This window comes from Arachis hypogaea, chromosome 18, assembly GCF_003086295.3.
Source record: "Arachis hypogaea cultivar Tifrunner chromosome 18, arahy.Tifrunner.gnm2.J5K5, whole genome shotgun sequence".
NCBI lineage: Eukaryota > Viridiplantae > Streptophyta > Magnoliopsida > Fabales > Fabaceae > Arachis > Arachis hypogaea.
Window position 1 is genome coordinate 131,837,956 of NC_092053.1, and position 72,089 is coordinate 131,910,044.

The following is a 72,089-nucleotide window of genomic DNA, read 5'->3' on the forward strand; positions in this document are numbered from 1 at the left end:
AGCCTAAAAATAACTCATACTGAGTACTGCTGACTTGACTTCCGCAGAAGAGACATGGTCAATTAACTTAACACAAGCCTCGGTGCTTAGAGTGGGCATCGGAACATCCCCTAAACAATCAGCCTCAACCTCTTCCGTTGTACCAAAGAGATTCTTGTAAAAAGAGAGGGCTTCTTCCTGGAGAGTATCTGGATCAGTAGACCAAGACTCATCTCTAACATATAATCCATGTACTCTATTATGGTTTCTACGCACCAAAATCTGAAGATGAAAGAATTTAGAGTTTTTATCCTTATATTTGACCTACTGCTCTCTAGATTTTTGGTACAAAAAAAGTTTCTCTTGTAATAAAAGCCTATTGTAATATTCCATCGGTTCAGCTTCTTTAATTCTCAAAGACAACACATCGGTAACCCCTAAATGCCATTGAATCTGATCAATCTGCTTATTTTTTCGCACAAAAATATTTTCAAAAACTTTTGAGTGAAAATCCAAAGAAACCTTTTGAACCATCTTATGCCTTTCAGTAACGCCTACAAACCCTTGATTCCAAGCCTTGTTAATAACATGTTTATAAGAAGGGTGTGTTGCCCACATATCCTGGAACCTAAAAGGACGAGAACATTTCACTTTGGGGCCACTATGACAACTAACTAAAATAGGGCAATGATCAGAATGAAGTCTGCTACGAATTTTAGAATAATCCTCAGGAAATATTGTCATCCACGCCTCATTAACTAGTGCTCTATCCAATTTTTTAGCCAAGTCCCTGCCAACTTGAACTATTCTATACCAAGTATATCTCCTACCAGTCACTTTAAGATCAAAGAGTTCATAGTCATCTAGAGTAGTAGCTAATAGACTAGTTCTGTGAGAAGAAAAATAAGCACTCGTACTCTCATCTAGTACCACAATCTCATTAAAATCACTAATTGTCAGCTATGGTCCATTATGGCCTAAATTAATAGAACACAAATAATCCCAAAACATACTTCTTTTTTTGGATTGAGGACTCCCATACACTGCACTACAAAGCCTAAATATAGTTTCTTGTGGAAAAAATTGGCACATCGAAAAAATAATCATATTTGGTCTAGATATTATTGACGATTTTGATTTGGCCAATGATAAATTTTTCGGTCCTGATTAGTCGTCGGTAACATACTTATATGTAGTAGTGATATCATGTTATGTTATACTATTGAGTTTAATACATTATGACTGAACCGTTACTTTATAATTCGGTCTTTATCGAGCATTATAAATTAAAACTCGACTTTATTTGTCTTCATTCTAAGTTTGTAACGAACGATCTTAATAATCATTATTCTGACTTAATGACCAACGGTCATAACATCAACTCTATTCATCAACTCCATGTCTATAAAAAGCACCAATTTCTATATCTCAAGACACACACACATGATAAGTTCTATTTCATGTTTAACATTCTATAATCATAGAATTCTTATACCTTTTAAACACTTACTAACTTAAGCGTCGGAGTATCTTTTGGTATCTTTTGCAGGTACCCACCTACTGTGTTCTTTGACATCTGAGTTATTCTCACTCCATTTAAAAAAAGGCGTATTCTCACTCCATTAAAAAAAAGACATATGACAACAGCGCAAGAGACGAGCTATAACTCGGAAGTTCATCCACATAAGAACAATTAGTGCCGTCTATGGGGACGAGTAAAATAATTCCTAGTCCCCTCAAGTTCATAAAACTTGAATTACATTCAAATTTTTGAACCAATTTCAACAATCTTGTTTAAGATTTTATTTAATACCTCTTATCAAATTTTAATCTATCGTAACTTTTTATAAAGTATGTACTTTATATATTCGAATTGCTTCACTTTTACGTATCATAATATTTCACATCTCATAATCGATCAATGGACCAATCCGAGAACAAACTCGGCTTTCAACCAATTTGAGTACAAACTCGCCTATCAATTTCACTAACTTTTTCAAAGCTCTCTACTTACACAAGTAAAATTATATATGTTATTCACACATATTTTTGTATTTATATTTTGTGTAACTAATATTTACTAATTTATTAATTATATTCAACCCTCAATATATGTTCTATACTTTATGCTATTAAATTTTATGTTATTATTTGTCTAATACAAAAAATTAAACAAAAAATAATTATAAACATGCAAATTTACTACTTTTGCACAAGAAATATACTTCATAGCTAAACAAAATTTATTATATCATTAAATTAACAAGTTAATGCAAATTCTGTAAAATAAAGTTTAAATATTAACAAATAAAATTAAATAATTTATATTTGACATGTATGACATTCATATATGTCGTCTTCTTTTTTATAATTATCAATTTTTAAGGTATATTTTTTTACTTTGAACTCTTTTACTTTTACAATATATTATTCAATATATATTATGACTTTATATATATTCATTTTCTCAATTTATCTTATTCATGTCATATGACTTTCACTATAAATTGTAAATATTCAATAACTAATTATTTTGAGCCAAAAATTCATCAACAAGTTATTGTGAGCTGGAAAAATTTCCAAGACAATTAACCATTATATCCTCGAATCATACAATCAATTCTGTCAATGAATATCTATTTCTGAATCTTCAGTTCACATACAATCAAATGCTATATGCATGTCATGAAAAATTGTTTTTAAGCGAAAAAATATCCCCACACAACTATCTTGATTGAATAACTCTTACCACTCAATTATTTTTTGAATAAATACCGACATAATAACCCGACTAAGCTTGGGGGCTCACCATATCATTATTCATTCACCTATCTTTTTACCGAGTTATAACTCATTTAATTTTCTAAGCTTAGCCTGAATCATATGATCGGCAGACAAAACTTGGGGCTGTGATCCATCACCTTATAGCTTGGTTTTTATTGTGCATTACGAATCATAATTCAACTTTATTTGCCTTAATTCTAAGTTTATAACGGACAATCTCAATAACCATTATTCTGACTTAATGACCAACGATCATAACATCAACTCTATTCATCAACTCCATGTCTATAAAAGGCACCAATTTCTATATTTTAAGACACACATACATGATAAGTTCTATTTCATGTTTAACATTTTATAATCATAGAGTTCTTATACCTCTTAAACACTTACTGACATAAGCGTCGGAGTGTCTTTTGCAGGTACCCACCTACTATGTTCTTCGACATCCGAGTTATTCTCACTCCATTAAAGAAAAGGCATATGACAACAGCGCAAGAGGCGAGCTATACCTTGGAAATTCATCCACACAAGAACAATAACAAATGAATCATTAGCAATAGAAGATTTAACGTTTAGGATATATATATATATATACACACACACACACGGGTAAATTCTACCCGATCTTCTTTAAAATAATATGTAATTTATTTTCTATAATGTATCAACTTTTAATTAATTAGATGTTATCTTAATCTGATAACTAATTATACTTAAAACTTGAGTTATTTCAGCTTAATTAGAGTTAATATTTTAATCATAATAAAATCATTCTATGATTAAATTATTATTTAAAATGGATGAATATTTAATTTTTAAAATATTAATAACCAAATTTCTTTTTTTTCCCAAATTATTCATTAAAAAAAAAACACTTTTGAATTCTCATTACTTGAAGCACATTATTATCACTCTTAAATGTAATTGTTCACCATGTCACCGTAATAATAGTTAAATGCTTTGAATATTATTATTTTATCTTTTTTTTTCCTTTTTCAATATATTTTTACTAAATTATAAATCGGTGAACTTTTAAATTTTTAAATAAATCTAACTATTCATGCTAAAATTTTAATCTTACCAGATCTAGATAAAACCGATATAAAAAATTATATGTCATTGTCAAAGGAGATAAGAGAAAATTGGATAGGAATGAAGACTTTATGAATTCACCTCTGCCAAAGTATGTTCAAGTTAATTACTTGAGGGGTGAACAATTTTGGGAGGCGCGACAACGACGAAGGAATGGAGAAGAGAGAAAGTTATTACAGAGAGAGTTAGAGTCAGTGACGAATCCAAAAATTTTTTATAACGGAGCAAAATTTATATAAAATGACAATAATTTTTATAATAAAAATAATATATGTACATAAAAAATTAAATATTAAATTCTCTATTAACCATTATGTATCTGTGTATAAATACATTATTATTGTTTAACTTATTTTCAATGTGTATTTTGTATTTTAATATGTATTTTATATGAGTAGTTATTTTTTATGTACATATAGCATGATTATTGTTATGATTATATTTTATTATTGTAAAATACGATTAGCCTTCAAAATATCTAATATACCAATTAAAATACTAAAATAGTAATTTAAATAATAATATATAATTTAGAATTCTATCGTTTTAGGCTTTATATTTTTAAAAAATTAAGTAATTTTTTTCTTAACACTACCATCAAAATTTCTCTCTTTCTATATATATTACTAAATAATTATTTAAAAATTCACTTCCCAACACAATTAGAAGCAGTCTCTTATTGATATTCATAGTTAGAAAAGTTATTTCAATTAATGTAATTGCTACACAAAAATTAAAACTAATTTCAAAAGAAGATAAAATAATACTCTTTTGAATTGATTTCTAAGAAATAACACTAATTTCGTTTAAATCTAAGAATTGATCATTCTAACGAATATCTAATATAAAATTCTTAAATTGACGGTTAAGTACCAAAACACTACAAGAAAAATACTCATTCATGTACACTTAAAAAGTGTAGCCAAAAGTGAAAAAAAATGATGCCTTAGGCTATGGCTACGCTTTTCGGGCTACGAAGACGCTTTCGTAGGGGATGCTTATTCAGCCGTTGTCTATTCTCAAAGGCTACGCTTTTCTGCACCAAGTGCTACGCTTTTGGCGTTTGGGAATAGGGTGCGCTTTTCAAGTAATGCTGTCCAGGACTAAAGGTTACGCTTTTTAGCTTCCATTTTTACCAGAATAGGCTACGCTTTTCAACGCTACTGCATCACCTGTAAAGGCAACATTATAAACATGGGAATGCTCGTTACCAAATTTTGGCCATTAAATCTTAGTTTCAATAGAACTATAATGTAATGGTATTAATGCAACAATGCCTACTTTTGACCTTAATCTACTTGGTAATCATAAAGGCCTCAACTCAAAATTTGAAGTAGCATGTACTATACCCTGCCCCAGGCCTTTTAACTTTGCAAAATTGTTAGCATTCTCCTGCAAAAGCATCAAAGTACCAGTGTGAATAATAATATGCATCCAAGTTACATTATCAAATTAAATCAATAATTGAAAAGTAGGATGATGCGCATCGAATATTTTTTAAAGCTGTAAATCCCGGTTAAATTAGTAGATAATTAGTCAATAAATTAATTTTTAATAAGAAATATTAGAAACACGAATATTATATCAAATTAGGATAGAGCTCATCGAAACGAGAATTTTGACACCAATTTCGAAGAAATCGGTCCAAGATTGGATCGAACGGGCCGAACCGGTTGAACCGGGCCCAAACCGGGCTGTGGGCCCAATTAGTCCAACAATTAAAAAGAGCCTCGGGCTCTTGTTTCCCTTCATTTCCCTCAACGACGCTCCTCCCAGGGAAGAGAAGAAAAGAGATTCGTTTACGGTGAATTCCATTTCCCGTAACTTTCCCGCTTGAGCTCCAATCGCCGCACCGTTTGCGGCCACGCGTTCACCGCGTTGAGCTCTACATTTCTACCGGAACAATTTCATAGGTAACTTGCTATTTCACTTCAGCCTTTCATTTCCCCAATTTTCGAGTTTGTTAAATTTCTTTGATTTTTGATGTTTTAGGATTCAATTAGCTTGAGAGAAACGTTCACTCTTGCTTATGTGAAGCTTGGGTAAGGTGAGGATACGATAATTCTATTTTATTTTCATTGAATTTGAGCTTTGAGTATTAAATTGGATGTATATGTGTTATAAATGTGTATTAGGTTGTGAATAAATAATTGGAGCTTGAAATTGTGAATACTGGAACTTGGAGGAAGCGGATTAGTTGAGGTTTTGAGGGCTATGTTCTTTTAGGAAAATTGTCTTGGAATAATACTTGGGAATCGGCTAAGGTATGGTTTAGGTTTCTTGCATTTAATATATAATGTTCTGTGAAAACTTAGGCTAGATGACCATAGGATAAGTTGGAATGCAGGTGTATATTTAATATTTAGTAATTTGTCGATGAATATAATTGGTTGAAGTTTATTGGATAATTAGTTATTAATTTTGGATGTTGAATGTTATTGTTGATGAACATGGTTAGTTTGGTGCTTGTTGATTAACTAATGATTTGGTGAATTATTGATTTGAGGTATTTGTGTTAAAAGCCTAGGATTTGTGAACTATGATTCTTAGTTGAATTTTGGTTGTTGGATTTGAATATTGTATGAGTTTAATTGTTGATTTGAAGTAGATTTATTGTGGTGATTGTTATGATGATGAGGAAGGGTATGTTGAATTGAAAAGAAAGCAGGTTTGGACCCGAAAAGGGTGGCAAAGTCCGAGTTTTAGAGGAGATGCTGCTGAAATTTTATAAAAAATCAGAGATTTTATTTAGATGATTATTTAAAAGAGATTTAGATTTAAATGTTATATAGTTTGATTTTGAGTTATTAAGAAAGTGAGTATGTTTTAAGTTTGAAGTTTGATTCTTAGAAAAGAATGAATTATGTTTTGAATTGAAACTATTTATGGACGGAATGGGAGGTGTGATAATGAAGGATAAGGATTGAATATGTTTAATGTATGATGATGAATGAGATGCAATTGAGAATGATGTGGATGTTGAGGAATTATAATTGAATTATTTATATGGCTTATGAATTTGAATAATCTGAGATACGAGATTCCCTGGATTAAGTGCCGTGGCTTGCCACCACGTGTACCAGGTTGAAAACTCGATACTCTGTTGACCCTACGACGTAAGTGTGACCGGGCACTATATAAATTCCCGGGAATGTTACCCCCATTGAGCAATATTGATTATTTGAGAAAAATCTATGCATAGACTCTTGGGGATGCACGTCGGGGGACAGTCTAAGGACAATTCAGACTTGTCGGGTTGGCTGGATAACCGACAGATGAGCCTCATCAGCCATAGGACAGGCATGCATCATATGCATATTACTTGAATTACTTGCTTGTGCTCTAATTGGGTGTGCCTATTTGTATTTGCCATGCTAAATGTGTATTTGTTACCTGCAATAGTTGTAACCTTCTTGTGTTTGCCTTTATCTGTTTATTTGTCTGTGAAAATGCATGATGGAATTGGAGGTATGGAGGAATGGTAGTATAGGACTTAGATTTAAGGTTAAGTTAAGTTAGGATTAAATATTTATAGGAAACCACTTTTTATGGCTTCTGTTTAATACTTTAAGCTCTACAATCTGAGTGTCGGCGTTCTAGGATTGCCTCTGGCATTCCCAAGACCTTATATATTATGTGTGTGGCACCTTTACCATACTGAGAACCTCCGGTTCTCATTCCATACTATGTTGTTGTTTTTCAGATGTAGGTCGGGAGCCATCTCGTTAGGCGTCTGGACTCTTAAAGCGGAGGGGTTACTGGATAGTGTTGTTGTATAGTTTTGTTGTACAGTGATGTATATATATGTACTTAGCTTTCTCTCCGCATAACTTGTTCTTTTTGATCCTCTTAGAGGTTTATGGAGAGGCAGGATTGTGTGTATGTACTTTTGGGTTTCGGATATGTATGTATATATGTGTAAATATTCTCCGGCCAGTCTTGACTTCGCAGGCTAAGTTAGGAGCTTGTTATTTTGTATCTTTAGCACTCTATTCCTACTATTGTTATCTTATGTTTGACAGTTACAGTTTTCTTAGCATGCAAGTTAACTCGTTCCTTGAGCGTTGCGCTTTTATCTCGCGATTTTTATTTTCCCTATCCTTCAAGGCTCCTAGCATATTATAACTCTTCTGCTATTATATGTACTTATTTTATTTTAGAGGTCGTAATACCACATCACCTCTGTTTTACGACTTAAGCGTAAAGCTTTGTGTGGTAGGGTGTTACAAAAGCAGCCCCAGACATCTTCTACTATAACGCTTTGTTCAATTCATCAAAAATAAATTCTAGAACGAAGAGTTTTACTTTTGCAAAAAGCAAGATAGAGACATTGAAATACCAGTGACATTGTTTTTCCAAAGAGACTCCAATTTTTCTCTATCTGATTATGCTAGAATGATTAACAGAAGAATAAATTTTCAAATTAGCACGCGCAGCACACTGCATTGTTGTAATACTCTCTAAATAGAAATTGTCATAGAATAGAATAAAGAGGAGAATTCTATATATCTCATACCTCATCATCACTATCACAATCATACTCACCTTCGAACTGAAAAGTGAGAGCGAGTTAGAGAATGAGAAAGAACAGGTTAATATTGTAAATTCATTCCGGCAAGTTATGATCAGATAATTAAAGAGTAGCATGAAGGTCAAGTTATGACTAGGTAAACCAATCTATCAATAATTATTTCATGATATCCATGGTAAATGCATGCTATTTAGCATGTAATTTAATCCATAATAATCAGTTTATCCCAAGAAAGTAATCCAGCTTCCGCAAGAATAACACTAATTAGGGGTGTGCATGGATCGGATCGTATCCGCAGATCCGCAGTAAATATCCGCATCCGATCCAAAAATTGCGGATACGATCCGATCCGCACCCTTTGCGGATCGGATCGCGGATATTTGCTCTACATACGCGTATCCGATCCACGGATCCGCAGATCCGCACAATAATAATTAAAAAATAAATAAATATATATATGTTTGGTATTATATTTACTTGTTTGTATGTTTTAGTTAATAATTATTATTCATATATTGTATTATTTTATTTTTGTTATTTAGAAAGAGTTTGATTAAAAATATTTTAGGAATAAATAAGTTTAAAAGTATGAAAAAAATATTTTTATTAAATTTTTTACATAGAAACATGATTAAAAAGAGAAGGTTTAATCATGCGGATATATCCAATATCCGATCCGATCCGATCCGCACAATTGCGGATCGGATCGGATCGGATCGGATCCGGCACTAAAAAGTGCGGATATCATATCCGATTGATAGAAATTATGTGGATCGGATCGAATTTTCGGCCATATCCGATCCGATCCGATCCGTGGACACCCCTAACACTAATAACAACTACCAAACCTGCTGGTACTTGGTTTCCAATTAGAGAATAACACTAATAACAACTAACAAACCCTAACAAAGCAAGATGCAAAATAATAAAGCAAAATTCAAAATAAAAAAGTAAACTCTAACATAGTAAGAGCAGAAATTACACAAGATTGTAAAACCCCAAATATCAGAACAATAAATCCTCAACAAAATTGCAAAACCAGAAAATTCATACACACCATTGATCTCTATTCAGTGCTTATGTCTCGGTTCATCGTCACTACCATCTCAGTTCTCCATCGCGGTTCGTCATCACCAAGGCCAACTTGTCGTTCTTCACTGTTTTTCGTCACTGAGAACAAAGAATGAGCAGTTTTGACCGCGACCAACTGAGTGGTTACGAGAGGGATAGAGAGATTCTGAGACATTAGAATGTGGAGCTGGAGTGGTGAGTGGTTCTGGTCACATCTTTGCATCTCCACCCCATATCAGTCACCATCACATCTCTTTCTCGCGGCCACAGCTTAATTCCCATCGCAGCTCGCCTCGCCTCCTCTATTCTGTTGCTCTTTACTGGTCGTGGTTCCGTTACTCAATGCCTCCCTGCCATTAGCCATCGTCTGTCCAGTGCCAACGCCGTAAATGAGTGTTTGGGTTTAGAGATAAAAGGGCAAGGGTTTCAAGAGGATTAAAAGGGGAAAAGGATTTTTACTTTTTAGAGACATCATAATGGTTTCAGAGAATTAGAAGGGGGAAGGGAGAGGGAAAGGGTTTTGCAAGATTAAGGATAAAGAAGGGGTTTCACGGGTTTGTTAAAATGAAGGGCGAAAACGGCAAACAAGAACTGAAGAAGGTAAACTCTGATCTCTAAATGAAGGAGAAGGGTGCGTGTTTATGAAAAGGAAAAATTCGTAAAGGTTATAGCACGTTTATATTAGGAGACGCTTTGTAAGCATACCCAAAACATAGACTACTCCTGAAAAGCGCTCTCTTTAATGGAAAAAATGTATTTATAGATATTAAGATAAGGCTACACTTTTCAAATGTACTTATTGATTAATATTTGTCGTAAATAAAAAACGTCAAGTTTACAACTATGGCAACAATTAGATTCAAAATAAAAAAGAGGGAAAAATAGTATTATAATTTATACATGGAGGTTTTGGATTTAGTTGTTGGATATAGTGGTAAGATAGACATCAAACTTGTAGAATAAAACATGAGGTGCCGGCCAAATACATGCAGGACACAAAAATCATGCCATATAATAAGAATTTTTTTTAAAATTACGAGTGAAACGCAAATTCACAATTTTTTAAATGAGTATAGGAAGATTATGTCATTTGAGCTATAGCTCGTTGGTACCATATAATAAAAATATTGCTACAATAATTTCCAAAAAGAAAGAAATGCTTTTTAATGAACTAAAACAAAGAAAAGCATAAGCATATGAATTGGTCATGCATGTCAATTGATTTTTCCTAGGTTTGAGTAACAACAACGTATTAAAGATTCACAAAAGGGACTCGTACTTGAAGTTTCAAACTTCTAGGTCCTAACTCCTAAGAGAGTTTTTGTATTCCGAATATAACCTTGATTAGGGTTTCATACTACTTGAACAAAATGACAGCGTTACTATATAACCCTACAATAATGATAAAATAATTTGGTAGACTTTTGTGAATTTGTAGGTTATATATGCATTTTTTAAGTAAATTAAAATCGTTAAAAACATACAATGTTTAATTTCTCCAAAGTGTAGTTTTTCAAAAATCCTTACACTTGAATTAAACAAAAATATAATGTAAGAAGATGGGAAATTAGTTGTTCGGTCCCTTAAAAAGTAAATGTAATAGTGGAAAACATGAGAGAAAGAGTAGTGAAAGAATAAACATGGACAATACATTAAAAGAAAATGTTTTATAAATGGTAACTCATAAAAATGTTTAGTCGAGGTTTAAATTGCTACAATAGAAGAAAATCCCCCCTCCCATAAAAAAAAAAGACTATATATAAATATTTTTGTAATTAAATTTAATTAAGTTGGTACAAATCTAATAAAAATGCGCGCATGTATCACTGGTTTTTTTTTTTTTTTTTTTGCATTTTTTCAGCACAAAATGTTTTTGTTAGAAAGAACATCAATTTATTAACATAACATAAAAATTTACATATAGCACAAATATTTTTACACATAACACAAATTTATTGATATGGCATAAAAAAATTTACACATAGTATAAAAAATTTTATCTATAGCACAGATATTTTGTTAATTAGATGGGTCAATTGTGATCTTTTAAATATTTCTATGCTGTATATATTTTGTTATTTGAGTATCAATATTTTTGGACATGTAGTCCGTCAAAATTTTTTGTATTGTGTATTTTTCTGTGTCGTGCACCAAAATTTTTGTGCTATTCATCAAAATTTTTATGATGTGAATTAAAATTGATGTTTTCTAATTTTCTAAACATATATAAGAGAATAAGAAGCTAAGACGAAGAAGACGATAATGACGATGTTGTTGAAGAAGAAATGCAAAAAGGAAGATGCTCGAAGACGACAACAACTACATTCGAAAAAGAACCACACATATCGTTAGCGAAAAGAGACTTGTTCTATGGTTAGACTTTGTGTGTGTTTTGATGTAGGTATGATGAATCTTTGACTAATAGATAGATTTCATTCTTTCGATGAACCCAATATAAATATTGAGTTTGCAGAGGATAAGAATCCTATGCAAATCTTTGAGTCCATGTTGGTTTTATTGTAGAAAGAAAATCTACATATTCTTAATCTCCATAGTTTACATAGTTTAATTCAGAGAGGATACATTCTCAAACAATAGATGAGTGAATCGAAATTTGTGAATAGTTTGACGAAGGTTTAGAATGAAGGTAAGGAAGTGAGAAGAAATAATGAATTTTCTTATAATGAGGTGGAAAAAGTATATGAATGGCAATTTATAGAGATAATAGAAGACAAAGAAGACAGTTTACCTAAAATATTTTGTATAAAAAAGGGAATAGAATGAAAAAAATGACCCAAATGACTCTTAGGTATGTACAGATTGTATTAGAAAAATTTAATCCGCGTTTAAGTAAAATGTCCAATCTGAATCGTCACTTTACAAACCTTATAAAATTTTTTATATTTGGAATTTAAAAATAGCTATTAGACAAAATTTATAGTGAATTTAGTTTTAAAACGAACTTTGAACGAAGTCATTCGTATAACTACAACTTGAGATATTCACGAAATATTGCTAGTATATGAGGCTGGTTGGTTATAATAGTGTGATTTTTTACTATAACCTTCTAATAAATTACCTAATTAAATATGAATTTGATTTTGTATTAAACTCAAAGAATAAAGATATTTTTCTTATCCTTTTATGTAGCTAAAGACTATTCAAATTCAATAAATATAAAATTAGTTATGACTATATTCTAAAAGGTTGAAGATTATTTATTGTTGGTTAGGATCTATTTTCATATTTTTTAAATTTTAAATTAGATATGTTAGTGTTTTTAGTATATTATCTTCTAATATTTTATCATGAAATTAAAATTCAAATTACTATGAATTTAATTAATGAATTAGTTATTGCCAATGAGTTATAGCTCAAATGGCATAGTTTCCGCATACTCAATTAAGAGGTTGCGGTTTCGAGTCTTATATTTTGATAAAAAAAAATTAATGAATTAGTTATTGAATAATAAATATGATAAAGAAAAATATTATACATCTTTAATAACAATTACTCTCCTAATTTAAATAAATTAAAAATATCAACTTATTTTCTCGAAATATCTAATAATACCTTTAATTAACTTAGTTGAATAAATATTAATTACACGTGTTCATTTATTAAAAAATATTTTTTATTTATTAATACAATTTTAAATCCCATTAAAATTCATTTATATACTTTTTTAAACACATCTCTATTATTTTATTTGAAAAATTATTTAAAAATTAAAAGAAAAATGAGTAGATAAATATATATTCAACAAATTTGGCACATGTGTTGTTAGTCACCAAAAAAAAATTGAAACATGTGTCAATCCTTGACCTTTTTTATTCAAAGCGCCATAATTATTGCTCCTATTTAATTCAACGAACCAAACCCTTTTTTCGCATTGCATCTTTTATTTGTGAAATTTTGAATGCAACTTATTAGTTGCAACTTGCAAGGCTGAAAACTCATATTTGGTGTCTCCAACGAATAACACACCAAAGATGATTGATGAAAACGCTTCCGCCGCCGCAACAACCACCGTTAGCCACCATCACGATGCCTCACTTTACGACGACGACGGCCGCCCGAAACGAAGAGGTAACAATACAAATTAATCCAATCCATGTATGTATGTTATTATAATGTTATCACAATCTCTTCCTTTTCTTTCTCATTTTAGTTTTATCAACGGAGATGAATAAAAAAAAATTGAATTCAAGTCTTTTATGATTTTCTTGTAATCAGTTCTATTTTATTTTCTCGAGTTCTTTTTTTTTTTGTAAAAAAAAAAATGAATTTGAGTTTGGGATTTGCCAGCGGCTCTCAAATTTTCCAGATTTTTCCGGAAATAAAAAATTAAAACAATATTTACTTAATAATAAATATTAAACACACATTATTCATAAAGCTCAATAAATGTACCTTGAAAATAACGAAATACAGCTGTGTTAGATAGATAACACTAGGCTAAGAATAATTGAAGTTGTCCTTCATTATATATGAAGAGATTTTCAATGGGGTTTTATTAATTATTATTTAAATGGAATAATTTGTTATGATAATATATATTTTTTTTTGGTGTAGGAACTGTGTGGACGACAAGTTCTCATATAATAACAGCAGTGATTGGATCTGGAGTTTTGTCGTTAGCATGGTCGATAGCACAATTAGGTTGGATTGCTGGCCCTATTGTTATGATCTTCTTCAGTCTCGTCACGTTGTATACTTCATATTTTCTTGCTGATTCTTACCGTGTTGGAGACCCTGTTACTGGCAAGAGGAGTTACACTTACATGGAAGCCATTGGCAATATTCTCGGTAAGTAATACAAACAAAACTAATTATACATGGTAGCTAAATTATGAGTTTACAGGGAGATGACAGTTAAGATATTGATAAATATTATATTAAATATGTTAAATTTTATTATCTTTGTATGAAGATAAGAATAGTCAATGTTAGATATATTAATACGGGTATTTTATAATGTGATATTATATGACTGTTATTTTGTCTCTTATTATTTGATATCGACTAAATTGAAAAATAAGTTTGTTATAAAAAAAATGTATTATTCTAATTTTTTAAATTTTAAAATCAGAAATAAAAGGAAGTTAGTTTATCGGTTTATGTTAATTTATAAAAAAGTTCACCTTCTAGACATTTTTTTTTCTTAAAATATTTTATATGAATAAAAATTTAAATTGAAAATTTTAAAAATTTTATGTGTAATAATTTTAAATCAGACAGATATTTTATGTTAAAATATTTATTATTTTTTGGTATCTAATAATGTATTATAAATTCTAATATAAATTAATTTAATTATATTAAGTATATATTAAAATTAATCATTAAAAATAAATTAAATTATATATATTTATACATAGATATATAATAATTGATTTTGATGTGAAAATAACATTTTGCTTATTGCTGCTGGAGTTAAGAATTTAGCTACGATTCCTTCAAGGTTTTTTTTTATATATTTAAAATTTTGAAAACTGGTTTTTTTTTTTTCTTTTCTTAAGAAGGTGCTTGCTTCTTTTGGTTTCCCTAAATTAGAAAAAAGAAACAAAAAGGAAAAAAAATTGAAAGAGGCGTGTTCTTTATTTGTTAACGTACCGCGTGCATTTAAAATTCAGTTTCAATTTAACACGTTTGTAGATTTAGTTAGTTATTTACTAGAGAAACATCCGTGTGATAAAAGGAAAAGAAAATCTTAATAAGAGAATATAAGGAAAAAAAAAAGATAAAATGAAAATAATAAATGCGATTAAATCTGTAACCTGTAAAATTTGTATATTATATACATGAAGGATTTGAGTTTATAACTAAAAAAATTTATAAATATATCTAAAATATCAGTATTTCAGTCATCTTAATTATTAATTTTAATTAATATATATTATATATAATTTTTATAATTGAAATTAATAATTAAAATTATTAAAATATCAGTATACTTTATATACTTAAAATTTGCTCCATAACATAACCATTATTGTATATAATATTTATTTTATACATATATTTTTGTACAATCATATAACATTAACACAAAAAACATCAATCACTTGTATAAAAATATATATTGAAATAAGAAATGATCACACATGACATTCATAATAACATTTTATAAATAATATAATTAATAAAAGCAATTATTAATATTGTCAAACTTGATTCACACTTATAATGAAATTTCATAAATAATAAAAAAATTATATATATATATATATATATATATATATATATATATATGTGTGTGTGTATAATAAAAATAATAAGAGTATTAAAATATAGTGTAACTGATTTTTGGTACGGACTATTATGAAAGTTTGATTATTATGATATAAAAAAATTGATTATTTTATAACTAAACACTTTGTTAAAAAATATTTACAATAATATATATAAATATACATAATATATGATGTATAATTTATAATTTCTTTATGTTATATTTATGAAATCGTATAATGATTTACAAGCAGAATCTTCTTCAATCTGGAGATGTATGTTGAGGAGATATAGATGATCTTATATTTTTTTTTTAAACCAAAAGATATGAGACTCGAATCCGTAACTTCTTAATTGAGTACGGGGAGACTATGCCATTTGAGCTATAACTCATTGGCTTATATTTGTTTATTTGCTCTTTTTGTTAATTTTTTTTTTACCAAAAATAAGAGACTCGAACCGTAACTTCTTAAATATTTTGCTCTTTTTGTTAATTGCAATCACATATTCACGTAACATTAAAAATTAAATGGCACATGAAAGTTGAAGATGTATTATTTTAATATTTTTCTTATGATAGATTTTACATATAGTAGAGTATATCACTTTACGTATAAAGTATTATGATTTAATCAATAAGAGAGGAGTAATATTTTAATTCAAGTTATATATATATATATATATATATATATATATATATATATATATATATAACTTTTTATTGATTTATATTATAAAGTTAAAAAAACTAACTTATGGTATACCAAGTATAATACCTTAAAAATTAAATATTTCCATAAATAATATTGGATATGCTATAATTGTTTTGCAGGAGGAAAAAATTTCATTTTTTGTGGAATAATGCAATATACAAATCTTTATGGAACTGCAATTGGATATACAATTGGCGCCGCTATGAGTATGATGTGAGTTTCAGTTAAACCTAACTTTCATCTTTGAAATGTTTAAAATTTTGAAACTGATTTTCGATGTGGTCAATAATAAATGTATTCAGAATTTTTTAAATAAATAAAATAAAATGAATATTTATGCATTTGTGCGTTTGTCTCAATAAGTATTTATTTGTACAGACACAAATTAAAAATTAATGTAATTAATACAAACTATGAAACATGTTTTTTTTTTTTTGAAACAAAGGAAGTTAAACACATTAAAGTGGAGCAAATAAAAGAAAAAAGAAGACACATAACTAGCTACTAACAAATAAACCAACCCCTACTATCCCTAGTACTCTCATCCTCCCCCAGGATCACCACCACTCCATTCCGTGTAGCTCATCAACGTCCTTGTGTGTATGACCTCCAGGCTTGCTCTTGCATTCTTGAAGATTCGTGCATTCCGTTCCAACCAAATGTTCCAAATCACTGCAAAGAACACTGACATCCACATCTTCTTCCCCTGTTGTCTATTATGCATTCCATGCCAACTCTCAAACATTTCTTTAACAGTTCCGGGAATCACCCACTCCCTTCCTAGTAACCTCAGCCACTTGCACCACACCTGCCATGTTACCTCACACCTAAGGAATAAATGCTCAACAGATTCTAATTCCTTGGTACACAGTACACACATACTATCCCCCAGAATGTTGACTCCTAGTTTAGTCAGCCGCTCCTTGGTGTTAACTCTACCCACTAGCACAAACCACCCAAAGAGCTCAATTCTCGGAGGAACGAAACCTTTCCAAATGGAACTCGTGAAGCTATAACTCGTTATCTCAGCTGATAATGTCTCCGCTTGTATAGCCTGGATCACAGAACTAGTAGAGAAAATACCTTTATTTTTAAACTTCCACACCACATTGTCCTCCCTACCTGATGACAACCTCACTGGCCTTAACCTCTCATGCAGTTGATTGACAAGCTCCAGCTCCCATTGGAACAGTGCCCTCCTCCATTGAAAATTCCAAATCCAATCAAGCCCATCCCAAAAACCACACTCCCCGATGACAAGTCCTTGCTGACTGGAAATAGAGTAGAGTCTCGGATGACTTCCTTTCAGAGTACCACCTTGAACCCAGTTATCTTCCCAAAATCGAGTCTGCATACCATTGCCTACTTCCATTGCCAGTCCACTTACCACTTTATCACGAATCCGCGGTTCTTTTATATTCAGCTGACATATGTCCTTCCAGGGGCCACCCTTTACTGGTAAAGGCTGAGTTGCTAACATGACATCCGGGTTCAACTTATTACACGAACACACAATCTTCTTCCACAGCGGGCAATCCTCCTTTGAAAACCTCCACCACCACTTAAACAGAAGCGCTGTGTTTCTCAGCACTGCATCACCAACCCCCAATCCCCCAACCTTTTTTGGAGCCTGAACTATCTCCCACTTTACCATAGGTATACCATAGTTCCCATTCTCCCTGCACCACATAAAGTTCCGTTGTAAAGCAATCAGCTTGTCCGCTACCGCCTTCGGCATCTTGTATAGACTAAGGTAGTAGATGGGGAGACTATTCAGCACCGATTTGATAAGGACCAGCTTACCTGATTTATTCAAAACCTTGGCTTTCCACAAACTCAGCTTCTGTTCCACCTTATCAATGATTGGTTTCCAAGTCTTCACCAAGCGTGGATTCGCACCTAGAGAAACTCCCAAGTATCTAACCGGTAGAGAAGCTTGTTGGCATCCCAGCAGTCCACATGCCTGATCAATCCATCCTTGCTCACAGTTCACCGATATCAGATTCGATTTATCAAAGTTAATGCTCAGCCCAGACATCAACTCAAAGCACCGTAACAGTCTCTTATAGTTTACAATTGTTTCAGTCTCCGGCGGGCAGAATAAAATAGTGTCATCTGCAAATTGTAGGTGTGACAGTTCAATAAGATCTCCCCCTACCAGCAGTGGAGCAATGCGGCCATTCCTCACAGCCTCCCCCAACATCCTATGCAACACATCTACAACTAATACGAATAGCAATGGAGAAAGTGGGTCCCCTTGTCTTAGTCCCCTCTCCATCTTGAATGGCTTGGAAGGTGCCCCGTTTACCAAGACTGCCATGGTGGCCGTAGTAACACACTCCTTCACCCAGCTTCTCCATTTTTGGCCGAAGCCCATTTTCTGTAGCACAATGTCAACAAAATCCCATCTCACTCTGTCATAGGCCTTCTGAAAATCCAGTTTGATAATGACTGCTGACTTTTTCCGAGTCTTCAGCCAATGAACCGTCTCGCAGGCTATGAGTGCACCATCATGAATTTTTCTTCCCTTTACAAATGCAGTCTGAGTCTCTCCAACCAGTCCCGACATCACAGATCGCATCCTGTGCACCAACACTTTCGAAATCACTTTGTACACACACCCCACCATACTAATCGGCCTAAAATCCTTCACCTCCTTTGCACCTTCAAACTTTGGAGCTAGTGTCACCCACGTTACATTGACATCCTTTGGCAATTTCGCACTTTGAAAGAACCCCATTACCGCAGCAGTGAATTCCGGCCCAATGTCATCCCAGCATTTCTTTATGAAGTTCATGTTAAACCCATCACTCCCTGGGGCCTTGGAAGATTCGCAGTCCCACACAGCCTCCTTAATTTCCTCATCCGTCGGCATCACTTCTAAAGCTTTAGCCTCATCCCTATGGATACACTTTACTAACCCATCTCTGATTCCAATCCTCGAAACATATTCCTGTCGATATAAATCCTTGTAGAACCCTCTAATCGCACCTTTTATTCTCGCCTGATTCCGCACAAGTCTTCCATGTAACATCAGAGCATCAATCCTGTTATTCCGTCTTCTGGCCGAAGCAATGTTATGAAAGTATCTGGTATTCCTATCCATGTTTGCAGCATGTTTAGACCGAGACATCTGTTTCCAGTGCATTTCCTTTCTAATATACCATTTTGAACAAAAGCTCACAAGCGCCTTCCTTCTAGCCTCCGTTGTACCATCATAAACTCCATCACTGACTGAATTGTCCAGCTTGGTGAGCTCCTCCTCAAACCTCATGAGTCTCTTATCCATGTCCCGGAAGTTATCCTTGTGCCATTGCCGCAGTTGTATTGCTAGAGCCCTCAGCTTGCACGGGAACTGCGTTTCTCCGAGGCTTCGCCACTCATCCTTCACCATTCTCAGAAATCCCTCATGCGTAAACCAGGCGTCTAAACTTCTGAATGGTCTAGGGGGCCCCGTTACTCTTGTTAGTTCCATGATCACTGGGCAGTGATCAGACAATCCCCTTGGGCCACCCTTAATCCTAATATCCGGAAACACCTCAGTCCATTCAACATTAACCATCACCCTATCAATCCGACTACAGGAACGCCCCCTAAACCATGTATACTTCCTATCAGTAAGAGGCAAATCTATCAACTGCATGTCTCGCACCCATTCCTTAAATTCCTCTGATGACGCCATCAAGCTAGTAGCTCCTTTACGATCCTCTACTTGTAAAATTTCATTAAAGTCTCCGAGAAAACAGAAAGGAATCTGACACAATCCCGCCACATAGCTCAGTTCCTCCCACACCCCCCTCTTTGCCTCCCTCCCATGCGCCCCGTACACCAAACAGAAAGCACATCGGAAGTTGGTCTTTGTTAAAACGCCTTCAACACACAGCCACCTCTCACCTTTATACCCTTGATCTACTTGAAACACTCCTTCATCCCAAATTAATAGCAGACCCCCCGCCATTCCTGCAGATTCCACAAACTCCCAACCAGCAGTACTAGATCCCCAAAGCCTTGCGACCTCATATTTAGTAATCACTTCTTTTTTTGTTTCAAGCAATCCCAACATGTTCAAATTATATTTATTTTTCAAAGATTTCAGCATGCTTAATTTACCGTCCCCCCTCCACCCCCTAATATTCCAACAGCTCACAATCATTTAAATAAAGATTTGCTCACCTTATTTTTATTTTTTGGTCGACTCCTTCTCGCCTTTTCCTTTTGCTTCGCCAGTTTTCTCTTAGCTGCTATTTCTTCATTTTGTGCTTGCAAAATCGCCATAATATCTTCTTCCTCATCGCATAAAACCGCTCCTGATTCCACAGCCAATGCCCAGGTTGCTTGATTCTCCTAGCGCTGCTCTTCCTGTGTCCCCTCGCCTTCTAAATGGCTAACTGTGCCCAGCCTAGCCCCTGCTCCTGCCCCCCGGGCATTGCCACAGGCAGCCACCTCCGGGACGTCCCTCACTGCGTTTCCCTGTGCTCCCGAGGTACCATCCTTCCCCATTAGGCAGCTCAATCCCGCTTGGGATCCCTCATCGTGCAAGCCGGCCTCACTTATCCCATCCTGCGCCCCTTGCTCCTGCCGGTGGACTGCCGCCCTGATTCCCGTCCCCTCCTGCGCAACCCTTCCCCCATCAAGCTCAACTCCCACCCCATCGATCGGTCCTCCGCCCCCCACCATCTCCTCTAGTTCCGGGTTCTTATCCACTGACGGATCCCCGAGTTTAAGCGGCAACCCTCTCGCCTCAGGATCCTTCTCCGCTGGTGAGCACCCCAGCCCTCGCAAACCTTCCATCGGCGCCGCTTCAAACAGCTCCCGTGGATCCCTCCGGATCCTCAGGCCGCCCGACCCGTCGTGGCCTCCAATGGAAAGAAAACCATACGCCGTTTCAGTTAGGAGGCCATCCTGGCCCAGCCCAACAACAGGCTCCTTCTCAATACTCATGTCCCTTACGGTCAGCCTCCCCCCTCCGTTCTTAGTTGGTGTTGGGCCAATTGAATGCGAGCCCATACTGTTACAATACTCCAACCGTGTCCCAGCTTGGTCCCAATCCGGATGGGCAGCCCACTTTGCATGAACTCCTCCCACCCCTCCCCATACTTGCGTGACTGTATTCTCCGACTCCCCCTCATGAACTATCTCACATCCCTTCAAACCCGCTACTTCACCGTCCTTGGTACTAGCTAAATCCGGTACAACCGTATCCTTTTTGAATTTCAAAAAGGCAACGTCCACATCATTCAAAAACACATCAGAGATTACTATTCTGTCCTCACCATGCTCAGCCTCCGTAGGCCTACCAGTAACCAGTTCCGCCGCCAGGTCCCAACTACCCTCCCCCTTCTTCATGGCCGTGCCAGCGGTGCCAGAAACTTCATTCTTCGCATAGACACTTCTGCTTCTCCCCATGCTGACCGCACCGCCCTCCTGTGGTTCTACCTCCTTCACAAAGATCTCAAACACCGTCTTCCCAACAACAATTTGCATCCATTCTCGGATTACATCGAATACCCCCGTCTCAACTTGAATCCTCCCTGCTTCAAACGATGCTCCTTCCCCCGTCATTACATCACACTGGACCACGTTGCCCCACTGCCCTCCTATTCTCTTGAACGTTTCCGGCGCCCATGCATGTAAAGGAATTCCGTAGCACTCCAGCCACGCTCGTCGAGTAATACACCGTTCCGATTCCTCCCAACGCGAGATCCTATGGAATACTTGCAACAAATTATCCATCTTGAATGTAAACACTCCCTCCGCATGCTGCACAGTATCAAATATTACCAGCACTTTGCACGGCCCGATCTCCCTAACATCCACAATGTTGGGCAGATTTTTAGACACCACCGTCTTCACTGATCTGAGGTCCACTGGGTGTAACGTGTGCCCCACTAAACTCCTCGCCAACCATTCCATATTTGCTTCGACTACCGGCACATCAATTCTTTTCACAGGTCCATTCCCCTCTGTGGCATTCTTATGGTCTCGCACTGGCTGTTCCTTCATAGCTTTGGCCGCAGCCACCCCATTCCCCTGATAAGAATCCACTGCTTCACCGCCATTGGGACTTGTTATTTCCTTCCGCACTGTGCCACCCATCTGAAACTGTCTTCGATACTTAGCTTCCCCGACGGTAATTACCTTCCCCCGTAATCTCCACTGGTTCATTTCTGCAATCGCCTTGAGAGCGCCCCCTTTTGTCGTGTACCGAACAAAGGCAAATAAATAGATCACACCACTCTTTCGTTTCCGGCCAAGATATATGTCGTTAATTCTTCCCGTCCAACAAAGTAAGTGATACAGCTCCCTCCTTGAGATATCAGCCGGTAGATTATCCACAAACACAGAGAATGAATCATTTTCCAAACGATGATATGCCTCCCGATTCCAAATTCTAGGATCCTTTGGTGTTAACTGTACTCCTCTTGTACTACCCCTGGAGTACTCACCTCTCACAGCCTCTCTGCCTCCCATTTCAGTTATTGGCTATCAGCTAGGGTTTCCATATCAGCTAGGGTGTTAACTATGAAACATGTTAAGCTACTAAAATTAGGAATTATCTAATAATAAGGGGTTTGTGTAATAGATTGAGACCCTAATTTCAAATTTTATCATTGTTAATGTATCAAAGAAAATCAACGAAGAAGGTTGAATGATAATTATAAAAAGAGATTCCTTTTAATAATTTAATATTGATGTATTATGGCAATGAGTGTTAAGTTGAAGTAATTTGGCTTCTTTTTTTAATAAATTTAAAATTTTTCTGGATAAAAAATTTGAATGTTGAGCTTTATTTAAAAAAAAAAATTTTCTCATAGTAGACCAATTCGGTCAACTCAACTTAACTTGTCATATTTTACTACATTTTGGATAATTAGCCTAATTTGTTTTTTGTTTTTTGTTTTTGTTTTTTTGTTTTTTTTACCAAAGATAGGAGACTCGAACCCTCAATCTCTTAATTGAGTATGGGAAGACTATGCCATTTGAGCTATTACTCATTGGCTAGCCTAATTTGTGTTTACATTTGTTAGTCAATAATATCTAATCAAGTATTCTTATCTGTATTAATAGCACCTAAAAATTAAACTCTTGAATAATACTAGTCAAATAAATAAATAAATAAATATAAACTAGTTAAAAGAAAATTCAATTATATATTGTCTTGTTATTAAAATTATTTAAATCTTAGTATAACTATTTATAACTTATTAAAAAAATAAAGAGAGAGAGAATTAGTGTAAAATACTTTATACTTGTATGCATTGAAATTAATCTAATTTTTTATGCAATTTCTATGATTGACAATTAATTATGTTTGAAATTGATTAAAATTTTTTGGCTTTGGTTGGCAGGGCAATCGCAAAGACAGATTGCATACATTCTTCTCATGGAAAAAACTCATGTCATGTTTCTGGCAATTGGTACATAATATGGTTTGGGATAATCCAACTTGTATTTTCTCAAATTCCTAATTTTCATAAAATGGGATTGCTCTCAATACTTGCTTCAGTCATGTCCTTCACCTATTCCTTAATTAGTCTAGCCCTTGGAATTGCTCATGTTTCAGGTATATACCCTTTTTTCTATTTCCAAATCATTAGTTTTAAAATAAATGCCGCTCCATTAATACATTTGAAAAAAATGTATTTAGACACAACTGTATTCTAAATATATTAGTTATGCAAAAAAAAAAGTGTTATGTAAACAAAAGATCAGCTTTTGTATAGAATTTAGATTGTCTAAAGTAAAAAGACATATAAAGTGATAAAATAAAGGGTTAATTACTGTTGAATTTGTAACTCTTATCATATGTCAATTCCATTATCTTAATTTAACGGTGATTAATTCCTTACTTTATCATATACTATTTTTCTCATTTTGGATAAGTTTGATCTGTTTGTGTATAAATATATTTATTGTTTAATTTATTTTCGAAGTATATTTTATACTTTAATATATATTTTATATGAATAACTGATTTTTTATATATATCTAGTATGATTGTTATTCAATATACTAATTTGGTCAAACGAATTTATTTTAAAAAATAATAGAAAAGACTTTCTCTTTTTTTTTTCATACATAAATTAATTAGTATATAGTAATAATGATAATAATACACTGACTAAACAGGATACTATAAAATCTCCATTTGAAGTAAGAACAATGAAGATAGCTACAAATGTGAGTATTGCAACAACCACAGCATTCTATGTTCTTTGTGGGTGCATAGGTTACGGTGCATTTGGAAATTCAGCACCAGGGAACTTGCTCACGGCATTTGATAAGCCATTTTGGCTTATTGACATTGCAAATTTGGCACTAGTCATTCACCTTGTGGGAGCATACCAAGTTTATTCTCAACCCCTCTTTGCATTTGTTGAAGAACAGGCAACTAAAAGATGGGAAGTAAGTGGAAAAGAACACAAAATTCAAATCCCATTTTTACCCTTATACAACCTAAATACATTTAGACTAGTTTGGAGATCACTGTTTGTTGTGGTAACAACTTTTATAGCAATGTTGATTCCATTCTTTAATGACATATTGGGAGTGATTGGGGCACTAGGATTTTGGCCCTTAACAGTTTATTTTCCAGTAGAGATGTACATCAAACAAAAGAAGATGCCAAAATGGAGTGGGAGTTGGATTTTTTTGCAAAGTTTAAGTATGTTTTGTTTCTTAGTAACCGTTGCAGCTATGATTGGGTCCATAGTTGGTATCATAGTTGACCTTGACACATATAAACCATTCAGCGCAAGCTTGTAGCCAAAGTCCCTTCATCCTAGGGGTGCACAGACCCGGCCCGGCTCGAAGGCCCGGCCCGGTCCCGAATACTTTAGGGACTAATTTGGTGTGATTTCATCGGGTCTAGGGTCGGGTACGGATCTCAAAAATAGACCCGGTCATTATTTCGGGTCACCCGAAGTCGGCCCGGTGGCCCGGTCATCATACACAATTAATATTTTGTATTATTAGTGATAGATCATGACTATTCTTATGTGGAATTTAAGTATTGTAAACCTTAATATTTTGTGTTATTAGTCATTATAAGACTATAAATTAATGTTTTATGTTTAGAATGCATAAGACTTTAGACTAATACATAAGATTGTGTTATTTGTATTGATTTAAATATTTGGTATTATTAGACAATATTAGTATTGATTGTGGTTATGCTTTAATTTTGAAGAAGGGTTGGTTCTTATTATATTTTTCTAAGTGAATTTTACCATATTAACTAATAGTTGGAGTCTTGGAAATTTGAATTTTTTTTACATGTTAGCTTAAAAGAAGGTATCAACGTAATGTAATGTTAACGGCCCAGTTTTTACCCGGTTTTCACCCGATATAATTGTGGCCCGAAAGTGTATTGGTTTCATCGGGTCTAGGGTCGAGTTCGGGTCTAATAAATAGACCCGGTGTATATTTCGGGCCAGATCTGGGTCACATCAAACCCGGCTTCACCCGACCCATGTGCACCCCTACTTCATCCAACCTTCTATGTTAGTTACTTGCCAGTTTTATTTTTCAGTAGTTTATTCATTCACTAGTGTAATTAATTAATACTTTTTTTTTATCACTTTTCATTCTTACTTCAATTTCTTCTTTCTTATTTTGTTTTGATTATTTATTTATTTTGATTTAGTCATTTTCCTTTTTCATAAGATACTGAATAAAGTCTATTATAGGAAGAATTAAATTTGACACAGTTTGACAAGTTAGTAATGTTTAAATAGTAATAATCAAAATTACTTTTAAACATGTAATTACCAAAATGGACTACTTAAAATGTTATTTTATCTTATCTTATCTTTTTTATTTTGTTCCATTGCTATGGTAATTATTATTACTTCTTATTTCATTATTTCTAGGTGATGCATACAAAAAGTGGATTTTTTTTTCATTTTCTAATTTTCAAGTAATAAAATTAAACTTAAAGAATACACATAATTTAATTTATGAGATAAGGGACATAACGAAATTCAATAAATTGACAACAACATAATCCTAACGAATAATTGAAATACTACTCATTATGCATGAATGCTTCAAATCAGCATGATAATTGTTATTAGGACTAGAAGTGAATAAAAACTCATGACCCATCTTAAGTTTAAAGTTGAATTTGAGGTCAAATATTAAATTAATACACATATTATGTATTTATATTTTTTATTTATTAATAATTAATAACATATAATTTTATACATATACATAATTATAACGCTCACATTTGTTAAATATACGAGTACATTATTTTTTATTTTTGTCATTAAAATTATAATTATTTGTTTATTTTATTATAGGTTGAATAAGTGACAAGTCTTAAATTATTTATGATGGAAAAGAACATATCTATAATCTATATATAATGTTTTTATATAAAATTTATAGTAATCCTTTTATATATATAATTTTGAGAGACAACATAAACTATGATTGATAGATAAAAATATCATAATTTATTTATATAAAATTATATAGTATATTCATGTTATTTGAATTAGTTCACAAACTTTTGGTAAATCAAGTCTGAACTTTACTAAAGATGTTCATGGATCGAATTTAATCCATATATCCGCGACGTTTTATCCGAATTCAATTTGAAAATTGCAAATATTGATCCGATCCGCAATATTATCGGATCAAATCTAATCTGACCGTTCTGCACACTAATAAGATCGGATTACGAATTTTAAGTAGGTATTTACATATCTGCAGATCCACAAAAAGGAATAAGTAAATATTCTTTTTAGATTTTATTTCAACTAATAATTATCATATATGTTGTATTATTTTATTTTTATTATTTAAGAAAATATGTTTAATAATATTTTTAGAGTAAACATGTTTAAAAGAGTGAAAAAAAAAATTTATTTGTATTGTTTAGTAAAAATGAGCTTTTAAAAAAAATGTTTTTTTTTTTGCGGATATATTCGATACCATATCCGACTCAATCTACAAATGTGTGAATCAAATTCAAGATTAAAAATCGTAGATATTAGATCCGATGATTTTAATACATATCAGATCGAAATTTTGGCCATATTTAATCCGATCGGATTCACATTCACCCCCTAAACTCTAGAAATGGACTAGACTATTAATGTGTTGAGTCGTAAGCTGAACCCGAGCTTGACTTAGCTTGGCTCAATTCCCATCCAAATTGCTACTAGGATCATTGCTTTCAACTGTGAAATTATCTTCAATACTAATAAATTTCCTATTTGTAAATGTAAAGGAGATTGAAATTTAAATTCAAAGAGCCGAAAAATAAAATAAATGTCTTATAAATACCTTATAACTTATTCATGATCAATTACGAAATTCTGACGGACCGAAAAACCCATCATCATCAAAGATTGTAACTTCCTATGCCAATCAAAACATGCACTGAGAAGTGACCAAGCCAATTGATTGAGGTAAATATCAAATCGGTATTCAAAAGATTCTGGCGCTGATAAAATAGTATCTGATTTTTGTTATTGACAAAATAGTCCCTAAAAGATTTTAAAATTTGACAAGCGTGTCCTCGAGCTCGCCGAAGTAAATCTCCGACAAACACAATGCTGACATGGCCACCGTATTTTGGTGACCTAGCAAACCACCTCTCAAACCCTAATCCCTCCCTCCCCAACGCAGACTCCCCCTCCATCTCCCTCCCCATCGCAGCCCTCCCCCTACCCAACGCAACCCCCTCCCCCTCCATTCCCATCGCAGCCCCCAATGCACACTTCCCCCTTCCCTTTCCTTTCCCATCGCAGATCATATAAAGACACAGATAGAGACACGCACAACAGAACACAATATCACAATTCAAATTACAATCTACCAATACCATTTGTATTTCTTTCCAAATATATTACACTATTCCATCAATTACATTAAAAAAAGAAGACAAAGAAAAAATCCACCTACAAACCTCCTAAATTTCTTACCAAAATGATCATGTAAAACACTCTTATCAATCCCTTGGTGATGGTAACTAGGGATGTCAATGGGGCAGGGCAGGGGCGGGGGATGCCTCCCTACTCCCCATCTCTGCCTTCAGATTTGCTCTCCATCCCCGTCCCCATTCCCCGCTGTGGGGGAATATTGCTCCCCATCTCCATTCTCCACAGGGTCTTATTCTCCGCGGGACCCCATTCCCTATCTATCTGATAGTTCTAACTAATTATTAATTTTCATATGATTAGAGCTGCAAGTATCCATCATATACAAAAACAGTAAGATTTTATACAAAAAGTCTAAATGACACGATGGTGACTTTTTTCGAAATGACGCAGTGGGGAATGCAACGACGAGCCAAAGGACAAAGCAGTGGATAAGGTGGGAGACGCGGCAATAGAGAGGAGAATAGACACAACGACAGAGTTACGAAAAGAAACACCGCAAATAGAAAGCACGACGCGGTGAGGGTGATGGTACGGTGAGGTGTGACGATGCGGTGAGAAGGGAGAGTGGCGAGGGGTGGCTGCAGAGAGATTGGATGGAGTATGAATAGTGTTAGGGATCTCTGAATTGAAGAAGAGTTATGTAAATAAAGATTAGAAGTTTTGAGTTTCTATATCTATGTGTGTGTGAAATGTGTGTGTGTGTGTGTGTGTGTGTGTGAAATGACTAAAATACATATATAAGAAATAAACTATTAAGGATAACTTAGTAAATTTATAAATTTCAGAGAATAACGAGGACGGGGCAGGGATCCCCACTCAGGTCCCCGCGCTTGCCTTGGGGGAATTTTGTCCCTCATCTCCATCCCCGCGGGAAAAATTTCCCATAGTCGGATCCCCATTTGGGATAGTCCTTGCAAGGATCCCCGCGTCTCGGGGAGTTTTGCCATCCCTAATGGTAACTCTTGCAAACATAGTAGAAAACGTTCTGCGCCAACAATCCCACCAAATTCATATTGACCAACACACCCACAATACCCGTGAAAAACTACATAAACGAGTTTTGTGTATCAATTGCTATAATAAGCAAAACCAAGAAAATCACGAAGACAAAGTTATAGATGAACATCAAAAGCGTGACCCAGAGGTAAGTAATGAACAAACGCGTGAAGACTTTGGGAATTGCGGAGATGGTGGAGGAAAAGGAGACAGCTTTGTTGGTGTAGAGGGAAGCGACGGTGAAGACGGCGGTGGCGGTGGAGAGGAGAGAGAAGGCGAAGAGGAAGAGAAGGTAGTAGAACTAGATTATGAGAAGAAGGGTCCATTCATGGTTAGCTTAGGAAGAGTCTTGATAAGGGTTCTAGAGCTGAGCGAGGAGTGCGTGTGTGAAGAGTGAGTGTGCAAGGATTGCGAATGAGGGATTTGGATCCTCTAAAGTTTGAATTTCACTTTAGAGGATAAAGTTTGATCTCTCACCTTTGAATGGTTTTTCTCTCATATTTTCTCTTGGTCCCACTTATGAAATAAATGGTGAGAGATCAAACTTTACCTTCTAAAGTGAAATTCAAACTTTAGAGGATCTAAATCTGCGAATGAGAGAGGGAAAATTAGGGTTGGGGTTATAAGGTAGAATGTTTTCGGTGATCTCTTTAGAATTGAGATTGATTCTCTCAAGATTTATGGGATGTTCAGGAATTACAGTTCCTCTGGTGCTAGATCCATTATTCCTTCTTCTTCTTCTTCTTCTCAGATTCTCGTTCTGTTTTCTCTGCTCTGAGAAAGAGAAAGAATTGAAAGCTTTGGTTTGTGGTTGCTATGAAAGGATGAAATTTTGAGGTATTAGATTTTTGTTCTTTTTCATTGCAGAAATGAGATGAGATGAGATGTTATGAGAGGGAGGGAGAGGGAAGGGGGATGCGATGGGGAGGGAAAGGGAAGGGGGGATCCGATGGGGAGGGAGGGTGAGGAATTAGGGTTTGGAAAGTGGTTTGTCAGGTCACCAAAATACGGTGGCCATGTCAACATTATGTTTGCTCCGGCAAACTCGGAAACACGCTTGTCAAATTTTAAAATCTTTTAGAGACTATTTTGTCAATAACAAAAGTCAGGTACCATTTTGTCAGCGCCAGAATCTTTCGGGTATCGATTTGGTATTTACCTCTACCGGTTAATATATACTAAGAGCAAGCCGAATTGGCTTGTTCGTTCTGACTTATATAATATACAGGCATGCAGCATGCTCTAAACAACCACAGATGACAAAAGGAATGCTAGGAGAGAAACATTTAACACAAACAGAAAATTAAAAGAAACCTGGTATAAAGTTCGAATAACCTTTCCCCATAGCAAGGATTAAAGGGAGATGCAGAATGGACACGCCCCTCATTTTTCCTCTGTTTGAGTCAATAGAAAAGATAAAGGATCATTTTTCACATTCCCTACCTTCTTTTCAACGTCCAAACAATGCATTAGAAAAACAATTCAATTTAAGTTTCCCAAAAGATGAAAGAAGAAGACAATGTCAGATCTAATGAAAATAAAACAATATAAGCGATTCCATAATCCAAAGGTAATTGAGTCATCAGAGTTCAAACCACGTCCAAACGACAAAGAACACTGTAGAACACGCTCAATGAATGGTAATGTTTTATGCAAAAGATCAATTTGACATTTTTCAACTCAATCATAATACACTGTATGACTGTAATGCATTTCCACATTCTGATATCAATCCACACGATGGTATAACATGTATTCAGTAGATCACTATATAACATGAGAGAGAGAGAGAGAGAGAGAGAGAGAGAGAGAGAGAGAGAGAGACTCATGAGCTCAGTTTGATAGAAATAATGAATTAAATTGACAGAGATGCCTAATAAGAAAAAGAAGAAAGAAAGAAAAATATTTTACACAAACAAAACATGCCCCCGAGGAAGAATGTCCATGGCACCAAAGACTTAATCATTTTCCTGTGAAAACATTGGGGCTTCTTGAGGCTATGCAAGGAAAGCAATGTTTCTCCATCAATGCAATGCAATACAGCAGCTCAGAATTGAAACAACATGCTATAGGGAAGGGCACAGCTGAAGCAGGGTTTGTGGTCCTTTCTCAACAGATTAGGTTGATGAGCAGTGCAAACTACTAGGTTTGTGGTCCTTTTCTAATAAAGATGTTATTAGAAAAGCTCCTCTGAATTGAACTTATTCCATGCTTCCTGTTAAAATATTTCAAGTATTCAGGGGCAGGGGAAAAATTGAAGGCACCACAGCATTCTGGACTTGGGAAAAGAGAAATAATATACCAGAACGCTCATGTCAATTTTTTTCTTTTAAAAGAAAAAAAAATTGAAAATAGCAGATAAAAGATAGTCCTTTATCCACCAGACGTAGCGAGAAACCTCGTAAAAATTATAAAAAAAAGGGTAAAAGTTGTGAAGTGCAAACTATTAGAAATTTACATGTTAATGGTTTAAACGCGCTATGACATCATTCAATTTGTATGAACAATTAGTCGATTCCACCTAATATGACAAGGTGTTATGAATTTGATTTAGAATATTTTGAAGTTTGTGAATCCAATGGGCCACTCTGCCACCAGCAGAAGTACTTTTTCTTCAGCAGATTCGAACTTGAGACTATCAAAAAGGAGACAAGCTTGCCTACCAATTCCGCATGACATATATTAATAATTGTATTTTTTCTATTGTAATTTTTAAACAACTCAGCAATTTTCCTAGCCCAAAGACACGACCCCCAAAACAAAAAAAAATTAAAGACACCAGTAACCCCAACACTGCCACTACTGTGTCTCTTTCCCTTCTTTCTTTGTCTCCAAGTATCTCTTAGTCTCTTCTTGTTATTTGTTAGTTACTGGTACTAGAATTGAGATTTTATTATATTTATAGAGTTTCTTGGTGATGATGACTGTTTACGTTCTTAAATGTGACTTGTGATGTCTCTATGTTGGCAATTTTATAATTATTTTCACAATTTGCGCAACGATTCCTGATGTGAATTGCGATTTGATAACCATGCTCCAATCTAACTTGATTGTCATTTTCAACTACTACTTTCATTATAAAGAATTGATTAAAGAGCATAAAAAAATTGCATAGAAGAGCCTGAAATACCTTTAGCAGATCAAACACCTTCTCGGCAATATATTTCTGTTGAAGTGTGGCACCCTTCTGTTGCACTTTATCAGGATGAATGCACAGTGTAGCTTTCCTATAAGCCTTTTTAACAGCAGCGCCTGTAATTAAATCAGTCAAAGAAACTGGTTGCCAACCACATTCAGGCCACAGCACCTGATCATCATTGATAAATGAATCTAGTCAACATAAATATAAAAAATTATACCAAAAAATAAATACCAGAAAAGCAATATAAACTAAGCTAAAGGACCCCATTTGACTGGTTCAAGATTCATGACGAAAAATATGATTTGGTAGAACATGTTAATTATGCACTTGTTATCAATAAAAAAACAAATATAAAATATGGCCTCAACATTTTTGGGATACATGTATCATTTTCCAGAAGATGTTAATTATGCACTTGTTATCAAAATAAAATAAACTATGGCCACAAAATCTCGGTGATACATGTACGATTTTACAGAACATGTTAAATATACACTAGTCATAAATAAAATTATGGAAGATAAATAGATAATCCAAGTCATTATACTCATGGCCACTATAGATCTGGAATACAGAAAATTCAGAGATTACCAAACTACATCAACAAAGTACATACATATTGTAAGGTGGAGAGCAAAGCACGCAAGTTCCCCTCCTTTCCTGCAGCCCAGCGCTTAATTTCAAAATCCAGTGTCTCTGCAAGCCTCTGAATTCAGAAAGGTAAAGTTCAATGAAAAAAGAAAAACAATAAAACATGGCATAAAGCCATAACCAAATGCAAATTAATGGAAAACTGATAAGACAAATCTTAAATAAGAACACACTACAATATTAAAACAGAAAAAGAACACCTGCATCAGATAATATAAAAAAAAGCCAAGAAAGGAGTGATGACAAGCCCCTTCCCCCCAACCCAAAAGAAAAGATAGACAGAGGGAATGCATCTATATGAGCATATTCTCCTCCCCTCTCCAATTTATAAATCTATAAATATAGACAACTCACGTGTCTCTCAGCTTGCTCTCTTTGAGTTTGTAGATCCCGTTGGTTCTTCTCAGCCAATGCTTTTGCCTGGCACAAAACAAACGGTCATAGGTTGACAAGCTAGGGGAGAGAGAGAAATAGTAAGACTTCCTTTTTAAAGAATGCACAAATTTCTGCTTTAAATCAAGTTTAAAGAGCACGATCTTCACTATTATTTGTAACAAGACACCAAAGAAATCAAATTAAGTGGCAAAAATGCACTAATACATACCGCCCGCTCCTGTGCCCTCTGGTGGCGTTCCATCCTGGCTCTTCTTCTTTCTTCACTTTCTCCTTCAACTTCCTGAAATTCTCCTGATGATGGAGCAGCTTTAAACAATAAAAGAATGGGGACAAAAAGAGCCAAGTAAGCATAAAACAAGATAATTAATCATTGCATCACTAGGAAAATATATTGAACGTGCAAACCTACTTCCAAAAATGGAGGAAAGATCATCAACAATATTAACCGATGATGATGCTTTCTTCATGCTTGAAGATACACTAGTTGATTTCCTAGTTACATCTGACTGAAATTGGGCATCAAATACAGTGTCCTGGAAACAAACAAGTACAGAAAATTAAACAGAGAAATCTGCAATAGTTTCATGCTAGCATTAATGTGAATGACAATACACTTACATTTTGTTTTGCTTAACAGGAAAATAATTTTTGAACTTTAAATAGTACTCAACCCAAACAATATACCTAGCAACATTTACAAATTTGATTTTATCATTATGTATAGCTTTTTTTCTTTTTTATATTTTATTCTTGTGATGTAAGGAGAATCTGTTCGATATTTGTTCATCTCTTCATCTTAAATCTTAATCATATTCTTATGTTGATCCGAAAAAAGTATCACTACTATGACTTCAAACTTTTGGGATTTAGTTATCATGATGGGAAGAGACAACACAACCCAGCCAGGCATTTGCCACTGTATATTAGTCTAAATAAACAATGTTTAACAACGTGGTACTTACTGAAGAGCTAGTCCTAGGAGGCCTTGGCACACTGCTGGCTCGTGAACCCATGCTGAAGAATGATTCAAGATCATTTTCGTTATTTTGTTGCTTCATCCTTGCAGCAGCTGCAGCTCTTTCTCGAGCTTCTGCAGCAGCCCTTTCCCGAGCCTCAGCAGCAGCTCTTTCTACTGCAGCACGTTCTGCTTTAACACGTGCCTCAGCTGCAGCTTTTTCCCGTGCAGCCTTGTCCCTAGCCTCCTTTTCAGCCCTTTCCCTTGCCTCAGCTGCAGCCTTTTCAGCCCTTTCCCTTGCCTCAGCTGCAGCCTTTTCAGCCCTTCCCTTTGCCTCAGCAGCAGCCCTTTCACGGGCTTCAGCTTGTGCTCTCTGAACTGCAGCCCTTTCTGCGCGTTCTCGAGCTTCAGCATTGGCTTTCCCAACAGCTGCCCTCTCAGCCCTTTGGCGAGCTTCAATAGCAGCCCTTTCACGGGCTTCTCTAGTAGCTCTTTCAACAGCTTGTCTTGCCATTTCTCTTTCTCTCTCCCTCTCAAGTCGCTGTCTTTCTTTTTCTTTCTCCTCCCTTTCCTTCTGCTGTCGCTCAAGGTCTAACCTTTCCTGCCTCTCTCTCTCTTCTAGTACAGCTCTGTCATCCTTTTCCATTTGCACAGTTTCTCTGCTTCTAGCAGCCTTTGTACTTTCTCTCTCCCTAACTTCTTTTGCATGCCTAAATTTAGCTTGGGCTTTGTCCATAGCCTCCTTCATAGCTGCAGCAGCAGAGTTCATTTCTATTTCTTCATCAGGAAAACCATTTCCAAGGTCTTCGTCATTAACATGACTTCTGCCCATGGCAAAATCTTCTAGTTCATCAAACGGAGATGTAGAGGATAACTTTGCTGCAGCAGGAGCAGATTTAGGAACCTGAGAAAATCGAGCGGAACTCGGAAATGACAAAAATTCACTATCCTTCTTTCTGGCATTGGTAGTAGAAGTAGATGAACCTGTTCCTGACTTGTGGATATGTACTGGACGTGGAGGAGGTGGTCTTGAAGGTGGCGGAGCAGCAGTTGGTTGAGTAAAAAGGGGAACCTCTGATACTGTTAGCCATATATCATCACTAGATTCCAAATTTTCTTCATATGTTGGAGGCATATCTGCCTGAACATTAGTCTGTCTAAAACCACCATTATCATATGGGGGAGACGTAGACCTGTGGCGTGCTGGTTTATTAGAATTAGATGAGTATGTAGGAACTTCAAATGGAGCTTGATGAAACTCATTCTCCTGTTCAGCATGCATCTTGTTTTGTGAGTGTCTCTCAGGGCTCCTAATATATGATTTCTCAACTGATTCTTTGTCTCTAGTCCAACCAGTGCTTGCATTTGACCTTTGGGGTGGGGAACTGCTACCCTTCCTGTTACTTCTCTCTGATGAGAATGCTGGCACAGATTGTCCAAGTCCATCAAAGGGATCAATATCATCATAAAGTACACCATTTGAATTTGATGATCTATCATTTTTTGTGCTTCTTGAACTGCTAGGTTTACTAATTTCTTCCAACGGGTCAGTAAAGTGGCCTGATGTAGAATCCACTGGACTAGAAGCTGATTCAAAAACATTGAATGGGTCTTCTGTAGCAGTGGGAGCTGTTTTAGATGCATTGATTGTAGGTTCTGATGACAAACCAACATCGGGAGTGGACCTGTGAATCAAACCATGTGATTATGAATACATTAACCAATATGAAAGAATAAGGGATTGCTTCATCTCTCTCTATTTTCTACTTTCATTCCCTAGGGTTTTTTATGTAGTAATCAATTAAGACATATAGCAACAAAAATCTTCATAAGACCCTCAACAAAGAAAACGCATTTGTCAAACTCTTCAAGTAAGTCAGTAACAACGAAAATAAAATGATCATCGTCTGATTCCTAGATAAAATGCATTGCATAGCAAAGAAAAATCAATACATTCTATCCCAAAAGTTACTACAACTGAAAGGATAAGCCCTTGAGCACAAAACAAAAACATTGAGCTTAAATACCCATGCTTTCATAATCCCATGTATAAAAAATTTCCAGTATCACTCAAGGTTTCCACTTTCCACCTATAATTATACACTTCAAGAGTGCCACACAAAATTAAACCACTGAAAAAATTCATCTCATTGTTATTCTAAAATGACATGTCACTAACTAGTCCGAAGCTTTTAAACCCTTACCAATGGAAGGGTCTGTTCACTCATCTAAATACATTTGAACATAGGAGAATCAAAACTCCCTGAAACTGCTCTGGCACTTTTTCTGGAAAGGAGACACTACTAGTGCTCAGTCAATTGCACATTAATTCTCAGCATATCTCACTCATCTTGCCAGTTTACTATAGTATCACAGCCTCACATGTTAATTCCAAATACTTGAATAGGCATTTTTCTCTCCCACAGGTCACTAAACCTCATGTCTCACTAGTCACTAGTCACTACACCATCATCCACAAGTTCATATGTTAAAAAATGCACACTAGCACATCAACTAATCAAGTAGAAAAAAGCTTTTCAATATTCGAACGATGCATGAAAACAAGGTCAAAAAAACATACCCATCATTAGAACTCTTACTGCTTCCAAATCCAGGTAACAATTCATCAAAATCTGCCACACCTTTATCCTCCTTCTCCAATCTCCTCCCACTGGAGCTCTTCGAATCTTGCTCCGCCTTTCCGAATCCTCCGAGCAGATCATCGAATGCGCTGCCACCGCTTCCACTCCCTCCGCTGGCACCAGCGAAAACGTCCTCATATGCAGCCTTCGAAGACGACGTCGTGCTCTTCAGGCCAGGTACGCCGTCGAAAATGTCGTCGTCATACACCGGCTTGTCGTAAACCGGCGGCAAATTCACGGACCTGGAGCTGGAGAACATAGAGTCTAGGTTGAAGGCCGCGTCGGAGGTTCCTCGCCCGTCCGATTTGTCTGCGAACCTGGCGGAGCCTCCGAATATGTCGCCGAAGCCGCCGGAATCTTGAGTCTTGTGGTCGGAGAAAAGGGAATCGGTGCCGCCGGAGAAGGAATTGGAGGTTCGAGGTGGCTTGGAACCTAAATCGAAGTTGAGTGAAGAACTGGCGGTTGCGAAATTGGAGGATCCTTTAGATGCGGCCATCGGAGCCGATTTACCTTGGGGTTTGAACCCGAAATCGGTAGCTAAGAGGCCATCGAAATCGTTCATCGCGAAAAGAATTCAAAATTCGAAATCAAATTCAGAGCGAGAAGGATCTGGTAGTGGTGATGGTGGTGGCGGTGGCGAAAGTATCCTCCGAGTAGTGGTGGCGATGGTGGAAGTGGGTGAGGGGGGTGGGGTGAGGTGTGCGAGGATACAGGGAAGGAAATGGTGGAGACTCAACTGTGAAGTGGTTTAACCTTTTTTTTATTTGGTGTGTTAGTTTCTTCTTGTTAGTGCCACTTAGTGGTTAATTGATAATGATTAAGGCTTAATTGATTGTTGCTTATTATTTGGTTTGGTTAGGCTTTGTCTGTTGCTTCTTGACTTTGCTTGTGTGTGATGTTTGTTTCTTCTTCTTCATGGTCATGGCATGAATAAACATTTTCCTTTATTCTTTTCGAATCGAATCATGTTATTTTGGTGTAAAGGACCAGGCAAGCGCTTTTTAATTTAGGAAAATTTTGACATTTTAAGTTTTGAATAAATATATTTATGACGAAATTTAAATACAAAAAATTCTTTGACTTTTATAAATGGAGAATAATTTTATCTTTTTATCCATTTATCTCTCACAAATTAAACGAAACTGATTGACATTGTTTAAACAGTATTTAGGTGTCCGTTACATTGCCATACTAAAAAAAAAGCTAAAGTTTGTAGGATAAAAAAGTCTCCAAACATAAAAATGACGTCATTGTGAATGTAATAAAATTATGGTATAGATTGCTTCAGAAAACTCAATTTAAATTTCATTAAGGCTAACATTCACAATGAAATCGTTTTTCTGTTTGAAATTTTTTTGTCATGCAAACTTTAATCTCTTTCTAACATGATCTCGTAATAGACATCTAATCACCGTTATAACTATATCAGCTAATTCTATTTGATTTGTGTGAGACAAATAAATATAAAAATAAAATTATCTTCTATTTATAAAAATTATGAATTTTTTTGTATTTAAATTTTATCAAAAATATATTTATCAAAACTCAAAAGCTTAAAAAATTAAGAATCTATCTTTTCTTTTATTTAAATTAAAAATATATATTCTCTAACTTAATTCCGCTTATAGATGACAACAGATCTTTATAGAGGTGGAGACAACCCTCAATCTCTATTTTCATTTTTTAAAACACCTTCCATCACATGTATCTATGATAGGTAACAAATACCCATTATTCATCATATATTTTAATCCCCACAAATATCCGTGCATGTTTGTAAAAGGTAAAAAAAATAAAAATAAAAAATTGAAAAAATAAGAGAAAGAAAAATAATATCACAATTTTCAACAAGTGTCACATATTACAATTTACAAATCACACATCATCTTCGGCCACAATTCATTCCTCAAACACAACTCAAAATGCGATATGATCAGAAAAAAATTTAGTCAAATTGATATCAATAAAAAAATACATAACTTAAACATAAAACTACATCATTAATATTATTGTTTTTGTCTGGGGAACAAGTCGGCTCTCATAACGAACAATTATCAAGCTGTCTTCTTGGATGCTGAATTATCAATTCTGCCAATTCGAGCTTTTCTCTTGACGGGGTGTGAGGTGCGAGCAATGAAAAGGGAGGAGTGTACCTGCAAAAGTACTCCAATGCTTAAGTCAGTATTGTGTTTTAAAAGTCTAGTCTAAAGAGATACTTTACCTTGCTCTATGTATGGTCAGATCTTCGTCGGTTACACACCGAGCATTTAAGCTCGGTTTGGTGAGGATTGGTAACGCATTCGATTATTGTACCGTTTGGTTGGACGTTAGGATTGTGGGTATCACCTTGCCGAGTTATAACGTATGAGACCGAGTTATAGCTTGTATTCGTAACTGCCATATCACAGCCACCAAGTTTAGCTTGAGAAGATTTTTTAATGAAACAGGTTGAGCTTTTGATGAGTTATGACTCGGTTGAAAGGATTGGATATGGAGCCCCCATATCAACTTACTTCATTAAAATATGTATGTCATGCGACGTGGGGAGTCGTGTCTGTGTTTTATTGATGAGAGAGAAAAAGGTATGAAAAATAAAAGCAGTTTTCATTTCCAATGCAATCGTGGCGTTTGATGTGATTGAGGCAACGGTTGCTGGAACTCAAACATGTTAGTGGTATGGTTAATTTAGTGTTTGGGTTCTAAGGGTGATTTTAATCTGTTTGCCCTTGACCTTTGAGTTTCTAATTCTCAAGAGGATGAGTAAAAGAGGTGCGTATTTTCTCTCTTTTTTGCTTAGTTATCATTCTGCTTTGTCCTTCTTCTTCTTCTTCTGGTTTTTCTTTCTATGTGTGACAATGGATTTTGAAAAAGAGAAGAAAGGCAAGATCGACTGGTCGTATGACTGGATGAGTGATGATGTGAGGTCTCGGGTGTCTTTGTTTGTTGATGAGGCCGCTGTGAAAGAGGTGGATATGTCCAAAATTGTGAGAGTGAGTTCTGGTATTGGTGTTGAGTTGTTGCCTTGTAGTGTTTAGAATTGGGTTTATCATAGGTAGGGGCGGAGCTAGATGAAATATTAGAGGGGGGCCAAAAATATTTACACAATAAAATAAGATTAAAATAAAATTTTAAAGGGGCTAAACTGAAATTTACATATAATTTACATGTAAAAAATTAAAATTAGGGGGGCGATTGTCCCCATTTCTTTATAGGTAGCTCCGCCTCTGATCATAGGGATCAGGGGTTCGAATATTTCTACATGCATAGTTGTGTGAAGAACTTAGAGTGAAGTTTCCATTCACAAACTTTGAATGTCAAGTACTGAAATAGTTAAACTGTGCAGCGTCCCAGCTTCATCCTAATGGATGGGCGTTCTTACGTTGCTTTGAGATTTTGATGGAGTTTCTTGAAGAGCCTCCATCGATAGATTTGTTCTTTTCATTGTTTCAAGTGAAAGGGGGTGGGTTAATCTCAACAGTACCCCTGGATTTGGTATCTTTAAGCTGTATAAGTCCTCGTTTAAGGACTTTAAAGAAATGTATCTCAAGGTTAGGAATGTGGAAAAGGATTTTCCCTTTTATGTGGATGAGGATTTGGCTGAGAGGTTTCCTCTATGGTGGTGTTCGGAGCCTCAGAATATACTCGGGCTTGAGATTATTATCCCGAGGAATGTGTGCCTGATTGAATTTCTGGTTGAAAATATTGATCGTAAGGATTTGATCTCCATGTTTGAGTTGCTCAAATGGGAGGAGAATAAAGAAGCTGTGGTAGAGTATATGGGTGAGTTGGAGGTTTGATTTATTTGCTTTTTGATTTGTGAAAAGATTTCTGATGCGTTATTGTTTGTCTTGTAGGTGGTAAATATCCTGGGGTCTCGGCTGCCTCTCTAAGAACTCGGTTTAAAAAGAAAAACTTGGAGAAGGAGGTATCTTCGTCAAATCGTGAAAAAGGCCCTGTGGCTGGCGAGGTTAGCCAGCCTGGCCCGAGGCGTAGGAAAGTGATTCTTAAGAAAAGGAAATCAGACGTGGTGGAGTTGTCTAAAGATTCTAGTGAAAGAGATAAGGGTGTCCCTGTAGAAGAAATTCAAGCTTTTATAATAAACCAGAAGAAGCTTCATGAATTGTCCGAGCAGAGTGAAGGTTTGTCGGTGTGGGGGAAGGATTATCCTTATATGGCTGTAGCGGACGAGTTTTGTCAATCCTCGGCCGATGTATCTCTGGCTAACGAGGTTGGTGAAATTGCTATTGGGCAATATATGCAGGTAAGGTTGGACTTGTAATTTTAATATTTATTATATTTTTTGTAGTAGAATGTGTATATATATAATTTTGCTGATTTTGTGGCTTGTAGGTGGTTGGTTTGTGACTGACAAGTTTAGGTCGTAGTCAAGAGGTAAAACATAAGAAAGTAACAGTTGAAAAAGATGATTGTATTTTATTAAAGGAAGAATTGGCTGAGAATAAAGTTACTGTGGCTGAGAATAAAGTTACTGTGGCTGAGCTACGGACTAAATTGGCTGATACTGAGAAACAGCTAAAAGAAACAAAATATAATTATTCTAAGGATGTGGAGGATTTAAAGAAGAAGAAGGCTGATTTGGCAAGTATGAAAACCCGACTGATTGAAGTTACTGCTCAACTGAAAGAAATGGAAAAGAATAAGGGAGATGAAATTTTGGACTTATTTGTGGAGGGTTTTGAGAGAGCATCTCTACAGGTTAAGTTCCTGGCGCCTGAAGTAGATCTGTCTGAGATGGATCCTGGTAAGATCATCCGGGATGGGAAGATGGTCGAAGATGATGGTGTTACCGAGGATGAAGCTGAAAATGTTTAACGTTTTATGAAAGGCTGTTTTGTTTTTTGTGATGCTCTGTTTGTTGGAGCTTTTTTATCTTTTCAAGATGTATTTTGTGACTGCAGCCCGAAAGGGTAAAACATTTTGATTATGGTGATGGAATGTTTAGTTTTTTGATAAACTTGTTTGTTGATGTTTGTTTAGAGAATATGTTTGCACCTCTTTGTTTTTGAGATATTGGGAAAGCGTTTGATTCACTGATAGGAATTTCTGTTCAAGATATTCCTTGTTTGAATGAATTGATTGCCGACCATGGGCGAGTTGGAGTTTGTATAATCGGAAACGCTTTGTTTTGTGAATTGAGATTAGATTGATAAATAATGAAGTTAGTAGATATTTAATTTGAGAAATTGAAACAAACTTTTGATCATATACAATTAATTTGGTAAACCTTTGGATACAAATGTGCAGGTAGGCTAGCCTCGTTAAAACCTCTCTAAGTAAAACCCTTTTGAAAAAAATCTTGGCAGTAGGAAAAAGAGTACAAGCCTGTCCCTGACTTTCAACTATAAAACTTCTTTAAGGATGAAATATTCCAGGTGTTAGGTAGAGTTGTACCATTTACTGATTCTAGTTTGTAGGCTCCATTGCCGAGGACTTCTATAATTCGGTATGGTCCGTCCCAATTTGCGGCAAGTTTTCCATGTGATGATGGCTTCCGAGCAGTTTCTGTCCTTCGAAGTACTAAGTCTCCTTTCTGAATGAGTGGATTTTGACCGACTTATTATGTCGCCGAGCTATGACTTGTTGTGCTGCGCGTTGTCGGAGTGTTGTAATATCCCTTATTTTCTCGATGATATCTAACTCGGCTCGCTGAGCTTCGTCGTGGTCAGTGACTTGAGTTCTGATGGAATTTTGCGAAATCTCCAATGGTATCATGGCCTCAGAGCCATACACAAGTCGGAATGGGGTCTCTTTTGTTGATGATTGTGGTGTGGTATTATATCCCCAAAGGATTTTCGGTATAAGCTCGGCCCAAAGTCCTTTAGCGTCATCTAACATTTTCTTTAGTGCGTGCAATATCACCTTATTTGCTGCTTCTGCCAATCTGTTTGTTTGAGGATGTTCAACGGAGGCGAAGTGATGTGTGATTTTAAGGTTCTGCAAAAAAGATTTAAATTTCTGATCGAAAAACTGGCGACCATTGTCAGTAATGATATGTCTAGGAATGCCAAACGGCAAATAATAATTTTCCATACGAAAGAGATTATTTGCTGGGATGTAATATTAGCTAAACGTTGGGCTTCAACCAACTTTGAAAAATAATCAATTGCAACGACGAGAAATTTTACCTGTCCCGGTGCCATTGGGAATGGACCGAGGATATCGAGGCCCCAGTGGTTGAAGGGCCAACTGACGTCGGAGTGATGTAGATGCTCGGCTAGAATGTGTATGAGCGTTGCGTGCTTCTGACAGTTGTCACATGTCCGAGCCTTATTGTGACTATCTTGTTTTAAGGCAGGCCAAAATAAACCGGCACGGAGGATTTTTGAAGCTAAACTTCGAGCTCCAATATGTGTTCCACAGATTCCTATTAATTATTAGTAATAAATTAAACTCTTTCACATGAAAATAATAACTAAAAATCCTATTATTTAATTTTTTTTATCTACGGAGACCCTAGTCTTCTTAGTCGACGGAGACTTTTGTCCCCTACAATATTTTGTAAAAGTAGTTTGATTCTATAAATCTTTTGTGCCATAATTTATAATGTTAGGACAAAACCGACGTAATTTTAAAAGATTTATATTTCCGTAATGTAATTACAGGTAAAAAAACTAGTGTATATATATGTATATATAACAAATTTGTTTAACAGCCGTGATCATTGCTCGTCCTATAGATCTTTTCTCTAACCATTTGTCTCATTCTTAACCCCATTTAATTCTTTAATCATTAATTCACCAAACATCAATCTTTTTTTTCAATAATATGCAACATACCGATCAAACATACGACCCAACAATAAGCCACCCAATTATTATGAAAAGTACATGAGTTCTAATTAATTTTAAAATCAAAGTCTCATAACTAATAACTTTGATTTAATTTTTTTGGTAAATAATTTTCTAAAAATAAAATCATAATTAAGTATAATAATTCATAAATAACTCGTTATTTAATTTTTAAAAATCTGGAACCTTACATTCTATCCCACTTACAAAAATTTTTACCTTCGAAAATTAATGTAAAATATAAAATATTACATAGTTTATCACTTTACTAAAACATGAGGAAGAAACATATAATATGGTGCAATTTAACAAAAATGTACATATGTGATTAGATGCGTCAAGAAGAGTGTCAAATCGCATATTAAAAAATCCGAATCAAAGAATTTCGACAGAAAAAAAAAAGATGGTGTCTTAGGTTGAAACAGGTTCAAGCTGAATAAAAGAAGACAGAGTTCACAAACGATGGCAACTAAAACCTATGAAAGAAAGTGAATGCAAGACATGAAACAAAAGAACCAATTGCATTTCAAGAAAAGGCAGGGAAAGAAGAAATTTCAAGATGAATAATAGAAGAATAAACGATTCATAAGATCGCGTGACATGAACTAAGTGCATTCGTCAATTGAAACCAATCGAAGAAGAATACCTAATGTTTTCAAACCTTGTAATTCGCCTAACCTATCACTCACAAGGCTAACAGAATACCATGAAATATGCACGGTAGACTAACAGAGTTAAATCAGTAGACAGTCATGTGCATAAGGCTTTAACTCTTGTCATTTAGACAAGATCTACAACATGATAGATGCTCAGAGTATACAATTGAAGCATAGTCAATTTATTCTTCATGCTCTACAGAAAAGACTGTTTTGATGCCATAATGTAACACCCTCACCACCAGAATGTCACGCTTCTGGCTGCGCCACTCTGATAACGAGGATATCACGATGACTTCTATATACAATATTAAGTAGGAGCCTTTACCAGAATATCCTTATTGACTTTCCTTAAAAAACTGGAAATATTTTTCTTTTATACGTACAAACATGCATATATATATATATATATATATATATATATATATATATATATATATATATATATATATCATCATACTTTACATTCATAAGAATATCTTATACAAGTAAGATACAAATATTACATACATATATAATTACAACTCTATCCCTCTTTACAAGATATAGCGAAAATGACGAGGAAAAATATCTAAGATATTAAAACAGACAAAGTAAAACTAGATACTCAGTAAAATTTTCATAGGTTTTTTCGTCCATTTTTTGAAAAAGATAATCTTGTAGCTTGTAAGGGGTGAGAATCTAACCACACGATCTAAATTGAAGGGTTTCAGAATTGTTATAAAAGGATATATATATATATATATATATATATATATATATATATATATATATATATATATAAAGCAAATTCGTTTAACAACATTAATAATTGCTTGTCCTATGAATCCTTTCTCTGACCATTTGTTTCATTCTTCATTCCATCTAGTTCTTTAATCATTAATTCACTAAACATCAATCTTTTTTCCAATAATATGTAACATACTAATCAAACATACGAACCAGTAATATGCCACTTAATTATTATAAAAATTATATGATTTCTAATTAATTTTAAATTTAAAGTCTTATAACTTTAATTTAATTTTTTTAGTAAATAATTTTTTAAAAATAAAATCATAATTAAGTATAATAATTCACAAATAATTTATTATTTAATTTCTAAAAATTTGATACCTTATAAAAATTAAATTAGATTAACCAGTTCAACCAAAAAATTGGTGAATCAAACCCCAAATCGTTTGGGTTGACTCTATAATCGTTTCCACTTGAAAATCGGTGAAATTGATCGTATTCAATCCGCTCGGGTTATGCACTACGTATTTTTAGAAGAATGGCAATACTACCTAAATTTGCAGGGACTTATTCGTTATTCTCTTTAGTGCAAGTTGGATTTTTAGTGGGATGAATAATGTCCACTTGGATATATATAAAATATATATAAATATATAATTTTAATATTTAATATATATAATATATATAAAATAATTAATAATATTGATTTTATTTTTTTCGTAAAGAATGAGAAGAAGAGAAAGTGTGGCTACTGAAATTTTTGATCGGCTTCAATTTTGACCCCTAAATTTATAGTTACCCAATTAATACCCTCAAATATTAGATTGTGTCACAGGTTTACCCCTGTAACTATCTCCGTTAACGGAGATCTGATGTAGCACGTTAAGTTGACAAAGTGTGTATCCACGTGGCACCCAACTTACCAAAATGGATGTGTAATGAGTGAATGACGTGGCAAAAGTTGAATGAACTCAATTTCTCCAGCAAAGTCTTGAACATATTGGGAAAAAAGGGTTGCAAATTGAGTTCATTCAACTTTTGCGCATCATTCACTCATCACACATCCATTATAGTAAGTTGGATGCCACGTGGACTGTCAACTTAACGTGCCACATCAGATCTCCGTTAACGGAGATAGCTACGGGAGTAAGCGTGGGGCACAATCCAATATTTGAGGGTGTTAATTGGGTAACTATAAATTTGGGAGTCGAAATTGAAGCCGGTCGAAAATTTTAGGGGCCAAAATGGGTTTCAACTCCGTGTAAAGGACTATGTATAATTTTTAATATTTATTTTAACTTAACATTTATTTTTAAATTAATTATATTTTTAATTATGTATAATTTTTAATATAAATATAAATTTTATTAAATATATACAAATAAAAAAATCTAATATTTTTATTAATTATAACATACTTCTTTTTAGAATATTTACTAATATTTTTTTAATAAATACATATGGTATATAATAATATAATAAATATAAATTAATTAATTAATTATTAAATTAAAAGTTTTTATTATAAAAAATATTAAAATTGTATATAATTATTTAATAATAATCAGATTAATCCATTTAATTAATAATTTAACAGTTAAACTAATAATTTAGTAACACAATATTTTAACCGGATCAACTACCACTTCCATTTTGATAAGTATGACTATTACTATGGAAAATTTTGCATACTTTTAGAAAATATTATTATTATTTGTGTAGACAACCATTATTTTAAAAATAAATTAATGATATATTTTAAACATGTTTTAAGTTTATAGTTTTCCTTTCCCTTAAATGTCTCATTATATGAGGTCGGAAGTACCCTGCTTTTGTCAATCTGACTTTATGTTATGTCAGAGCAGAGGACACGGAAAATCGGGGCTAATAGATTTAGTGGATCATGAAATCTTTGGTGAGCCATCATTGCCATTTGCCAATTATTTCCATTTCATAATGGACCTCAAGTTGGAAATAATTTCATTTTAAATAGGTTGCCAAAGTAATTGGGGTTAATTCTAGTTTTCTATCAATTCTAAATCAACCTAAATTTCAACTCATATATGAAATAAAATAGTCAATTTAATCTTTAAAAATTGACTTGTAACTTAATTTGGTATGTTGAAATTTTATCTGACCTAATTTACTTTTTATTTAATTTTTCTATTATTAACGAACTTTTAATTTAGATTGACGAGTGTTATACTAGATTCATAAAAATGATATTGTTTTCGTTTTCGTTTTGGTAGTGAATAATGCTAAAAATGACATATGAGACAACCTATTTATACACAATATTAAATTTAAAAAATTAAATTGGATCAAAAGAAACTGAATGGTAAAAATGAAATCTTTGCTCCATACATTCTTGCTTTAAATGCATTCTATATTCCCTTATTGAAAGGGCATTCATAAATCCTCTATAAATAATATTCAACGAAACCTCAATACTTATTGTTTAGAATTCTAAGAATTAATAATTTTGATTTATCCTCTGATCAATTACAGTAGGTAAATCCCTTCTTGGTTAAAAAAATTAAATTCCTTGTCTTAAAGCTAAATATATTTTTTGTTCTTAGAAGAAATTTTCAAAAAAAAAAAAAAAATACCGAAAATTTTAGTTGATAAGAAGAAAAAGAATATAAAGGGTATATATGTTGCCTAAGTTTAGCATTGAATATTCTCGCATAATAATTAGGTAAGATAATCATTAGCAATTCAATATCCAAATAAATAAGCGAAAGTCACATAAAAATTAAAATTATAGTAATTGCACGTAATTTAAATTTATATTAAGAATCAAATTTATTAAAAATAATAAACAATACAAAAAGGAAGAGGCGAACAACATTGATGAATGGATTAAATATTTCCTCAGAGCATATTGGTCTTGTCTCTTGGACCAAACCTTATTCAAATTAATTTTAAAATTTTATTGAAAAATTAATCTTGAAGCATAATATATTTTTGTAACCATTTTACTAGGTCAGGTCACAAACCAAATTCATTAATTTTTTTTTCCCTTAATAGAATACCTAACTTTGAAGAAGTCACAAACTCAGTCAACAACTACTTGGATGTCTTCATCTTCTCAACTTGCTAGTTTCTCTGCTAAAGTATTGTTTTCTTCCTTCTCCTTATAAGTTTAAAAGTTAAAAATTCATTCAAAATTTAACTGAAATTAAATTGAATATAATAAAATAATGAGAGTATTTTTGTTAATAAAATAATAAGCAAAGGCTCAGCACCACAAAACACCATGAAATAAGATTTCCAAACTAGGATCATTAAAGTGCATCCTAGCTAATTGATAATAATATATAGAGAAAACCCTGTCAAAAATAATAATAACAATGATAATATATAGAGAGAAGAGGGGAAGAACATGTAACATTCTTCATAACAGAAAAAAATAATTTACATCTTACAATCATGATGCTGAAAGCTAAGTTACTATACTACCAGTAGTAGTGGTCGTAGCGGTGGTGGTCTCGGTTGTGATGGCGGCAGAAGCTAATTGACTCTTATGGTTTGATGAGGCAAAACGACACCAAGAGGAAGCATCATTGTTGCATAATGCAAATTTGTTATGTCAAACTCGGATCCGTTTGACATCGCTTTCCGGAACACTCATGTCGAGCCTATCCCCCCTGACTAAGCCAGAGGTTTGTCCTGAGACCTGCCAAATCATATAAGCCAACAAAACTAATCAGCATTTGCAATCTTTGCATGAAATGCATACCTCTTATATTCTCAACCCTAAGGTTGCGTTTGTTTACAGGACAGGACACTGAAACAGAGACACAGAGATACAAAATAGTATTTGACAGATGAGACATGGACGACACTGAATTAGTGTATTTTGTGACCATCCTGACAGGAAGGACATAAAAACACTAACAAGGGACAACTTGTTTTTCATTTTTTCTTTCATTATTCTTCTTAATTTTTTATAATTATATTTTTCTTCTCAAATTTTTGAATGAAAAAAATAAGAATAAATTAAATTTTCATAATTTGTTCTAATTTATCACCAAACAGAATACAAGAACACAAAATTTTGTATCTCTGTTCATTATGTCTTGTTCTCCGTATCTTGTCTTGTCTTGTTCTCAGAAACAAACGCAGCCTAAGGGTCTATTTCGTTTTAAAAAAGCTTTGTTTTCATTTTCAACCTTTTCTATTTTCAAATTTTCATGAAGAAAAGTGACACAGTAAACACTATACCAAACAGAAAATAAAAGCATAAACCAAACAGACCCTAAACTTCTTAGAACACAGACAGTTCTCACATGACGAAACATTTTTTTTATATTTTCATTTAATAATTTCTAGATTCTTTAGTCTATAAAGAAAAATTTAAAGTATTTCCAAACATATTTTGAGTCAACCTTTGGTCCTTCAATGAAGTATTAACAAATCATGTGGTTATTGCCATAGCAAATATACTTACATTTTCATCGGGAACAACCGCATATCTCTCGGATAGCGAGGCAAAATGTTTCCCTGTTTGTGGGAAACACGAAAACGTAAACCATCAGCCATGATGCCGAAAGTATAAACAAAATAGAAAAAGAACAAAACTTAAATAGACTATTCTAAGTTACTCTATTGAATTGCATAATATCAACACCAGCATGAAAACAAAGGAGAATATCACTGATACACAGAATAAAGCACCTGATAGTGGATCAGTATTCGAGGATGCAATATTCTGCCCAGAAGATCCCTCAACACTCAATGCTTCAATAATCTTCGGAGAATTCCTGCATGTACCAAAAATTGAATGATGAACCAAAGACTAATAACTAGATTCAGCCATTACTTAAAGAGATAAATCAATAACATAAAAGTGAATGTCTCCTTAACAGTCTGAACGAAATTTATTCAGGATGAAACATGCAATTACCGGTCTACGGTTTCCCCGTGACCAAGTTGGCCATTTGTGCCTCGTCCCCAAGAATATACGTTTTGTCTTTCAGTAACAGCAATTGTGTGTCTCCACCCACATGAGATCTGAATTACTTTCTGTCAAATCAAATAAACACATGCAGAACGAAGAGTAAATTAACATTGATCATCCTTTGAAGAATAGTTGGATATAGTCAAAAAGTTCCACACGCACACAAAAAGTCATTGTGTTGCACTTTCAAATTACCTGATCTTCGGGGAACTTCACTTGCACAGGAGAGCAGCGATCAGCATTATCCCCAACTCCAACTTGTCCAAACTGCCATTGATAGAGAAATAGGTAAAAGTTTTCCAAACAAGCGGCATAGAATGAACAACTTGTAATGGTATCGATAATGAATAGAAGTCTTGCATTAAATCATTTCTTTGAAAACTAATGCATATTTAGTTCTCGGCACAAGTTCATGTGCATTCTTTATCAATCAGATTGTTATCATCTGTTGTGCTCACAAGTCAACATGTATTTCATGTTGATATTATACAAACCTTATTCCATCCCCATCCGTAAAGTATTCCACTACAGGTGAGTGCCATGCTATGCCTCCAACCACCTGAAACCTGAAAGAAGTCAAAGCAAAGTTCAGGGAGAAATTCAACAATAGTCAAAATGCCACTCTTTGGTGACCTAAATTGGCATTGAGTCATAGATGCAGCACCCGAATCGGCAGGGGCGGAGCCAGGTGGTAGGAAAGGGGGGCGATGGCCCCCCCTAATTTTAATTTTTTACATGTAAATTATATGTAAATTTCAGTTTAGCCCCCTCTAAAATTTTATTTTAGTCTTAGTTTATTGTATAAATATTTTTGACCCCCCTCTAATATTTTATCTAGCTCCGCCCCTGCGAATCGGTGTTGGTTTGCTTAATGTTGTTGGCATGCATCATGTTAAAATTAAAAGTCAACAGAAGCAGACAGATGAGAATCTTCACAAAGATGCAAACTTAAATGGTCCCCAGATCAGAAAGATCCAAACTTTAACTTCAATTTGCATGTGGATAGGTGAAAAAGCTGAAAATCTGATGCATAGACCTTATCATAGAGATATAAACTCAGCATAAAATTGAAGGACCACCTGATAAATTGTCATGTCACTCATGGATTGAAGCTTGTGAGGCACAAGATGATCCTCATTGTCTCCATGTCCAAGCTGGCCATATTTGCTCCACCCGTATGTGTATAATCCACCAGAGGATGCAACACATATAGTATGCCGCCAGCCGCAAGCAACCATGATCATCTTTTCGGATTGCAACTTTAAACAAGCAAGCATCCGGCAACAGAGGCCATGATAGAGAAAATATCTCATCATTAGTATGCATGCACAACAATGACTTAAAATATATTAATGAAGTGTATGGATGTTGACAGTTATGACACACAGAAATCAGAAGTTAATAATACCTTGAAATGGCTTCCATTAAAGTAAGTGTTTTGCTTAGGGGGCAAGTTAAAGATACCAAAAGGAGTAAACTTTCAAGCTTATACTTTATTCAATGCATTAAAAGTTCAAATATTTTAAATCTCCAAGATAACCCTTCTTTTAAATCCTTAACTAATGCCCAAGGGGCACTGGCTAGTTAAAGACTTAATGTAACAAGAAAATCAAACTTTCTAGTAAATCAGGCAACAAAGAGGTTGCATGTCTTTCAAATTCAACTGATATAATCACTGTCTAATCTGTAAAGGTAAGAAGAAAACAGTTTGAGACTTACATCAGCATCAGAAACTTTTTCAGGGATCAGGCGATCATTTCTGTCCCCCAATCCCAAATTTCCGTATCGGCCCCAACCCCAACCATATAGTTCTCCATCTTCAGTAATGGCTACACTATGTTCTGCCCCAGCAGCAACCATTTTGATAGGTACTCCCTACAACAATAAAATATTACGAGTGCATGAATAATTAATGTAATAATTATTTTGATACATACTATGATTTTATGTTCAGTGTCCAATTAATGGAATAATGGAATAATATATTTACCAGTTATGTGAAGGTCAATACCAATGAGGATTGATCAATGAAATCTATCTTCTTTTCTTTCATAGCAAATTGAAAGTAAATGAAATTGAAAGAGCTCAACTACCAAGCTAAATTATTGAATCCATCATATGCTATTGCCAAACTCTGCATTTTATTTTAGACAAAACCCACCTCTTTTTTCTTCTAAATCTACATGGACACACCATACTAGGTAATTTTGTAATTTTTTTATCAGTGTTAAAATAAGAGAGAATATTACACAGGTGAGAGAGAATTTCAAATATAACATTTAATGTAGATCAAATAAGGTATGTAATATACTCACTTTCTTTCACTACTAAATAAGGACAGAGGAGAGGGGAATGGATTTTTGTCCTAAAAATTGTTGAGATTGATAATGTAAATGGTAAAAGTAACTTTCATCCTGTATTCAGATTCAATCGAGTATTATTTATCATAGAAAACTTTGATGAATGCTAAAAGAATACCTGAAATGTTTGAATCTTTTGTGGCACAAGAGAGTCTTCTGTGGTGCCAAGTCCAAGTTGACCATTTTGATTCCGTCCCCAACTTCAATGAGAAGAAATAGAGGAGAAAATGTACAAAGGACAAATTCAGATGAATTTCAAATGAAACAACTAACATACAGGAGTAACACTTCCATCAAGGAGTATGTTTACAAACAATAAATGAAGGGCCCCTTGACCCTTACGGTAATAAAAAAAAGGAGGCAGCCCGATGCAATGCATCCAGCATTATGCAGGGTCCGGAGAAGGGCCGTGCTCAAAGAATATGATGCAAATAGCCTAACCTGATACATGCATCAGTGGCTGATTCTACGACTTGAATCTATAACCTTGAAGTCACACAGAACAATTCAACCGTTTCTCCAAGGCTCCCCTTCTCTTCCATTATTTATTTTTGAGTAAAGCGTCAATTTTGTCCTTGAAAGATCACCCATTCTTCAAATTGATCATAAAAAAAATTTAAGCAAATTTGTCCTTGAAAGATTTTAAGTTGGTCACATTAGTCCTTCCATCACTTCTGCTGCTCATGGCAACAAAGTTTACTGATATAATACGTTAAATGACACCATAATACACACCTGACAGTTCTAATTGGCTGCTAAATTTATGAAACTAAATCAAATCAATCCAAATTGAGAGATTTCAATGCCTTAAAGTCCCCCTCAATTTGGGGTTGATTTGATCTAATTGCATAAACTTATCATGTTAGCCGCCAATTAGGACTACCAAGTGTGTGCTGTGGTCAGTGTGGTGCCACTTAACATGCCATATCCGCAAATTTTGACGCTGTTAGCAACGGAAGAACTAATGTGACAATCTTAAAATCTTTGAAGGACGAATTTGATTAAAAAAATCTTTCGGGGACCAATTTAGAGAAGTAGTGATCTTTCAGGGACAAATTTGACCATTTACTCTTTATTTTTTTAATAATAATAAAGCAATAACAATTTCTATATCCATTGATACCTTTAAAATTGAGTGTCCATTGCAAATTGAAGTTTAGGTTGTAAGAGTGTTGAAAGAAAACTAGACACAAGAACAATGGCCAAGGTAGTAAAACTAATTAAAAAAATGGAGTATTGAGTCTTTTTAACAAAATCATTATAAGATAATGTCCAGCGAAGACAAGTGAGCTAAATCAAAACAATCTCCTTCCCTTCCAGTGTCAAAGATCCACTTCAACTCTTCTTTTGACAAACAGAGAAGAGATGAAATATTGACATTAAAATATCAGGTCCAAGAATTAGTTTAGTTTACAAATCTCCAAGATTACATTATCAGTTTCTACTTTCTATAATATTAAGTCAATTTAGCATCTCAATCTTTAACGATGCAAGAACAGTAATTAGTAAGAGGAAGTTTAGAAAAGTCAGAATAGTGAATGCTTAGGAACTACAAACCTCTGCACCTCCCCTTCCATAGTAACTGCCAAACAATGGCTATCGCCACAAGCAATTTGCTTTATCTTGTGACCTCGTAATGCTGTAATCGGATGAGGAATAAACAAGTCACTGGAATTACCATGACCTAACCTTCCAAAGTCACCCCTGAAAAAACAGAACTTAAATCACTTTTTTATATGTGAATGAAGATGTTTCAGGAAAGGCATGGCGATCGAAAATCCACATGATTAGTTACACACAATCCAACATAAGACGTCCAGTATCTACTGCCACATAAATCAAACCTGGACTTGCCATTCATACGTACAATAGAAAAAGTGTTCATTAATAAGAAGACCAAGAAAATGACAAATGCTAGTCCTAAACATCTAGATAGATAAGGATGAGAGCTGAGATATAGCCAAGAAAGAACACTGATAGTTAATCCTGATATCCCCCTCTCCAAAAACCCCGACATATTAGTTAGAACTAAGTGTCTAGATGTAATATAGAAAGTTTTCAAGCAACAAAACTCGTGCGTGGTAATTGTCTTAGAACAAAAATAAGACATTGAAAGATAGAAACTTGTTTGGAGAAGAGGACATATAAATGTTAGTCTTTTGACAAAATCTTACCCATTTCCACCCACTCAAGAATTAGACAGTGGAGAAATGAATAAAAACGCAAATTATCTTTACTGACTCTATTCAGTGTCTCTATATCTTTTTTCCTGAAACACCTTTTGTAATGAACTGAAGCTCCTATAATGGCTAATGATAAGTACCATCAAATCACCTAATTGAACCCAAATTTAACACTACATCAGTATACAGATAAACTTGTTCGGTCCCATTTCAAATTGGCAAGTACAAGAGTGTCAAATATACCAAAAAAACATTTTTTTTGGGGGGGGGAGTTAACTTTCAACAAAAATAAATAAATAAATAAAAGCTTAGAGATTTAGAACAAACCATCCCCAACTATACACTTCCCCTTGAGACTTTGAATATGCAATAGTATGATCAGCTCCACATATAATAGAGGTTATTTCTTGGCCATCCAATGCACTGAGCTGTGTAGGCAAAAGCCTATCCTCAGAGTCACCATGTCCTAATTGCCCATCCTCTCCTCTTCCCCAAGAGCAAACAACATTCTCAGCTATGGGGGAAAAAAAAGTAAATTATATTTAAAAAAAAAATGGTCAACAGCAACATCAGATCAGAATCAATCAACCAACCCCAACACACCAAAAAAAAAAAAAAAAAAGACAATTTAACAAAAGGGCAGAGAAGAGTGGCGTTAAAAAACATTTGCCATATTAATGGGGTCTCAAGTACTTTTTTCAATATTTTATGAGATTAAATTAGGAAAGAACTGATTACTTTTTTATTATTTTTTAACTTCTTTCAGTCTTTGAAGGATGTTTAAGAATGATTCTAAAATCATGTGCTTTACAAGAAATGATTTTCCCTCTTAATTAATTAATCACTCCATAAGTCTCTTACTTAAATAGGAAATATTACTAATTTCAAAACATTAATTATATCAACCTCTTCCTTTGTACATATCATTACCCTTGCTAGTTGCTACTACGTTAAGGGGTGTCAAGTTTTTTCACCAAAGATACATTTCTCAGTACCCAAAAGAAAGATTGTTAAGAAACAGAAGGGAATGAAGTGATCTTACAGAGAAGAGCAACGGTGTGGCTGGCACCAGCGGAAATGAGAAGAACACGGTGCGGTGAAGGTGCAGGTGCAGGTTCACCTGAGCCTTCTATATCCATTGTTTGAGAAATCACAAAACGAATGGAAGAGAATTAAAAAGAGTGCGAGTGAGAGAGAGTGAGTGAGATATCAGGAGCTATGTTGATTAAGATGGGACAAGAGAAGTGAATGAATGAATCAGAGGTTTGAAGGACAACGAATGAATGAACGAGAGAGAGAAAAAAAAATTGGGAGAATTAGGGTGAAATTGGGAAAATGGGTTCAGAAAGAAAAGAAGAGCATTGAATGTGTGAGGGACCCAATCAAAGCTGTGAGACTAAAGGCTACCAACCATTTTTTCCTCTTCTCTCGCTCCTTCATCATCAATTCATCATCAACATCATCACCATGCTAATTGTAATTGCTATATGAACCCTTTCTTTCTAATGTACCATGTGGTCACCACTCTCTGTCACTCTTCACCTACACTCGCTTGTTTTTCTTCCAATCCAAATTGCTTTTTTTTTTTTTTTCATTACATCCAAGCTAATTTACCGAACCATGCAAATTATGGAACAAACAAACCAAAGCAGTCTATCCGTAATTAAATTAAGATTATGAGTAAATACCACATCCGTACCCATTTTCACGAGCGACAACTAAATTAGTTAGAGACGTGCTAGCTAGACATTTTCTGTTACTAATTAATGAAAAAGACGATGAAAGATCTGTGTTGTCTCACACAAACAAAGTTGGAATCAAAATATTTTTTTTATTGCTAAGCAATTGCATTGTATATTGTGATAATTGACAAAAATCAAGTTGCATCTTTATTGTAAGATTTTGATGAATACCATTCTTAAAATTATTTTAACTTAAAAGTTTTTAATTTTTTTAATAAATATATTAAAAATATTGGAAAACTCTTTTTAAGCAATAAGTCCAATAATTTTGGATCAATTTGAACTAGCATTTGATTAATGTTTACACAGAGCTTATATTTATACAAAAACACTAATAAAACTTTGGGCAAAAAACACAAATAAGCCAATGGAGGAAGCAAATTACATGAATCAGCCAAAATGAAAATCGCTTCACGAATCAACCAAAGCACATTACTATGTAATTCGAACTAGTTGGATTCGAACTACATTAACACATAATCCGAACCAGTCTAACTCGAATTATGAAGGAACACGTGATTTATATAATTCGAATCTACATGGTTCGAACAATCAAGGAGCATAATTCGAACCTAGTTGGTTCGAATTACTCAAAATTTCCCTCAAATAGTAATTCGAACGGGGTTGGTTCGAATTACATAGATTTCGGCTATATAAGGAGTTCGAATCAGCCTTATTCGAATCACTTTTTCATTCTCATACCCCACCAAATCCCAGAGAAAACGACCCAGATTCGAGCCGACAAAGACTCGAACAGAATACTCAACCGATGGGGGACGATCCGGAAAGGCTATATCGGTTGGATGGAGTTGCTCATATAGTCGAGGTCATCAACGACGAGGTTAATAGATAGAAAAATTTGTGCTAGCGGTTTATCTGAGTTAGTGGTTTTGCATGCAGTTTTAGTGGCGGTTTAAGTTAGCGATTTATCCTAGTGAAATTTCAAGTGGTTTATTTTAGAGGTTCTGCATGCGGTTTAGTTGGTGGTTTATGTTAGTAGTTTTTATTAGTGGTTTTTGTTAGTGGTTTTGTATGCTATTTTGTTGATGGTTTATGTTGGCGGTTTATTTTGGTGGTATTGAAAGTGGTTTATTATGTGATTTTGTGTGCGGTTTATGATAGTGGTTTTGCATGTGGTTTTTGTAAGTGGATTTGTATGCAGTTTATGTTAGCGGTTTAAGCATGTGGTTTTGTTGGCGGTTTAGGTTAGGAGTTTTTAGTAGTGGTTTATGTTAGTACTTTTGTATGCGGTTTGTTGTTGATTTATTTTGGCGGTTTATTTTGGTGGTATTGGAAGTGGTTTACTATGTGGTTTCGTAAGCGATTTATGATAGTGCTTTTGTATGTGTTTTTCATAAGTGGATTTGTATGTGGTTTATGTTAGCGATTTGAGCATGTGATTTTGCTACTGGTTTGTTATATTGGTTTTGCATGTAGATTCTGTTAGTGGTTTTCATAAGTGGTTTCCGGTGTTAGTTATTTTTGTCACTGGCTTTCTAAGTGGTTCTAATAATGCCGTCCATATAATGCGCAACCACAGCGATGCATCAGGAGCATGCGGCGGCAGCAGGGCATGCGACTCGATGAGCGGTATGTTCTGTACTTGTAGATGGCCGGATTATACCATCTTGCGAGGCTGAACGATAGATGGTTCCGGCTAGATGAGCCCCTTGTCAGTGCCTTCGTTGAGCGGTGACGTCCGGAGACGCACACCTTCCATATGTCGTTCGGAGAGTGCACGATCACACTTCAGGACGTGGCGTACCAGTTGGGGTTGCCAGTGGACGGGCGTTATGTCAGCGGTTGCCTTACAGATTTCCAGGTATACATTTAGGGTGGCCGTCCAGCTTGGGTGTGGTTCTAAGAGTTGCTTGGAGTGATTCCTCCTCCGAGCCAGGTTCAGAAGTTCGCAGTAAACTGCACCTGGTTCGAGAAGACTTTTGGAGAGTTCCCCGAGGGAGCCGATGAGGAGACTGTGCGGCGCTTTGCTCGTGCCTATATCATGATGTTGTTGGACACTCAGCTGTTTGCCGACAAGTCCGGCAACCGCATTCACATCAGATGGCTTCCCTACGTAGCTAGGCTTGAGGAGATGGGTACCTACAGCTAGGGGTCTGCAGCACTGACATGGTTGTACCGGTGCATGTGCCGAGTGGTGAACATACATGTGGTAAAGTTAGCGGGCCCACTTCAGCTACTTCAGTTCAGGCATCGTCAACTGGACTCCTAACACCCACCTAGGGAGCTCGTTGTACGACTCATCCCAGTCACCATAGATGATGGCAACAGCCTTCTGCTTCGCCAACCAGACCTTCCTATACGTCGGCCTAAACCCAAAGTGTGCGGCCGTGGCATTTATGAGCACCTTGATGCTGACGGATGCATCAGCCCTAACCATTGGCATAATGAATGCCGATATCACATGATAATCCAAACTCCTGTGGTCGCTGGAGATGGAGGTGGCGATACACGTATGCGGACCATTGTACCGTTTGACCTCCCAATGGCCCTTGCGCTGTCGGAGACTCAGCCGAATCAACCATGTGCACCCATTACCGAACTCAGAACACTTGCCCACATACCGGCGATAGTCAGACTCCACTACCTTGTACTGTACCCCTCGGCGGATGCTGTAAGTCTTCACACTTAACATGGTCTCATCTTTATCCTGAAATTGTTGACCAACCTGGAACTCTGTCAGACCTGCAGACCTTTCCGCATCTCTAGCGCCAAATCCAGCAGGCTGCCCAGGAACCCCCTCCTGCCTCATGGCATCCAAGTCCAAAGAGAAAAAATGTGGAGGGTACTGCTGTGTGCCAGAGCTAGAAGCACCTCCCACCCGAGCAGGCTCGCTCGCTCCGATATCATTGCCACTGTCATCAGCAATCATATCCGGCTCGACATCATCGTCTTCTGGATCATCCAACACTCCATCTCCAACCCCAGGCGGTGCAGCACACTATAAAGAGGTCGGCAGAAATTCTCCTGTTCCGACCTCGTCGCCCACACTGCCGTTGAGATCAACAGCGAATGAAGGGGAGGCGACAGGCTGGACGGGTGGCTGGTACGCAGGGACGGAGGAAGAAGCAACGGCAGGTCTGGAGCTAGAACCGGCTACCGTGGCTAAAGTGGTGGTATTCCGGTTCGAACCCCCCGAACTGGATACCACATCAACCAACTTTGCCAACAGTTCTGGTGTCCTCACTTCTGGAAACTGCCGGCGACAATGAAACATGACCTGCAAGTCCTCATCACTCCCAATCGTGAAACAATCATACTTCACGGTTTCCTGGAGCACCGTGATTGGAATGCAATAGAAAAACTTCTTAACCCGTTTCACACCTTCCAGACAAAGTTTCAGCAGTACGGAGCTAACAAGGTCATCATAGCTCGTCGTAGGCCTCACGATAATACAGAGAGGATCCTTATCAGTGAACTTCACACCGGAACGGATTTTCTTCTTAATCGATCCTCTGTGGTGAACCAACACTACAAAATTCTCCTCACTAGCCATCTTACCCTCTCTAATGAGAGCAACTCACGTTTACACCATATATATACAGGTCTGTTCCTCACTAATTCGAACCAGCCTAGTGCGAAATACTATTTGTCTAATTCGAACAAACTCAGTTCGAAATACATTGCATTGCGTGCATGAAGGTAATTCGACTCTACTTGGTTCGAATTACTTGGAAAAGCTTGCACCTATGTAATTCGAACTCACCTAGTTCGAATTATGTATCCTTGTAGTTCGAACTCACCTAGTTCGAATTAGTGTAAATTTCGTTCTTGTACAATTCGACATGAGTAGGTTCGAATTATGTAGAAATGTAATTCGAACTAGGTTGGTTCGAATTACATAGAGATGTCCTTTGGTTGATTGATGAAGCATTTTTTAACTTGACTGATTCACGTAAATTATGGCTTCTCTTGGCTTATTTATGTTTTTTGCCCTAAAACTCTATATGCAGCTCATGTACACGTACTTTTGTCTCAAACCAAAAAAAAATTAACGGTGCATTTAGTTTATGATTTTATTTTTTATTTTTATTTTCAACATTTTATACTTTTAGGATTTTATGAAATAAAAGTAATAAAAATAATAAAATTATATCTTTTATTGTTCTCTTATTTTATCTTTTTTTACAAAAATTTAAAAACAAAAAATATAAAAATAAAAATATAATATAAAAACACAAATCAAATGTACCATAAACGTTTTTTTCTAACTCTTTCAAAAAATATTAGTTGAATCTTAAACATTCCTCCTTTTGTGTCATTGTTAACCTCATTTTTTTCTTACATTTTTTCATATTCCTCTTTATCAGAACAATAGTATTAAGTATTAAAAGGAAAAAACAACGAGTTTTCGTTTTCTTTACTTAATTATGGATTGAAGAACTTCTCCATTATTGACAGAAGAATTTAGTTAATATACGTAACAAGTAACATCTTTTTCAGTGTCCCATCCTGCATGAACTCCAAAATTTGGATCCGTATTCATACCTCGTCGAAAGTTCTAGAGCGAGATCTGATGTTGAGATTCCAATAAGACAGCAATATAAATGTTTGATAATACATGACTTAAATATATATTATTTATCACAATTCATGACATGATCTTGATATTGTTACATGTCAAAATGTTGGTATCCACCGGGGATTGTGATTTTTCGTAACACAGGAATAATTGAACCAGTCAACATATATTTATATATGCTTAGCTTAATTAATCTATTCCAAAATTACTTATAAGGAAGGACAAGAACACATAAAATAAAGAAGTCAAATTAATTGAGAAAGGGAAAGGACAACTACAGAATTTGTAATAGCATCCTTGAGTATGATGCCACTAATAAGTAATAATATTAAGGCACACTGCACACATCTGCACTACTACAGTCATATTATATTAATTAATAAACCCATATTAAGATAAGAGAACATTGAATTAGATAGCTGTGCATGATTTAACATAGTATTACTACTCAATTAATGCATAACAAAGCACAATTTCGGAAGAGGTTAAATTTGAATAAACAATAAAAAATCAATTATAATATGAATTTTGAATTTATATTTTAAAAAACCGACATTATATACTCGATTAGGTTTTTGTTTTTTGTTTTTTTTTTTTAGAAAAGAGGATAAGTTACTAAATTTCTTTAATAAATGTAAAGTTAGATTTTTTTTAGTAACTGAAAATAACTAACAAAAAAATAAAACACAAAGAACAGTTCAATTAGTAAGACAGTCTTGTTAAATATTATTCTCAAATTCTTTTTAAGACAATAAAAATTCTATTTGATGAGTATAAGTTTTTATGGTCGTTTTTGTTATGATGTTTACTACTGTATTTGCATCTCTTAAGATTAATCGGAGATTTACACACCATTTTCAAGTCATGATGTCTCGAATTTTCAGCACTAAAGGACCAACAAATCTAGAACTAACCTGAGAATTATTGACAAGAGTAAAGGTCTTTAGACATTCTGTTCTTACAAATTATATCTCTTTACCCCAAGTCTCAGACTAGAAAAATTCTCTCCAAATAACAAACAACTTGTGAAAATTATGAAAAAGTGAAAGAGTTGAAAGCAATTGAAAGAGAGAGAGAGAGAGAGAGAGAGAGCAAAGATTAATTTCTGAGATGAGTAATATTGATTTAAAATTGTTGCAGAGTGATCCTTTTGTTTACACTAAAGGTTCTATATTTATAGTGATAACATGCCCTATGTAACTTCACTAGTGTCTATATTCTCTACACCCCCCCCCCCCTCAAACTAAGGGTGGGATTTGGTTGCACCCTTAGTTTGTCCATGAACACAGTAAATGAGGGAGCTGGTAATGGTTTCGTCAAAATATCAGCGACTTGAGCATGAGAAGGTATGTGAACAATGTTTAGCAATCCTCTTTGAACATGATCACGAACGAAATGGAGATCAACTTCGAAGTGCTTGCTTCTGCTATGCATAACTGGGTTTGCAGCAAGAAGAACAGCACCTAAATTGTCACAAAACAAAGTGGGAGCAACTGGAGAAGTAACACAAATTTCTCGTAGAAGCTTTTGAACCCAAACTAACTCAGCTGCTGTGTCTGCCAGGCAACGGTACTCTGCCTCAGTAGATGAACAACTTACAGCTTTTTTCTTTCGGCTGCTCCAAAAGATTGGATTGCACCCAAGGTAAATACAGTAGCCACTTGTTGAACGTCGATCATCAAGGTCCGTGGCCCAATTGGCATCTGAAAAGGCAAGAAGACGAAGATTAGAGGATTTAGAAAATTGAATACCATAATTAATCTTACCTGAGATATAACGCAAAATGCGTTTGACTGCCTTCCAATGATGAATCATGGGTGAATGCATAAATTGGCTAACTTTGTTGACTGAATATGCAATTTCAGGATGAGTGAGAGTTGCATATTGAAGGCCTCCTACTATTGATCGATAAAGACTAAGATCATGAAAAGAATTTGAACCCTGCAATGTTAGTTTTTCAGAAGAAAGCATAGGTGTGGGCATTGAACTTGACTTATCCATGGATGCCTTTTTAAGAAGATCACAAATATAGGTAGTTTGTGAGATATGTAAGTCTCCTGAAGGCAAAAAATTAAATTGCATGCCTAAAAAATAATGCAGTGTCCCTAAGTCCTTTAAAGAGAATATTTGATTCAATTGAGAGATAATAGACTCTATTTCAGATTTATTATTACCTGTGATGACTATGCCATCAACATAAGCAAGAAGAAAAAGAGTAGAAGAAGTTGTAAAATGAACAAATAAGGAAGGATCAGATGAAGTATTTCGAAAACCAAACATGGATAAAGTATTGCACAGTTTAGAAAACCAAGCCCTGGGAGCCTGCTTGAGACCATAAATGGCCTTATCAAGTTTATATACTAAGTCAGAATCAGAGTTAAAGAGGCCAGGAGGTGGTGCCATGTACACGTTCTCAGTTAGATCTCCATTGAGAAATGCGTTGTTGAAATTAAATTGCCTAAGAGACCAACCTTTAGATAAAGCTAAAGATAAAATGACTCTAATCGTTGTTGGCCTAATAACCGGGCTAAAGATTTGAGAATAATCGATGCCCACAATTTGATGGCATCCTTTGGCCACAAGGCGAGTCTTATATTTTTTAATGGATTTATCAGGTCCACGCTTAATGGCAAACACCCATTTAGACACAATAATGGTGGAATTGGGAGGTGGATGGACTACATGCCAAGTTTTATTTTTCATGAGAGCAGTATATTCCTCCTTCATGGCTTGAAGCCAATGAGAGGAGTGCATAGCTTGAGAAACTGTCCTGGGAACATTATTAATCAAGTCAAGATGATTAGAATGTGCAATAAGAGCCTTAGGCTTAGAGATACTAGACTTGGAACGAGTTACCATAGTATGAGTATTGTGAGAAGATGAAGATTCTATGATAGGTAACCTTGGAGGCTCAATTTCAGAACCAGAAATTGATACTGGTGCAGAATCTGTAGTAACCATCTCAGAAGGTGATTGATTAATAGTTGATGAAGCATTGTTTGTTAAAGGAGGGAAATTTGTATTAGAGGTACGAAGTATAGTTGAAGTAGGCGGAGCTGAACTTTGGGTACAAGGTAACTGCGATGTAGGAGAATTTGAAACAGGAATCTGAGGTAACATCTGATGCTCATAAAAAGAGGTTAGTGATGAATTAGAGACAACATTCTTATGAAAAAATGAGGGAAAAGAAAAAATATCCTCATCAAAAATAACATTACGTGCAATAACAACTGTACCATCTTGTTTTAAACATTTAAAACCTTTTGAGAAAGGAGCATAACCAAGAAAAATGCATTGTTCAGATCTATAGTCTAATTTATGTTTATTAAAGGGTCTTAAGTTTGGATAACAAGCACACCCAAAAACCTTTAAAATAGAATAATCAGGGGGCTTGAAATGAAGAACCTCAAAGGGTAATTTCATATTAAGTATCCTGGTGGGCAATCGATTGATAAGAAAAGTAGCAGTCAAGAAGGCATCCTCCCAGTATTCCATTGACAAATGTGCAGCAGCAAGTAGGATAAGTCCCATTTCACAAATATGTCTATGCTTCTTCTCTACAACACCTTGTTGCTGGTGAGTATGAGGACATGACAATCTATGAATGATGCCATTAATATTGAGAAAGGTTTTGAATTTATTTGATAAAAATTCTTTAGCATTATCCGTTTGAATAGATTTAAGAATTTGACCTGTCTGAGTTTCCATCATAGATTTGTATTGTTGTAAAATAGTAAGCAATTGAGACTTGGTAGTTAATAAGTAAATACATGTGTATCTAGTGAAGACATTTACAATACTCAAGTAATAACGAAAACCAGAACGAGATATAGAAGGAGCAGGGCCCCAAACATCCAAGAAAACCAATTGTAAGGGTGCAGTATAAGTGGTTTCAGAATAGGAAAAAGGTAAAGTATGCATTTTTCCTTTACAACATGCTTCACAAACAAAAGATGATGAATCAACTGAATTAGAAAATGGAAGATTACACTTTTTAAGAACAGATTCAACAATAATTGGAGATGGATGGCCTAGGCGTTTATGTCACAACTCCAAATTTGTCCTACAAATGGCTAAAAAAGCATGAAAGTTTGAATTGTCATAACATGGTTTTGGAATACAAAATTGATCAAACACATATAGCCCATGTTTAAGTTGTCCCTGAAGGAGCACCTGCTTGGTATCCTGTGATTTAACCACACAATGAAATGGATGAAATTCAAAGAAGACATTATTGTTCAGACAGAATCTTGAAACACTAATTAAATTTTTAGCTATTTGAAGAATATGCAATAGATTCTTTAAAATGAAAACATGATTGTTGAATGAATTCTGAATATATGAATAACCAGATTTAGAGATAGGCAAACCTGAACCATTGGCTATGTATAATTGATCGGGTCCTATGTAATCTGAGGGTGAAATCAAACTGGATGCGTCATTAGTGAGGTGGTGAGAGGCACCAGAATCAGGATACCATGACATATATGAATTTGGAGAAGAAGATGCAAGAAATGATTGTGGTTGATGAAATGAAGCTGGTGGAGGAGGTGGTTGATTGATTGATGGGGAGGAGTTTGACGAATTTGTAGTAGAAACTCCCTGGTAATTATGATCAAATCGAAAGAAGCATTGAAGTGCGGTGTGTCCAATTCTACTACAAACCTGACAAATCTGCCTATTATTGAGTTGCCAAGAGCTTCTGCCTCCACGAGAGAATCTGCCACCTCTAGCACCCCTTCTACCTCCATAGGGACGATTAGGGTTTTTTGGATTTGGAAAATTTGTTTGAGCAAGATTTGTTTGAACCATTGTTAAAGAATTCTGTTTGAATTTTTCAATGGTGTCTTCATGAGATATGAGGAGATTTGCAACCTCTCCCAAGCTAAACAATTAGGTTTAGTTTGGATGAGGCTGATGCAGCTAGAAAACTCTTCTGGCAAGTCTTCACAAATAGTCTCAATGTAATCTTCATGGCTAAGTTGAAAACTAATTGCTATTAATGAGTCTGCAATTTTCTTGATTTTTGACAAATACTCAGATATGGTAAGGTTCTTTTTCTTGGTGATCTTCAATTGATTCTTCAATTGCTTGATCTTTGTTTTAGTTGATTCTGCAGAATAGTCTTGAAGTTTCTGCCAAATCTCCAATGCTGATTTACAATGAACAATTCGATTCTTGAAGGAAGAATCGACAGACGCTAAGAACCAAGAACACAGATTATAGTCTTGTTGCATCCATTCTGAATATATTGAAGAAATCTTGCCAACAGTCTTTGTTTCTTCAGATTCAAATTTAGCGGGCACTTTCCCTTCAATTATGTGATCTTCCAGATTCTGTCCTTTGATTGTGAAGAGTGCTTATTGCTGCCATGTAACAAAATTTGTTTCTTCAAGCTTATCCAAGATAGGAGCAAGAAAATTTTTTTGATTTGCTGAATTCACAGGTAAAGCCATGGATCAAACCAATGCTCTGGATACTATGTGAAAATTATGAAAAAGTGAAAGAGTTGAAAGCAATTGAAAGAGAGAGAGAGAGCAGAGATTAATTTCTGAGATGAGTAATATTGATTTAAAATTGTTGCAGAGTGATCCTTTTGTTTACACTAAAGGTTCTATATTTATAGTGATAACATGCCCTATGTAACTTCACTAGTGTCTATATTCTCTACACAACTCTCCTCTTGTATAATATTATTACTCTCAATTGTTTTCAAATAATCTCTTTGTCAACTTCCATTCCAATCTCTGCTAACACAAGCAAAATCAACATGATTATCAGTGTCCAAATAATTAGCATCACAATTAATCTTAAAGGTACCTACCAAATGGGGGATCTAAGAACCACTAATGATAGTGAAATAGACACTCGTTGCAACTCAAAAACATTCCAAAGTTTCTTTTCTAAGGCTAAAGCTATACAAGTCACTTTATTCGGAGGCCAAGGCTCGAGGGATTAAAGATCGCATTATTCCTTGATCGCCAAATCCACTAGAGATCAGAAAATAATCTAAATGGGAACTCTTTGTTATGAAAGAAGAACCAATTCATCAAATCCAGATCGAGAGGCTGACAGAAAATTTCCAAAGCTTGCCAAACTAGTTGAGCTTTTGGATAATTCTAAATGCAATGTAAAACCTTCTCCAATTAACTCTTTTTTTTTTTAATTAAAGGAGCTCAACATACAAGTGAAGCAAGGAACAAAAAAACAAAAAGAAACCAAAATAAAAATAGCCACCTAAGAACTTGTCGAGCAAAACAAATCCCCTTGTCATCTTCGCTCGGCACTACCATCAACAACAAAAGGGGTCCTCCCTCCTCCATTCTGATAACTAATACGAGTCAAGTTAATAATTTCTTCTACCTCTTTACCTTTATTCTGAAATATCCTCTGATTTCTTTCGATCCAGGCGTTCCAGACTATCACAAAGAAAGATATATACCATTTGTTGCGCTCCTCCTTTCTACAAGTCGCACCTGCCCAGCTTTAAAAATGGTCCTTTAAAGTACCTAGAACTGACCAACGCCTGTCAAGAAGAGATAACCAAACACACTACACTTGCCAAGTAAATTCACATGCAAGAAATAAATGATGGACATATTCTACATCTTTATTACATAGTACACACATATTATCCTCATTATTAGCTATCCCAAGCCAACACAATCTCTCTTTTGTATTTACCCTGCCTATTAAGGCAAACCAAACAAGCAGCTCCACTCTTGGAGGAACTAAGCCTTTCCAGATAGTTTTGGTGAAGCTATAACTTGTTACGTCCTACGAAAGTATTTTCTCTTGCAACACTAATAAATAAAATATCTTTTTTTCAGGTGGCTATTTTTATTTTGTTTTAGTAACTGGTGCTGCAAGGTTATAACAAGCTTCCTTATTCAGAAGGCAAGTTATGAGAAATCAAGTATTTTTTTTTTCTGACAATTTTTGTTTGGCGAAGAATCTAGAATCAAGTAGAATTTTGGGGATGAGGCTGGCGTCCAATTTTTCGCTTCGTACTAAAAAAGAAGATTTTCAATTTATTCTTAATGGAATGATATTTTGGTTTAGTACTTGGAAGATGCAAGCGATCACTTTGGCCCAATCAATTTTAGCAACTATTCATTCTTATTTCATGTAAACTATAAGACTGTCACTGAATATGTGTGATGAGATTGAGTAAGTCTGCATGAATTTTGTGTGGGACAGCAATAAAACTGATAATAAAGTCTATTTGATTACTTGAGAAAAATTATGTTTATTAAAAAAATTTGACGATTTAGAGTCCATACATACCAGAATAGTAAACAATGCTAATCTTATGAAATTTAATGCAAAATAAAAATATTTTTTGAGTCAAGATAATCAGAAAAAATATAAATGTGGGGAATTAAGGTGGCAAGTGCTCTCTGAAATTAATTAATTTAGTAAGGTATTGACATGGCAAGTTTTTTGATAAATTTGTGTTCATGTTCTTGAATATATTTGTGTCTTATTTTATTACACTTCAAAATTTAAAAGTCCAGGTTGGATTAGGCATAAACGTATGAATATACGTCGGCAAGTTTTTTTTTTTTTTTCAAGGATAGGTTCTTTGTATATACAACACCTGAAAAATTAATCAAGTACATCATACCGTCTACACTAGCCCACTTCTTACTGCGTACATCTTAGGCCCAACATTTTTGTCTTATGAATATGCCTGACAAGGAAAACAAAAACAACAATGACTTCACTCTTTTCATTTGAACAAGAGTAAACTACCATTTGTACCAACGAAAGTTGAAAACGCTGACATATATACTTATAGAAAAAAAAAATTACCATTTGTACCCATAAAAAATGATTTTTACAAGTAAAATTATCCAAACCCTAAAAAATTATCTAAAAACCCCAAAATACCCTTATTATTACCACTGCTACCATCATCCCCCATCTCTCTCTTCGCATCACATGAACACTCTCTGATCTAACCTCCATTTCTCTACCACAAACCACCTCATTGCCACTCCTTCATCACCATAACCTTCACCTTTGGAGGAATCAAAATCACCCCAGAGAAGAATTTGAAATGGATGACGATGAGTGAGAGTCAAAATTGGATCTTGGTTTCAGCTGAATCTGAAGCTGTTTGAGGGAACAAAACATTGAAAAGGGTGTCATGAAAAAAGCTAATAGAAATAGGACGAAAAAGAACACAGATCCAAGGTGAGAAGAGAGTGAGGAGAGAGGATCAAATCTGAACAATCAAACACAGAAGCCTCATGTATTTGGATTCACTTTTTTTGGGAGAAAAGAAAAATGGTGAAAGAGACAGAAAGAGAGAGCTCACCGCGAATTTGGTTCGCAAAGGGGACTGCGGTGGTGGCGGCTGGCGCGGTGGCCCGTCAGGAGCACTGGTTCGGTGATGAAGAGAAGGTAGCCCCGGTAGGTGAAGGTGGTCGGCGGTGAAAAAAGGAGAAGGGGCACTACGGCTCTAGAGTTGCTAGCGGCGGCGAAGCAGGGGCGGGGTGGGTGCGAAGGTCCTCTATTCGGCAAGAGCGAGACAGGGAAGGAGAGAAGGAGGGGTGGTCACTGACACTGACACTGGAGGTTGCAAGAACGGAAACAGAGGCAATTTGGGGTTAGTGGTGGTAGTGGTGGTGGTAAGGTGATGAGTAGATGAGGATGATGGAGTGGTTAGTGGGGAGCGTACCAGTGCTTGTGGGTTGGGAAGATGGAGGGCTTGGCTTCATGGTGCACTTGCACCATGAAGGTGCTCTTCTTCTCCGGAGAAGCGGCAGCAAGTGTTGTTGTGACTGTGAGGATGAAAGAGAGCAGGGTGTGGCAAGGAGCCATTGGAGCAGCGGTGGAGACTGAGTGGGAAGTAATGGTGAGAGTGTGTTAGAAAGGGAAAGAGGGGTGGTGGCTGGGTGAAGAGGATTAGGGTTAGAAAGGAGTTTGGGTGAAGGAGGTGGTGTGGTGGTGAAGATAAGGGTAATTTAGGGATTTTAGGTAATTTTTTAGGGTTTGGATAATTTTACTTGTAAAAATCATTTTTCATGTGTACAAATGGTAATTTCCTTTTTCTATGGGTAGATATGTCAGTGTTTTCAACTTTTGTGGGTACAAATGGTAGTTTACTCTTTGAACAAAGTAACCTATTTCATCAAAATTAATTCATTTTTTGAAATACAACGTTAGTTTTTTATATATAATTTTATCAATATTCTAAATATTCATAGATATAAATAATAATTTACTTAAATAAAATTACTATTTTCTACTCTTTTCCATATTCAATTATATTAGATGTATTTACTATTTTATAAGTGAGTTCAACTTTAAAATAATCTCTAAAGTTACATTCAAATTTCATAATAGTGTCTGAATTGAATTTGAATGTAATTTTAGGAATAAATATAAATAATATTAAGTTTAGGACCTACTATAAAATTTAAGTATAATTTCAAAAATCACTTTAAGATTTAACTCTTTGTAAACACTATAGTATACACGAACTAACTATTAGAAAAATGCTTTGTATATTGCTTACCATGTAAGTAGTAGTTCAAGCTAAGGGTATCAATCATATATTGGTCTAATTAAAAAGATAAATAAATGATAAGAAAAGTATAGGTAGACAATGAAAATATTAAACAATGTGAAACAATGAATATATCAAATGTTCATTTTACTAGATATGCGAATGATTATTCTAATATTAAGATTTAGGTGAATAATTTAAAAATGTAGTATATTTTTATTTGATTGGTAATTATTCATTTCATTCTAAAAAATTATTAGTTACCTAGGATTGCCCTAAATGATAAACAGTTAACACTTGACCCTCCAAGTCAATGAATTGGGTGCATATATAAGCCACTTACGCATTGGCATTCGCATTCACATAATAAATTGTTCAATTCCTTCAACCCTTTAGAAATTGAAAACCAAGCTTGAAAACATTTCTTCGTTTTAGTGTTTTACACACCATATATATAAATACCATGGTTCTCGACGAAGCTTCATCGTAATTACTCACTCTTCTTCACACATTTATTAAAATTATAATATAACTAATCATTACCTAAAACTTTTAGTTAATTATCAATCAATCATCTTATGCTTTAATTTAATTTCATGAATTGAATAATTTCTTGCCATGTCAGGTTTGAAACCAGCGAGGATCTGGCCACGTGTCTCGCAACGAGTCCGATAATATCGGAGTCATGGAGGCTGTGCAGCGTGGCCAACGCCACGGCGGCACGGAGTTTCGTGGCAGAAAATGGCGGCGGCGACGGAGAAGTGGTGTACGTGGCTTTATCGGGGGTTCAGATGGCGGAAGGGACGGAATCTAGCTGGAGAAGGTTGGTGGCGTTAGAGAGCATCGGAGGAGAATCGCTGTTCAGTATGCATCGGAAAAGGGAGGAGGAGGAGGTTGTTATGGTGCACGCCGCCATCTTCGATCTCTTTTCCTCTTTCTTCGTCTCTTTCCGCAACCAGGTTAGTTTATTTTCTTCTTGATTCTATTTTTTTTTTTTTTTAGTTAATATTAACTAATTTATTATTTTGTTTTATTGAAAATATTGGTTTGTTCGTCTCTTTCATGTTTATTATTATTTCTTCGGAGATATTTTGGTCTAATTTTGTGGTGGATGGGTGCAGTTGTTGATGGAACAAGTTTTTTGAGTTATTTGTATGCTGAGTCTTAATTTAATTTTTGGGTTTCAATTGCCTCCTTTTAATTTTTAAATTTTGTAAATATATTTTACATTGGTGTTTAGAATAATTTTTAATACAAAAATATTAATAAAATACTGATATGAACAATTAGATGTTATGTTAAAACTCATAATAAATATAATTTTAATTTTGGTATTTAAATAATAAAAAATAACAATATTCTATTAATATTTATACTTTTAAAATTATTTCAAGAACTAACTTAACTCATATTTATAAAATTTAAAAATTAATAAAATTAATTAAAATTTTAGAGGCTAAATTAAAATTCAATTATAAATTTAGGTACATATAGCAAT

General features: G+C 34.9%; 2 protein-coding genes, 2 long non-coding RNA genes and 1 pseudogene across 4 annotated transcripts; 2 read left to right on the top strand and 3 right to left on the bottom strand.

Annotated features, from left to right (window-relative positions):
* The first annotated feature begins 5,605 nt into the window (after positions 1 to 5,605).
* Positions 5,606 to 7,889, top strand: LOC140181193 (uncharacterized). The gene is made up of 4 exons (XR_011876088.1): positions 5,606 to 5,771; positions 5,851 to 5,905; positions 5,994 to 6,122; positions 7,562 to 7,889. It is a non-coding gene; the product is annotated as an uncharacterized lncRNA (long non-coding RNA).
* A 5,344-nt stretch (positions 7,890 to 13,233) lies between these two features.
* Positions 13,234 to 25,540, top strand: LOC112772412 (amino acid permease 4-like; annotated as a pseudogene).
* Positions 25,541 to 27,377: 1,837 nt separating this feature from the next.
* On the bottom strand, positions 27,378 to 30,696 carry LOC140181194 (uncharacterized). Its single transcript, XR_011876089.1, has 3 exons — positions 30,615 to 30,696; positions 27,706 to 27,780; positions 27,378 to 27,599 (listed from the first exon to the last, which is right to left on the bottom strand). It is a non-coding gene; the product is annotated as an uncharacterized lncRNA (long non-coding RNA).
* A 250-nt stretch (positions 30,697 to 30,946) lies between these two features.
* On the bottom strand, positions 30,947 to 38,051 carry LOC112771829 (auxilin-related protein 2). Its single transcript, XM_025816649.3, has 8 exons — positions 37,026 to 38,051; positions 34,452 to 36,129; positions 33,899 to 34,022; positions 33,698 to 33,795; positions 33,448 to 33,513; positions 33,059 to 33,148; positions 32,431 to 32,607; positions 30,947 to 31,515 (listed from the first exon to the last, which is right to left on the bottom strand). Exons 1-8 carry the CDS (start codon positions 37,646 to 37,648, stop codon positions 31,477 to 31,479), a joined length of 2,895 nt encoding a protein of 964 aa, XP_025672434.1. The 5' UTR covers positions 37,649 to 38,051; the 3' UTR covers positions 30,947 to 31,476.
* Positions 38,052 to 48,551: 10,500 nt separating this feature from the next.
* LOC112771073 (ultraviolet-B receptor UVR8) lies at positions 48,552 to 56,656 on the bottom strand. Its single transcript, XM_025815662.3, has 12 exons — positions 55,835 to 56,656; positions 55,120 to 55,306; positions 54,167 to 54,313; positions 52,728 to 52,809; positions 51,969 to 52,124; positions 51,329 to 51,508; positions 50,744 to 50,815; positions 50,445 to 50,516; positions 50,196 to 50,314; positions 49,967 to 50,052; positions 49,740 to 49,792; positions 48,552 to 48,965 (listed from the first exon to the last, which is right to left on the bottom strand). Exons 1-12 carry the CDS (start codon positions 55,929 to 55,931, stop codon positions 48,879 to 48,881), a joined length of 1,338 nt encoding a protein of 445 aa, XP_025671447.1. The 5' UTR covers positions 55,932 to 56,656; the 3' UTR covers positions 48,552 to 48,878.
* Between the last annotated feature and the right edge of the window lie 15,433 nt (positions 56,657 to 72,089).

What these genes read in the sequence shown, in the direction of transcription:
- LOC112771829 (XM_025816649.3), bottom strand. Translation starts at nt 37,648, where the DNA reads ATGAACGATTTCGATGGCCTCTTAGCTACCGATTTCGGGTTCAAACCC. An exon ending in AGAGGGCACAGGAGCGGGCG is followed by an intron (nt 33,514 to 33,697) that starts GTATGTATTAGT and finishes GTTTTGTGCCAG; the next exon opens with GCAAAAGCATTGGCTGAGAA. An exon ending in TGCTCTCCACCTTACAATAT is followed by an intron (nt 32,608 to 33,058) that starts GTATGTACTTTG and finishes AATGATGATCAG; the next exon opens with GTGCTGTGGCCTGAATGTGG.
- LOC112771073 (XM_025815662.3), bottom strand. Translation starts at nt 55,931, where the DNA reads ATGGATATAGAAGGCTCAGGTGAACCTGCACCTGCACCTTCACCGCAC. An exon ending in ATGGAAGGGGAGGTGCAGAG is followed by an intron (nt 52,810 to 54,166) that starts GTTTGTAGTTCC and finishes TTCTCATTGAAG; the next exon opens with TTGGGGACGGAATCAAAATG. An exon ending in CGGTTGTTCCCGATGAAAAT is followed by an intron (nt 48,966 to 49,739) that starts GTAAGTATATTT and finishes ATGATTTGGCAG; the next exon opens with GTCTCAGGACAAACCTCTGG.